The following is a 72,089-nucleotide window of genomic DNA, read 5'->3' on the forward strand; positions in this document are numbered from 1 at the left end:
GCATGAAAAGAGAGGGGGAAGTGTCTGAGAAAAGCCCACTAATTATACTCTTAAATAAGCTAAAAGGGAAGTATGCAATGGCTGCTGAAGGCTTTCATGAAATCCTGTGCCATGAGAAAAATATATATTAATTTTCCTCATTAAAACAAACCAATGTGCAGCTGTAAATTAGTTAAACTCAAAGAGTTTGTGTAAAGTGTTTGTGTTGTGGTCTCTTTTTTTTTGTTCATTGGGCAGTCACCTACCTACTGGTCTCAAGTTAGCCTACTCAAACATACAGTAGATTACATGGAAGGAGTGGTGGGGCCGGGCCAAGCCACAGCAGGTGATGTCATCCATTATGGGAGAAAAGAGTTAGTTGCTTTCATCTCGGTTTGAGTCAAAGCTTTGTTGCTGATTGAGACACCTGTAGGCAATGGTGTTTTTTACATTCACTCACAACCTCATCAATGAAGTCTATTCCCCTCCTAAAAAAATGTTAACTGGTACAACAATTGAATTTGTATGTATTGTTTTGTTTTAATTAAACTTTCTAAATTCTTCAATGCGTAGCCTAGTCTAACACCAAATTCAAACGTTTTACCCAATTAGCACGAATAGTTTAGAATGGTCAGTTGTTCCGATGTGGCCATGAAACTTGGAAGTGAACACAGCTACTGCCACAGTGTGAGTTGATGCAGTAGTACAGTACAATTGTGCTCGGCGTTATCGCGAGACTGGACCATTAACAACCTGCTTGACACAGTACCGAGTGCTGCCTGCCCACTGCCAGGGTCGAACTGTGCTCAATAAACGAAGGGAGACGCCAACATCTGGCAACACATCATGAGAGGACGACGGAACCAGTAGAGGACTATTGTGGCTTGGCATTTCTGTGTAAGTATTGCGTCCGAACGTCGAGAAACACAGGGGCTGAAAGTTGGGATACCTTTGCTACCTCCACGCACTGCAGTTGTCGCGGTCAGCGACAGTTGCCGAGTTCCTTTGCTGTTTAAGGTTTTTACTAAGCTCCGGTTCATGAGTGTGTGCAGCCTACGGCCGCTCTGTTCAGTTCCAGCTCCTGTAGCCTAGTTGTTTTCGATCTGAAGTTAATTGTTTGCGTTTGAGGAAATATATTGGCCTATGAAACAGAGAAGTTTTCAAAAGTGAAAACATCGAAGTGGATTCCTTGTAGGCTAGGTGTTAATATTCGGTGTCTTTTTTTTTGCTTTCCCTTCATCACCACATAATCTTTAAACTAGTTTACGCGAAAGTGTCGACTCGGAGCGTGTTTGTAATGGACAATGTAGTTGGATTCACGTCGCAGGAAAACTAGCTGCTCGATTATTTATAAAGTTTCTTACTGTGTGACAGACGCACAATGGAAAGAGAGACATTACTTCGGTGGAACTCTGAAACAAGTTGTGGCGTCTAGTCTCTAGATTTGAAGTAACATATGGCATAAGGGGGAGCACAGCTGGAGGTAGCGTTTCCACTGCGGTGATGTCAGAGCAGCTGACTCCACAGCTTGCAGTGTAATTAGCAAACAGGGCACCAGTTTACTCACTCGCCTGCCTTCTCCCTAACCTTGCTCGGTGGGCAAGAGAGCTGGAGATTGGATTGGAGAGCCTGCTTCTCTGCTGGGCGTTTATGTGAGCCCTGTCTGTGTGCGTGCGTGCTTGATAAATGAACGGTCTCTTCATGAATGTCCGATAAACACGAAGAGTTGAATAGCGAACGTTTTTTTGTCCGTGTGGTAGCGTGTGTGCGACTGCTTGCACTTGCCTCGTCCTTTATGCAATTCCATGGGAAGCGCAAAAAGTAGCGATCAACTAATCGGACTGTTGCAACACGGAGAGGAAGGTAACTAGCCTACGTTCGGACAGCGACAGTGTATGTTTATTATAAGAGTTGCTACATTCTAACTCCTAATTTAAAAAACATATATCATGTCTGTTAAAGACTTTGAGACTTCTAAGCCATTGTGAAGAAAAATCTTTTCTAATTCACAGAACTGTTCGGATTAGTTTGTATATTATTAGTTTGAATGAAAGAAACCAAGTGTCTTGTACCGATCATATTACATACAATGCATTTAAGCAGAAAGTTTTTGCTTTTTGAAGGCTAACGGTAAAATCTTTAATTTTGTTCTATTCTTTAATTAGGCATTTTGTGTGGCCTTGTAACATCGTCAGCATAGCTCGCTCCCTCCGCTGCACTCTGAATGGCCTCCCAACGTTTATTTAATATCCAGTTTTTCCTGTTTTGTCCGTCAGGTTATGAAGGAAGAATGGAGTTCCCAGACCATAGCCGCCAGTTGCTGCAGTGTCTGAGTCAGCAACGTCACCAAGGTTTCCTCTGTGACTGCACTGTTCTCGTCGGCGAGGCGCGTTTCAAAGCGCACAGAGCCGTGCTGGCCTCGTGCAGCATGTACTTCCACCTCTTCTACAGGGACCAGCTGGACAAAAGGGACGTTGTGCATCTGAACAGTGACATTGTGACGGCCCCGGCTTTCAGCCTGCTCCTTGAATTTATGTATGAGGGGAAGCTTGAGTTCAGCGCCCTGCCAGTGGAGGATGTCCTGGCCGCTGCAAGCTACCTTCACATGTATGACATCGTCAAAGTCTGCAAAGGCAAGCTGAAAGACAAGGATCTGTCTTCGCTGGACGAGCGTCTGGGCGAGGGCATGGGCATAGGCATGGCCGCGCTGGGCTGTCTGGACAGCTCCTCTGATGGAGAGACGCAGCAGCACAGTGGCGGCAGCAGCAGCAAACACAAACAGGCGGGCACACGACGGCGGCCCCAGTCCCAGCAGCCCGCCCCGAGGGCCCCCCCGGCTGACGACTGTGACATGGACAGCAGCGAGGGCCGGCCGGCTGTCACAGATTGTGATAGGTCTGCTGTGGTGGTGGCGGGCAGGCAGAAGGCGAACGGTCACCCCGCCAGGTCCCCGGACCTTGTAGGTGTCAATTATGTGTCAGCCGAGGCCGAGGCCGGCGTCCAAACAGCTGGAAAAACAAAAGCTGATGTCAGTGGTCCGGCGTGCGCGGCCTCCCAGAGGTCCCGGGCGTCGGATGACATGGACTGCGCTCTGGATTTGTCTCTCAAGCCTCTGCCGGCCTGCCGCGACGCCTTCCACCCCTCCCATGTCTCAGGACAGCTGGCCCTCGACAGCCAGCAGCAGGGCTCTGAGCCACTTGTTAAAGACGAACAAGACTTGCTGTCAGAGCAGGGGGACAGTGAGCCGACGAGCCCGGAGGGCCAGCGCTTTGGGAATAGCGCCAGGAGCGCGGCGGTGACAGGGTTCGCTGCCCTCTTCCCGGGCAACAACGGCTCCAACGCCACCCTGCTAGCCCCAGAGGAGGAACTGATGGAGGGGGAGGGGGCAGAGGGGCTGCTGGTGGGGGCTGGAGGAGGGGGAGTGGGGGAGCGGGGCCAGGCGAGAGGCCGAGAGGCAGACAACGAGGGAGGGGGGAGAGGAGTGGGTCTCAGCCTGGTGGTAGGAGGAGGAGGAGGGGGAAGGAGGCTGCTGGGGGACAGCGAGGAGGAGGAAGAGGACGACCTGGCGTCCTCGGACATCTCCACGTCCAGCGGGGTCCTGCTGCCGCCGGGCCAGCAGGTGTGCGTGTGCCCGCTGTGCAGCAAGGTCTTCCCCAGCCCGCACGTGCTCCAGCTGCACCTGAGCTCGCACTTCCGCGAGAAGGACGGCGCTGTGCGCTCCAAGCTCTCGCCCGACGGCTCCGTGCCCACCTGCTCGCTCTGCGGCAAGACCTTCTCGTGCATGTACACGCTCAAGCGGCACGAGCGCACGCACTCCGGCGAGAAGCCCTACACCTGCGGCCAGTGCGGCAAGAGCTTCCAGTACTCGCACAACCTGAGCCGCCACGCCGTGGTGCATACGCGCGAGAAGCCGCACGCCTGCAAGTGGTGCGAGCGGCGCTTCACGCAGTCCGGGGACCTCTACCGACACATCCGCAAGTTTCACTGTGGCCTCGTCAAGACCCTCGCCATCGGCTAGGCACCGAGGAGTCCGAAACAACTCAACACACACACAAAAACACACTCATATATATATATATATATATACACAAACAAAACAAATAGCACTCGTGCCATGACAATATCAACATGACAAATATGTCTTTGTATCCACTCAAGACTACTCTATGCTACTGTACAGGTCTCTTTGAATCTCCTGCTGTTGCTGCACATGAAAACGTAGCCTAATTTGAGAGCACTGAGGGGCATCCTTTTGCATTAATGCTCAGTGAGGCTTTGCTAATTTCTAATGCACATAAGTGTGTTTAATTAGTGGTTGCCCACGGTGTTAATCTCCCTCTCTCTGTCTCCATCTCTCTCTCTCTCTCTTTTCGCCTGGGCATCTGCATGGTTCAAATAATAGACAATGTATGGTAGTCGAGAGATTTGGCCTTGGGCTCAAATATCTATTTGTCACCTCTGTATGCTGAATGAATGGAAATGCTGGAGGGCTGGATGCACTTGTGGTTTCTCCCATGAGAGCTGTGTTTTTTTCCTGAGCTTGAAATGAGAGAAAACAAATGAGTTGTGTGTGTATATATAGAAACACACTCTGTTCAAAGAGCAAATGATACAACCTTTCAGAGCAGCAGAACTTTCAGTGGTCAGCCTGTAGGCTCTCATTCATGACACAAAGCTCACAGTCCAAGCCTAGGATCCCTGCATTATACTTTAGACAGCTTAAAGTCTGAAGTATGACAACTACTGAGTATTTGTTTTGTTTGTTAGAATGTTGGGAGGTGTCATTTTTGACAGACCTTTGTTAGCACATCAGAAAATATTCTGTTATTTATATAATAGTAACTCCGTTTGCAGCAGGACCAGATCTGTTTGTTTTGTACATATCTACTGTAAGAGGCGCCTGCTTTGTTTAAGATGGGAGGGAGTTTATCAGGACTGTCACTTTGCCATGACGGCTCTGTGAAAGATTTGCCTCTTATTTGTGCTGTATTGAAATCGACTGCTGAACATCTGTTGGAGGTGGAAGTGGAAGAGTTTGTTGAGCGATAGGGCTTTTGTCAGAAAAAACATGGCAAGTTTTGCTTTATCGCCTACTGTAAGCGACAGAGAGGAGATGGCAACCATCTCTGGCATGCATCTGGGCTGCATCTGGCCCGGGTCTGCACTGGAGCAACAGTACGGTCTGTACTGTGAATAAGCTGGCTTGGGCGGCGTGCTGCTAAAGGACACGCACATGAGTCAAGTGCTGTAAGACTCTGGGCTTCCCCAGGAAGCACTGCACTGTGCCCTACTGTACCGCAGATGAGCTCATGTCATTGCACGATGTGGTCATTTCAGATGGGTAGACTTTCAGTGGCATCTCGCTTGTCCTGTTGATGTATTGTGGGGTCACCTTACTGGTCTAAGACTTTTTTTCCTTTGTTTTTCTTTCAATCTCTCCCTTTTCTGTCTCTCTCTCTCTCCATCCCTTTTGTGAAGTGGGTGAATGTGAAACAAGATCAGGCAGGATGGTGAAACTGATTTCATCAGTGAATAATTTGATTGACTGGGTCTCTGGTGTTAGAAGTCATAGAAGGTTGTTTGCTTTTCTGTTTTCTTTGGTTCTTACTTGATTCGGACATATACTGTATGCATCAGCATGAAAGCAGGTAGCACTAAAACTCCAACTTCTGTATGATTTAATCTCTCCTGAGAAAACTTGATTAGGATTATTTATTAGTATTTTTTATTTGGTTCAGGGTTTTTATTATCTGTTAAATTCTTGAAGTTTTAGAGAGCTTGTTTCTTTTGCTGGTACTATTTCAGTTGTTAAATGGGGTCACTTCAACCTTGTATCACAGGTGTAGTTACTGTTTGTGTTCATGAAGTGAGGTTTTGTAACTTTTTTGTCCAATGTTAAAAAACAAAACCAGAAGCTATCTTAAATGATTTTTTTTCTCACAAGATACTGAGAAGCACTTGTTTTGAGCATACATACTGTAGTTTTGACACTGATACTATGTAGGCTGCTATTTCTAACTATTTGTATATTTAATGTAAATATGTATTTTATTTATCAAAATAATTTTGTCTTTTGGTGTGTCAGACACAAGCTGAGTTGAGAAAAAAGATGCCTCTCAATAACCTTTTCGCAATCCTTTAAATCAAAGGTGTTTTTGACTCTCAGATTTAGTTTTCTTCCTTGAGAGGTCCTCCCTCTTGTTTATGCCTTGATTTGGTTGATGAGCAGCATTGAGTGGCATACAACTCCTAGAACTACTTATTTTGCCTTGTGTGAAGGATGTGGTGTTTCTTTGGTGCCAACACTCCAATGTTCCACCGAGCACCCACCAACAATTCAAGCTACTGCTCATTCTCCTGTTTATCGCCTGTTCAGATTTCTCCTTGAAGGAATCGTGCGTCTTCCCCACTCCGTCTCTCTACTGAAGGAGAATCAAGTCTCGCGTTGCACTTTTTTTTTGTATTGACCATTATGCTGGTATGTGAGAAATGTACGGAGGGAGAATTTATGCAGGTGCATAGCGTATGTGTGTCAGCACAGAAGGCAATGACTGATGCAGAAGAAAGAGTACTGTATGTTTCTGTTATTTTCCCCTATTCACACAGACAGGACTGCACCCCCACAACCATATGTTTTTTTTTTGTTGTTCTTGATTTTGTTGCACATTTACTTTTATAAAAGCCCCTGTAGAATAGTATTTTTTCCCCCTTTATTTTGTTTGTATACTTAAGGATCAGTTTAAACATTGTGATTTGGCTTTGTTGCAATTCTAAAGTATTTGATGTAGTCTGTATGAAGAGAACAGAGAAAAAGGATACCCTTCAGTCACTGGTTGTCTTGCCATGCATTTCAGTTGTATGTGTTGTTTTTCTGGTCATAACAATCTCATGATATCAAATGAATGTCACATTGTATATTTATCGAAGCTGAACATGGAGGAATGTAGTTTGTCTTGTCTTTTTCATTAACTCAAAATAAGACATCATTTCATACAGCTCTTGTTGAGAGATTGTGACGGTCATCTTCTTGATGTATGCATTTTGCTATTCCGAAGCAGTGTGAATGAGTACACTGTACTGTTTCTGTTTTTGCAAAACTAATGCAATTCTATTTATAATTCTAGAATCATTTGACAGCATCCATGTCTCGTTGACACAAGGTGGACAATATGTTCACCCAACCCTATCGACAGCCCTTCATGGTTGTTAAATGTCACAGACCGCACATATACATACTGTTTTTTTAGCAGTTAATTGACCGAAATGTCCTAATTGATAGATGTCACATCAAATTACTGAGGTAGAAAGTACCTATATTACATATTACAAACCACTCCAGCAAGGCCTATTTGGTCTCTCCTTGTCATTCTCTTTGTGTATGGGTAGGGTTTGAAGAGAAACACCAGCATGGAACAGTCACAAGAGCCAACGTTATGCATTGAGTCCTGTGCTTCTGGAAGTGGTGAATCCTAGATGGAAAAGTTTAGGTTTGGAGGAAAAACCTCCCCCTTTCGACTGCATGGATGTGTAATTCTGAAAATGTATTACGGTCTAGAGTCGAATTCAAATGTTAGTATGCATTAATACTGGAATATTGTCTTTTACAGGTTCAGACTGTGAAATTGTGTATAATCAGAAAAATATTTATTGATTCCTTGTGCAAAATTTTACTGTATCTCACAATTTTGATTTGTAAAATGAAAGATACTACTAAATGCAGAACTTTTTTCATAGACTTTGTAGAAGTGCCATTAGATTTAATATAATTTTTTAATAAGAAAGGTATATTTTATAGGAATCAAAAGCTTCAGTGATAGTGCTTTAGAAACCATAGATGACAATCTCTTTGATTTGACACTTGATAGATTTTGATGATCTGGAATTGTGTGTGCTTTTTTGTTAGCTCTTTTGACGTGTGCCTGTGTGTGTGTGCTGTGAAAATGTGACAATCTCCATTTAGGTCTTTTATTTAGAATGTGCATACATTAAAAGATCATTTTCTGTGACAGTGTGTGTGTGTGTGTTTCATTGAAAATAATTACACCGTGAAAAATAGATAGCTACAAATTAGTCTAATTATATCATATTGTAGATTCTGTGTTTATTTACATACATGTGTTTAAAAATGTTTACTTACAAAATATCTGTGTTATTGGTAGAGAAAACAACACCGTCTGGTGCAGGTGATACATTGGTTTGAAGTCGGGGGAAAATATTATATTTCAATAGAATTTCCAGCAACTGGACTTGGGAAAAATTGAGTTAACATCTAATACCCTGCTCTCAATAGCTGTGTATAGTCAAGAGTGTGTTACCAAGCAGTAATTTGTATTAAGCAGGCAAACAAAGAAAGAAAAACAAAACCGAAAAATGCATGTCTAATTTGGAATCTGAGCCAATTCCGTTGTCATTCTCCAGAGCACGATTCAAATGATTCCCCCCACCCTGAACATCTAAAAGAAATCCAGCTGCTCGCCTGTGCAGTTCCCACCCCCTTCCCCCCACAAAGTTCACACTCACCCACAACAGCAGGGGACAAGGCAGCACCCCGACCCCCACCATCACCAAAAAAATCCCAGCCTCTGCCTCATCCTACGAACTCCATTGTGTTCGGGGTCCGGGGTGTAGTACTTTGGTCGTCCCTATTGTCCGCTTCCCCCAGCCCCAACCCCCTCCAAGCAAACCAACTCTCACTTTTGGGACACAAACAGACAACGTGGAAACACAGGCCCGCCATGCCAGAACCACAGGAATGAAAGAATAGAACATGCACACAAGGTGCTCACATGTTTGAAACAGTTCTACATCAAATGGGTCTGAGATGTAGCTCCTAAACGCTTCATTGCGCTATGACAATCATGAATCATCGGACGATGGAGAGATTATTAATTTGGGTGAATAGAAACAATAAATGGCATATAGTTTGTGCAGTTCTAAGCTATTGTATATATCGTTTGTATAGTTGACACACACACCCATATATATAAGCCTTACAACTTCAATCAGTGTCAAACAGATCATAAACTCTTAAATGTGTATATGGGATTATGACGGTGAGGACACGTTGACAGTGATTGGAGAGGCAATGCTCGAAAGCACTGAGTGAAAGAAGAGTTACGACACTCTGCTGCAATAATATTAGTGGATAAAAAGTCTAACATGTGTATGATGTACACTTAACATATTCACATATTTAATCTCCCTCAGTTTATTTGTAATAACTGAATGGAGACCTTTACAGATGCTTGACTTCCTTCCACTCTTCCAGCTAGCTGTTTGTGTGTGTGTGTGTGTGTGTGTGTGTGAGAGAGAGAGAGAGAAAAAGAGAGAGAGAGGAGGGAGGGAGGAGGGATGGAGGCTGTTTTGTATGGTTTGATATTTGCATGCAGTCCCCAGGTAATAGGAAGACTTTGGAGAAGAAGTGAAGTGGAAAGTTGCATGTCTTCACCTCCCAAGGCCAGCGGTGGGAGCCCTTGACCTCTGCTCACGGCACCCGAGACAGCTGGTGCTCGACCGTGTTCACTTCTTTATTTATTTATTTGCCAACAAAAGACAGGTGGTCACACTTGAAAATGAGAGGTGCTTGTAGCACACACACACACAAACACATAGATACACCGAGAAACACACACACACACACACACACACACACACACACACACACACACACACACACACACACACACACACACACACACACACACACACACACACACACACACACACACACACACACACACACACACACACACACACACACACACACACACACACACACACACACACACACACACACACACACACACACACACACACACACACCAAATCACACATACACACACAAACACAGTAGCATGCATACACATTCTTAAGGATGAAAAAAGAACAAACAGCGATGTTCCAGCCTGGATGTCATCTGAGACATTTTTTTTTTTTTCAAAGAAACAGGACCACTGCCTCAAGGGGACAATGCCATCACACAAAACCAGTTCACAACAGCACTCCTGAACTGCACACACATTTAAATTGGTCCTTTAAAATGATGTTTAACTGCACTGTAATATGTATTATTATATCTAGATGTTCTAGTGAAAAAGAGAAATAATAGTTATAATTAGTTGATAAAACCTAGGGTTCTCTTCTTTTGGATTGCACATCTGGTTTCTCAAGGGGTTAACAAAGGAGATGTTCCAAAAATGTTCACTCCTGGATGCCATCAGACATTTTGGCTTTCAAGGAAACTACTGTCTCAGTGGGATCATGCCACCACACGTTTACACTAGTAAAAAAAAAACAGTTAATCTGTTTGTCTTTTAGATCAATAATTTCTATCACCATGCTTCCATAAAAACAGAAAGAAATAATAATCAGGTTAATACAACCTGGCTCAATATATTTTGGAAACAGCAAGTGGTGGACAACATGTTTAATAGAAGTTCTGAGTGTCCATTCAAATTGATTATGATAATATTCTACTGAGGTTCAACTCGGCAGAATTTAGGAAATCAAATAAAGAACAAGAACCTGCTTCATTGAGCAGGAAATATTGAACTGCAGTCCACAGAACTGTGTGTGTTCTGCTATGTCCCCATCACAGTGTGGAAATGTCATTTTAAATCCACAGATGTTTTCATATGGCATGAAGTAGATGAACAATACAGGAGCAGACACAACTCTATGGCTATCAACAATCATCTGGTAAAAGGCCTGTAAGGAGAAGGGATACAACAGGTGCTTACACACTTTGCACCTGCACTATAATCATCCACCTGCCCAGGATAGACCTTACTGTAGTTTCAACAGTATATACTGACTGGTGTGGTTGGTCTCTCAGCGTTGGGCTGTGGTTGCCTCCTCGAGCGTCCGAGTTGCTGGTGTTGAAGTGTCCTTGGCCCAGTGCACAGCTGTCACTTACTCACCCTAGCTAACTCATATTTATAGCAGCAGCATCACTGAGAAAGGCGCTCTTTCCCTCTCCTATTCAAATACACACACAAGTGCAACCACACACACACACACACAGACACACACAGTCATATACTTACAATCACACATGACACACACACACTTACACCCAAACACACAAAGTAACACACACACACACACACACACACACACACACACACACACACACACACACACACACACACACACACACACACACACACACACACACACACACACACACACACACACACACACACACACACACACACACACACACACACACACACACACACACACACACACACACACACACACACACACACACACACACACACACACACACACACACACACAGTCATATACTTACAATCGCACAGCACACACACATTCAACACACAGTCACACACACACATACATTCAACACACAGACACATACACAGACACACACACACTCTTTCTCCAGGCACAGCTGGTCCTTACAAGAAAGGGAGTGAGACAAAGCCACACGCCTGGTCTTAAGTCCAGCAGAACGGCAGCCAGCAGGCCCACCCCAGAGCAGGCCCTGGCATGTGCCCCCCGGAGGAGGGGGGAGACGGGGAGAGGAGAGATGGAGGAGGACCCCAGCCTGGAAGTCTGAGCATGACCTTTTTCAGTAAATCGCCAGGGCTCGGGGGCTCACGATGAAAAACCACAACAGCTGCATGCATGGTGCCATTTAAAAAAGAATCGCTTCACCACTTCACCATTCAAAAAACATCACTCGAAGATGGACTTGGAGGATGGAGCTCAGCAGACAACTAATCAGACTGTACCATCGAAGATCGCCCAACACTCATACGACTAAACGCCTGTATTATCACCTCAAGCCACACTAGAGAAAGGATTAATCCAAACTACCAATTACATATCTCACACACATGTTTCCTCACAATGAAACAATGAAACTTTAAAGCAGTTTAAGTCTCAGATCAGATGTTGAGAAATGACCCAAGCATAAAGGTATCACACAGGACAAGAGATGCCATTGTGCCTTTGTAGCTCCCCCACCCACCCGCCCGCCGGCCCACCTCGCCCCTCCCTGGCCGAATCCGTGTGTGGGGCCCAACAGGCTGACTCTAACGGAGGACCATTATTTAAGACAGGCTGCCTGGGACATGCGGACGCCTCCTCCCCACCATCGGAACCAGCTGCTTGCGCACTCAGCCAGAAATCAAGCGTCGCCTTGCAGATACCAACCGCGGAGAACTCCCCGCAGACTGGTCACAACTGGCCGAGCAGATCATGAACGGGTGGCCCAACTGTTGTCAAGGGCTGCCACCCTGATACCCAATCATCTTTCTTTTTTTTTTCTCCCCCCATTTCGAACATCTGCAATATGACATTAGGTTTGAAATGAGATTAGAAATGCATTAGATATTAGATTTGTTTGTTTTTTTAAAACGAGAACTGAAGTAGGAAGGCTTTGCTGTGATTTTCCAAGAGACAAAAAGTAAGCAGTATCCAAATCTGAGATCAGTGTGAAGGCTCACACAGACAATACAGCCTTTATTTAATTGACGTATTTCCATGGTGTGCCCAAGTTAATTGATAATTAGTTTGGGTTTGGGCCAGAGCTGCCCTCTGTTGGTGGAAGTTTGGCATGAACAGTGGTACTCTCCCTAGAGCAGACAAGTCTGGGGCCTATCTGCGGCCCCTTCCCCAAAATATGACAGTGTTTTGATTTGGTACATTTCACTATATTTCTGACAGTTCTTAGTAATTATGGTGTTAATGCAGGAGTTAACAATCAGAGGTATATGGGAAAACTACTCGATCATAGCCAATACTGATTAATCATTTTGCAAGCAAATTCACTGGTCTGTTTATCATTTTCTTTAAGATAAAGGTAATTCAAATTTATTTTCAGATTTGTTTAGATAATACATATTTTTGTAAATGATTCTTAGATAATACATAATTCCCACTATGGCTCTTAGTGGGTCAATTGAGGGCATGTAAAACTGAAAACAAAGAGCTGACCCTATAGTGGTATAGTCAGTCAAAAAATGTTTGAACACCCATCCTAGACAGCAAGACAGACACTGCATTGACTAGACCCCCGTACACTGGACCAGAACCTGATACAGGTCTTATCTATTCCAGAATCAGAATCTTTGACAGAATTGAAGAGGCCATGGACTATCAGGACTGAGTCAATTATTTTATGTAGTTTTTTGTAGAGTGGACTTAATCATGTCATGCTTAGTCTCAAATAAGACATCAACATCTCTTGGGTGGCCGCTGGCTGGCACTATACACTGCATGGATTGACACAATACATTGTAGACTGATGGTATTCATTCACCCAGTGCATGTAGAGTAGTCACAAAGAGGAAGTCATGAGGAAAGGTCAGTGCGGTGCTTAAGTGTGTGAACAACAGATAAGGGCATTATAAAGAAAGTGAAACACAGATGTGGTTTACTGTAATATTATCACAGACGTGTTCAGAGTTTTACAGAGGCAGCTTTTGGTAGCATCAGTTGAGCATGTAAATGTCTGCTGGTGTAATGGACTATAAGCTTGTCTCTTTTTTGTTAAGTGAATATTCAAGAATCTCAGCTGTTGGAATGAAACCTGAGAAAATCACATACCCCTCTTACACAGAACAATAGAGACAAAACACACCAACTGATTCTATATACATTATGGTTATGGATAGGTTTTTGTCCAACTTTGTTGTGGCAACTACTATGCTATTGACAAATCTTAAGTAGCTAGTCACACATTCAAATGACCTACAAGTAGATTCCTGGTCACATAGCACACTAAAAGATAATAGTATTTGATTAAATGTCTAAAATCAGATGTGCTACATTTGTGGAAATGAAACCTTTGTGGACATTTCCAGGTAAGAACTGGTATTATTTGTTGTCCATGATAGAAGAGCGCTCATGAAGTTCCACAAAACTATACGTGTACCAGATAAAGAATTTATTGAACAGGATATAAAACTTCAGCGAATACACACTACAAATGTTCAGCAATGTCAAGTCTTGCATCCTACAAATACACATCACTCAAAGGCCACAGGTATTAGGGGAAATGGGATGGAAATAGAAAACATCTTATTCAGATAAGGAACATTTCCGCACTATTTGGAAATAAGAGGTCCAATGTTTTTCACTCCCTCAGTTAAACAAAGATTCAGTACAACTTTCATGATAGACATACATCTTATAAACAAACACAGCCACTCCTTTAAAGACTTTATTACAGGAAACACACAAATGTACACATTTATACAGAAGTATTGCAGTAAAAACGTAAACATGCATATAAAATATAGTCTTAATTGATTTCAATGCATCATTACAGTTTAAAAAGAGTTCAAGCATATTCCAGTCCTTTAGTTGGCTTCATGGTCCTTCAGTCTTCGATTACGATGAGCAGCTACAGCAATAAGCCTTGTCATACCGATCAGTGTAACTGCAGAGATACATGAAGCAATATTTTAGACTACATGGTCTTTAGTGCTACTGATGAACAGAACCGGATCTTCTCATAGAAAGAATAAAGAGAATCACACACTCAAAGTAGCAAAGTTAGTTTGAGTGCAACCTGAATAACAGAACCTAAATGGAGAAATGTTGTAACTGAAGTGCTAATTCTTTCCTGGCCATATATAGCAGTCAGCACCTCATGAATATCTAGTAGTATGTTTGCCCACCCCTTCATTGATCTTAACCCCAGAGGCTAGAGGCAGAGTTACACAAACCAAATTTGAGTTCAACACAAGGTCAGAAAGGCACTTTACTACAGTAACCAACTCTACGATCAACTAAAAAGACAAAACAAACTTCATTTATAGCAATCAAAATCATTTGGCTATTGTAGAGCTCCCTCAAGAGTCACGATATATTTATATTTTACAATGCACTTGTAAATAGCAAACTTCTTGTGACTTGTCCCCCCTGTACACAATGAAAATGCTTTTGTTGTAGAGGTGAAGGATTAACAACAGGCAAAAACCAATCTCCAAAGAGCTATATCCAGAGTTCCAACTCTAAGTGAAAAGTAAAATTCTATGACTTTTCCCTGACAAAACAAAAACTGAATTTCCATGACTTACTATATAATGAAAAGTACAATATACCGACCAATGATTTCAGAGCACCCATGTAGCGTTCAAGAACCTTTAATTTTTTAGAGCGGGAGAAGAATAAATGGGCACAGTTGGCACACTCAAGCAAGCAGTAAAGCTAATAACCAGCTAACAACCATGAAAATATATTCATATTAATGAAATTCCCTGATATTCCAAGATTTTGGCCCAAAAATGATAAAATTTCCTGACTTTCCATGTCTGGAATAGACTTCCTAAAGATCCATGATATTCCAGAAATTCCATGACCCGTGGGAACCCAGTATATCTACTGACAAGGTAATGTTTCACTATTCTCGCGGGATTTGTCGGGCCACCGTTCTTGAAGTTGCATGGCTGGTTTTCTCGGTAGCAACTCGCTATGTCTATACTGTATAGCTATGCTGGGTGAACGATTTGCCCATTACAAGTTCATTTACCATCAAATTAGCTTCGTAAAGGTTATACTAAGGTGAAAATCTTGTATAGTGTACCTTTAAATTGAGGAATAACAATCAATTTGGCTCAGACATCACAACCAATGACAAAATATTAACCCTATATTAACAATGAAGCAATTCTAAACAAACAATGTGTGGTGAAGTGGCCATGTTGCAGGTAAAGCGATCACTAAATCTATCCTACTGAGCCCTAAAGCACAGCTTACAGCTCCCCCTTCTGGACAACAGTTTAAGACCACATTCCTTGTATGAACCCAAGGTGACTAAAATACAACACCCACAATTCTTTCAAAATATATTGCGATCAGGAACCGTTCCATATAGGAACACATGATCTATCCTACACTTTTAAATGTAGACTCGTTTATGGCTACATTTGACCTTGGAAAGGTCTGCGGCGCTCCTTGAGGGCCTTTAAGTTATGAAAACTTTAACCATCAGCGACACATGGAAAATATAATACTTACTGAAATAAGAGTTGAACAATAATAATAACATTACAAGGTAACATCAAACTATTAGGCCTAAGTGAATGCGAGTGAACACTTGGCTCACAGGTACGGGTTGGCAGGTCTGTAAATGTACTGAATGACCATCCCATCAATGAATTTGCAGAAAATACTCTGTGGTGAAGCAAGGAAGGTGTGGGTTGGAACAGAGTATACTATACTTATTCTAACCTAAGTGTGCATGTATGCGCTCCATGGTAATGCAGGCATTAGGAGTAAATGTAGAACAATTGATCCATGCTAATGCAGGCAGACAGTGTGTGCGTGTTTTGTTGTACTCACTCTACAGTGATACAGAAGGTGCAGCAGTGACTGGTGCAGCCGATGCACTGCTGGGTGCAGGAGGTGCAGATTGGACGTTCACACTGAGAGCAGGGCTTTCTGGACGCACTGGCCTTCAGGCACACACTGCAGCCTGTGGGAGCTGCCGCACCATCCATGGATACACAATCTTCCAACACAAACACAAACAGACAAACATTTACTGTTAGCTCCAAAGTAAAACTGTTAGCTTGCTAACTAGCTAAATGTGGAAGCTTTTATAGGCAAACTTTTAGGCCCGTCACTTTAAGCACTAAAGCACTGCTTTGAATGAAACATTTAGCATAAGCCTATGTTTTAAAAAGAATGCCCAGACCAATAATGTTGACAGGAGCATCAATCTACTATTTCTACAGTAAGGAATTTCCATTGCCTACCATAGGAGTTCGTCACATCTGAATTAGCACCCCTTAATGCAAAACAATCCAGAGTTAAGCCCACGAGTTAACACACCTCTTGAAGATAATGCTAGCCGTCAGCCTTGTCTAAGTTAACTTTGCTAACGTTTTGCTGAGCCTACCCTATGACCAACTAACTAAACAACGAATAAATTGACTACATTTGTTGCACACTTGAAACAAAATGTCTTCAAAAGTATGTAGAAGGTGGTTACATTTAGTTCCACTCCACTCAATCACTTCACAAATTAAATTTCCACTTGCAGGCTATGCTGCTTTAATTTCTAATTATTTAGTTTATTTTCTTGAACTGCTATTTCTTATCCTGGACTCCCACCTTGGGCAGCCGTGGCCTACTGGTTAGCGCTTCGAACTTGTAACCGGAGGGTTGCCGGTTCGAACCCTGACCAGTAGGAACGGCTGAAGTGCCCTTGAGCAAGGCACCTAACCCCTCACTGCTCCCCAAGCGCCGCTGTAGTAAGTCAGCTCACTGCGTCGGGATTAGTGTGTGCTTCACCTCACTGTGTGTTCACTGTGTGCTGAGTGTGTCTCACTAATTCACGGATTGGGATAAATGCAGTGACCAAATTTCCCCTCACAGGATCAAAAGAGTATATATACTTATACATACTGGATAGAAAAGGCAACCACCTAGTGAATAAAAATCTACATGTTTGAATGGCCAAAAAAAGGATAAATCATATGGTATTCCACACATGGTGTTAGGGTAGCCTACTCTGCACGTCATTGACAGTGAGCGGTAACTTCAATCATTTGCATTTATCATGCTAAAACTGACACCAGGCATTATATGCTGATGCCTGACCCAAAGGGAAAATTATAATAAAAAAGAGAGACACGTTGAACTTTAAAGTCTATAATGTTGGTTTGGCTGTTCATTGATTTCACTCATCTGCCAAACTTGTTTTTAAGATATGTTCATAGCAAAAATAGATGCATGCGATTCATTTAGATTATTTAATCAGAGTATGTAATTAATTAGATTACATGTTTTAATTGATTGAGCCCTAATATAAATATCTCCCCGCAAACTGCTAGAATAAGGCAAAAAAGGATCAAAATCTGGTTGGTTACTACAGGACTACAGGAAGGGGTGGGAAATGTATCTGGTATAACACAGCCAATTATCTGGCCTTGGTTGTAGAAATATTCTTATTTCAAGTGGTAGAATTAAGTTGTAACTTGTGTAAATGACATTCTGACATGTAAAGTTTGCCAAACATAGCTAAACACTCAGTAAAAGGCAGGTAAACACTGGGCATTGATAACACTTCAACCATGACATTGTTTGTGATACTTAAATTAAATAAAATAAGTAAACTGGAATGAGCATAAAATAGGAACGTAATGCTTGTTTAAATCCCAGGTACATAGAGATAACTGACATCAACCTTGTTCCTTTTATTCATGTTTACTGAAAGATTGCATATTTATCAGCCCTTTACTCTGCCCATCAGTGCAACACCACTGGTTTCTATTCAATCAAAGGGGTTTGTGTTCCCCTAAAAGTGAGCGGAAACGTGTTGCAATTCTAAATTCCCGGACATACCGGTCCAACATATCAGGAATCACAGAGTTAGAAATTGCACGTGTGGCCTAGACCATACAGGAATTACCTGGAGCAGCTGTTGTCTTTTTGAGCTTGCCGTCGAATCCAATCACAGTCTGTCCCTTGAGGAGAGTGTGGGCTCCATTTGCCATAGGAGCCTCTTTGGAGAGATGGCCATTACATGACTTGTCCTCCCCGCTCACTTTCCATAGTCTGTCCATAACGGCTTTGGTCCCATTGAAAAGCAAGTTCTTCGTCTTTTCTAAAGGGCAAATTGGTCAAATATCAGCGGGAAGTCATGCCAACAAATCAGGTCAGCATTCAGAACTGGAGCCACTTCTGAGAAACATAAGTAAAATCTGAAATATGCCCAAATGCATCTTCACCCCATTAACAGTTCAAATTGAAGAGGACAGACATCAGATCCGAGCAATAACATTCAAGCTACATTGCAAAGACGAATTTACTACAATAAATACCATTACCAGAGGATGATCATGCAGACATTTAGGTACTTGCCAAAAAGGGGTCAAAGCAAAGGAGAAAGTGGTAAAAGAAAAAGGAGAGAATGAAATAGAAGCAGTGCTCGAAGTGGGCTGGTACGAAGTAAAAACATGAAAGGTACCTGCACTGTACTCCAAATCAGGTTCTGTGTGTACTCCGGGGTTAATGAATTAAACTACATTACCCAGGAGTGTGGCGCTACGTGACACTCACCTGTTTCCCCAAACTTTAACCTCTACTTGTGCAGCTTTCTATCGTTAAGAGACAGCAAAGAGGCTACAGAATCACCGCACATTGCTAATTAAGCTGCTCTGACAGGAGGTAATCTTTGCGCATCTTAAAATGCCTAATAGAACACTCCAACACCAGCATAAGTAACATGTTTAAATTTAACACGCAATAGTTTTTAATGAGGCAATGTTTACTTCCTGAAGTGAGTTTTAGGAGTGTTAAGTTACCAAACGGAAATAGTTTTTTTGCCCCGACGTCTCAATCACAATGGGTTGAAAAGTCAAGACTCATGGGTTCAACGCTTTAGCTTGTTCTAAAGGATCTTTGTTTAACATACAAAATATTGCATGACAGTATCAAAAGGCTGTCGATTCGCCCTGTACCACCAAATTGGCCAAGATACAATCTAACGTTATGGCATGGCATACGCGTAATCACGATCAAAAAGCCAACATCGATGCTAACGTTAACTCACATTTGTTAAACTCCCACATTGAAACAAGTTGGCCTCTTAGCAGCTGTTATAAGTTACGGTTTGTTCGACGTCTACGGAGTTTCAACTACATAACCATGCCATGATTTAAATGGAAACTCAAACAAAAGTAACGTTAACATGGACGATTTCATTAACAAGTGAAACGTGCTTGATTGCGGAAACACGTTATGTGAGATGAGACAGCAGCACTAGCTATAGTCACTAGCAGTTAAGCTAAGCCGTGTCAACCTAAAATGTCTCTGGTAACTTATTTTGATTTGAGGCTAGGTTAGCATTAACGTTACGTTAGCTTGATAACACATTCGAGACCTGTTCACTTAGCTAACGTTAACACTAACTGTTAACATTGTCGAAAAACTGGCAGCACTTCAAAAATATAACACATAGGCTACAAATGAGTAATTTAAACAATAAAAGCGGTCTCTTTTGAGGTTGTGAAGCAATTGAGCAGTAACTTCAAATGTCTCACCGTATATTTCTTGTCGGTACATGTTCCCAAACACTCCATGACTGCTTAATTCCTTTTGACTAACATGAATTTTATATTGTGAGGAGAATGTCTCCGTAAATGGACAGGATCTCTTAGGCATATCTACAAAGTATGAAATAGTTTCTTTAACGTTATTGCAGGTTTTTGATCCCGCAAACAAAGCTCTTGAACTGCGGGAAACGCTCCTCCGTGTTGAGGTATAAACACGATTTCGCGGGAACTCACGCAGGCCCTCCTTCAAGTTTGGATGTGGGCCAGGCCAGGCGCTCTTTATCACCCTTGGCTTCTTCTGTGTTTTGCAATGACTAAACGACCTCCACCTACTGGTATGGAGTGAAAATTCAGTATCACCTAAAATTGCAAGTTATACAATAACTGTGACACTAACATATATTGGAATTTATTGCAAAGCCAAAATCCCTTATCCAAATTACACCAAATTAATAATAACAACATAATCATCAACAACAAAAATCAACAGAATAAAACATTACTGTTCAACGTAATTCATGCATGTAGAAAGTACACTATCCCGTTTAATTATTATGAGAAAACAAACAAACAAACTTTCCCAACACAAAATACAAAGTAACATGAGGATGCCAGAGATACTTCTTGTTTTGACACTTTAATGTCAAGATAATGCCTCATCAAAAGTGACTGTCCATGAAAAATGGATAACACTTCAATAGAAAGCCCCATGTCACATGAAACTAACTCAGTAGGCTAACTGTCCCACACATATTTATAGTGCAAACAAGCAGTGGGATTAACAAAAAACTGGTTCCACAACAACTATGTTTCTGAGTAAAACACTGCCTTCTGTAAACCTTTAGACAGTTCCTTATCAGAGGACCAGCCATTTCAGTGTTGTTGTGTCCATAACTCTGATTCTGGGATGAGGTCATTAATATGCCATGCCCTCTGAAAACAGTTTAAGCTGAAAGGACAGCCTATGAAGTAAATGTAGGCCTAGGTGTGTGTAATGTTTCATTCCGTCTGGTGTTTAGATGGAGATGGCAGATGGGACTTGAGATGCTTCCAAGATGCGTCAGCTGCCATCTCAGCGACATACTGAAGAACTGGAGAACCTATGGATAATGCTAAGGCATTCCAGAACATCTGGATGATGCAGAGGCATTCTAGAACATCTGTATCATGCACTCTCTGGACGGTCCAACGCCAACCCACTTAACTGTTGGAGAGACGGAAAAAGGACAGATGCATGAACAAGAGGAACAAAAACCACAGAGATTTTTTTTTATATATATAAATATCTTAATTTTTGTCTTTCCTTTAAATTTAAATCTAATCCGCTTTTTATGCAAATAATACTACGGATAACATTGTTAACTTAGTCTAGACAATTCGATAATTGGTAAGCATATAATCTTACATGTGTACTGATGAGACTTTGACCTGTGGTTGGTTTCACTTACTAGGAACACCAATCTGGTTCTCCACAAAGCGGATGTAGTTCTGGGCTTTTGGTGGGAGGTCAGCCCATTTCCTAGTAGATGATGTGTCTGTCTTCCAGCCAGGGAAGGTTTCATACTCCACCTCCACTTTGTTTAAAACATCCATGTTAGCTGAGGAAAGGAGAGAATATGGTGGGAGATTAATTTGGGTGTGGAATGTAGTGGGTCTGGGGGTTGGTATGTGAAAGAGTAGCATAATAGCTTTAGGACATCATAATTACATGGGAAATGGGGGATACGTTTTCCATTGAGTTTATAGGCCACACCAACTTTGATCTCATCCAGAACGTCAAGAATATCCAGTTTAGTTAGTGCAATACTGTAAAAGGAAAAATTACAACTTGCTTTATGTTCTTCTGTTAAGGTTTGTAGAGTTTTGTTTTACCCAGATACATCATTTAGCTTAAGTCATTGCATTCTAACAGTAGAGGGTGATATTTCCCCATTCAACAGGCTAATGAGAGACTCAAACATGTCAAAGACAAGCCATCATATTCCACTCACGCTGTAAAACCATTGATCATGTGGGCATATCTCAGGATGACCAGATCCAGCCAACCACAACGCCTCTTCCTGCCTGTGGTCACGCCCACCTCATGACCCCGTGTCTGCAGCAGCTCTCCTATTTGCTGAGGAGGAAGAATAGGACATTCACACATCCCTTCTCCAATACAATTTCTCCAATACAACCCACCACAACATAGCTTGTAAAAAGAATCAAGGCCCTTCTGATGGGACAGTAAATTGAGTCGATATGCTGTCCAAACACTAAGGGCTTGCCTTATAAATTTCCAGCATATGTCCTGCTAGGGGGCATATTCCAGTAACCCAATCTCTGACCCGGCCGTAAATCTATCTGTGACCCTAGAACTGGCCCTAAATTTATCTATGGCCCATGTGACTGTCCGTGAAGCTATCAGGTTTTTTAACAGTTCCCTCACGCATTCTGACAGCTGGTCCAGTGGGTTAATCCATATGTAAAGGTCACGGCGTATGCCATGCAACAGGAGCCTCTGTGACATACACGTCAAATTGTCCATGACAATTACTATGAATTTGTCATGACATGACGGTCAAGCATGGGGTCATGGTCATACAGTCTTTATAAGGGTAGGTTTGGAATTATAATCATGGTACTTATATAATCATTCCATGACATCGGAGTATGAAACAGGAGGAATATTAGGATCAGAGAATCGGAATAAGAAGCAGAATCAGACCTAGAGATCAGCCTAGAAACACTTACATTGAGTTGCTCTGTGGGAAAGGCCCCAATGCCCACTCTTGTGGTATAAGCCTTAGATACTCCATACACATCTCCAATATTTGCGGGAGGAATGCCAAGTCCAGTGCAAACACCTCCCACAGTACAGTTTGATGAAGTTACAAAAGGATAGGTACCTAAGAAAATAATAGGTACCCTGTTAAAAGTGTAATGGACAACCCCTTTTGTATGACAACCACAACCTTATATTTTTTAGACATTTCAATGCTGTTGCTCTGAAGAAATACAGTCTCTCTCAGGGTTAGGCTACTATTTGCTGCTGAAATAACAACAAATGGTTCAATATTACTATTAAGTCCAGCATTTGATGCTCTTGATTTTGATTGATTGACTCTTGTTATAACTCACACTTATTGAAGAGACATTTTGCAATCAGTAAGCAATCTGTTGTCTGTTTCTTTGTTGTGTTCTGCAGGGAGCAGTTTTAAGGTCTACAATACACATACTACAGTACATTGTAAATGTTCAGTATTACTGTTACTGAGATGATGCACCCTTACATGTTGTAAAAGTGAGTGGTTTGCCTAAACGGCAAACTATTCAGCCATATATTACAGATGTTAATAAAAGGATGTGCAGAAACATTAATCAACATTCTGCCAAAGCGAGTCAAGTGACTCATCTGGCTCAAGTCAGTTAGCTATTTCGATGATTGTTCCTTACCATGTCCTAACTATCCAAAAATGGTCCTATTTCTCGATTTCTCAGTTTCGACCATTTAAGCTCCTCTATGAATATTCACTTGTAAAATGTCATCTCTTGCTAGGATGAGAATCAAAACCCTTTGAGATTTTTGGTGTTTTCATTTGTATAGACCTGGTTTGTACAGCATGTTTTGTTCTCATGTTTGAAGAAGATAATGATGATGATGACAAGAGGGAGGAAGAAGAGGATAATGATAATGATGATTACAGCAGAGGCCTTACCAAAGTCAATGTCAAGGAGAGCGGCATTGGCCCCTTCAGCAAGGATTTTCTTTGGTGGTCCATGCAGAGCCTCGAACATGAAATGAACCCCATCTCTCACCATGGGTCTGAGCTTCTCCGCATACTCCTAAATAACACAAAATAACACAACAAATTGTTTTTAAAAGTAATTCATAAAAACCTTTCCATCACTGCTCATAATATGACCTTCAGCTTTACAAACCTTCAGCTTTTTCAACTGACTGTCGGTATCAACTTTAAGACCAGGATACATGGACTGGTACTGCTGAACCAGATGCTTGAACCTAAGGACGACAATGATGACATTTGGGTTTCTCCTCAGTGCATTTCATCGCTGAACACAACTGTAATCCATTTCTCAAGAATGAAGATGGTACATTTTATTCTAGTTATGACTGTCCTGCTTTTTTTATATGAATGTGAATAAATTAGTCAGACAGTGGGCTAAATGGTCTTACTTGGCCGAAAACTCTTTGAAGTCAGCTAGAAGGTCACACACACGAAGCCCAGTACGAGATGCCTTGCTTGTGTATGTGGGTCCGATGCCTTTCTTTGTTGTACCAATGCTGTTAAAGATAATCAGATTATTACATTTCATTGGCTACACTGCATGAGTGTGTACGTGAGAAAGAATTGTTTGCACTGCATGAGTGGGTATGAGAGTTCATGCGTGTAGTGTACATGTGTGTGTGTGGTTGTAGGCATGTGTGTGTCTGCGTGTCTGTGTACACATGTAAAGACCATAGGGAGGAAACAGTCTGTTCCCCACTCTCACCTCTTCCCCTCCTGAGCTTGTCTCTGGGCCTCCAGCATGCCGTCTACTTCCTGATGGAAGTCAAACACTACAGAAAAGAACAAATTAACAGACAGGCAGAGACAGCATGTTACATTAATCATATGTGGATAATATATCATAGTGTTGTACGACATGACAGTTATTTGAATGTGATCTTCTGTAGTATACCTATGTGAGCGCGATCAGAGATGACCAGTCGCTTCTCCCAGCCTTTGAGACCTTGCAGGAGAAAAAAAACAGCACAATATCTGCCATTAACCCATAAACTTTATGCTTTGAATGTGGGTGTGAATATGCCTGAGTGGGTCAGACATCTTGCTTTACCTTTCTTCTCATTCTTTTCTCCCTCTTCAAACAAACCAGGTAAATGGATGACCACGCCATTACCTAAACACAAACAAAACCTTTAGGGTATAAACTGAACATCACACATGGCAATGGCAGCAAAGGGAATTTGGGCCTAAGTAAGACATGAAATTGCAACAGCAACACTTACCGATGAGGGAAATGCATTTGGGGTTGATGATTCCACTTGGGAGAAGATGGAAGTCGTATGCTTGACCGTCTACTACCACTGTGTGGCCAGCATTGTTACCACCCTGTCAATCAATAAAAGACCAAAGTGAAATAGCTGCGATACTTCTTAGTGACATTCTCAGATGAACCATCTCTTGAACTTTTCCCAAAAGAGCCCACACATTTTAGGCCCGGTCTAGTGTATTCAAAAGTGACCCTGAGTCGAACTCCATGATCTGAAGACTTCAGACCCCATCACTGAGCAAACTTGAGAGGGCTAGGTGCACCTTGCCTCCCACTCTCTCTCTCTCTCCATTTCTACCAAACAGGCTTGCCCTTTCCCCCCATGTGACTGGCATGGGAACACTGTGCTACCCCCTCAAGTGGTCCCAAGCCCCTTCAGCAGGAGAGGGAGCTATTTTAACAGTCTTGGCTTTGGTCTGTTCCATCTTCTGCATTGGGTGGGCCATGGGGGGATCTGGCCTTCTCACATGTCGAGACAGCCTGGGAATGTGACCCTGCCTTGCGAGGTGGGGTTGAAGTTTGAGACTGACATTTACTGAGGACATGGACAGACCCACACAAACAGTGACAGTAAAAGGGATTTCATACTGGAAGAATGCACACATGTATTGTGGTCAAAGTGGTCTTTGTCTCATGCACAAGTGTAAGGATGTGTCAGGTAATCTACAATTTGTCTCATAATAATAATTCTGTTTTATGGGACTGAAGAAAAATGTAATAGCAATCTTATCACCCAGTGGGGAAAGTCTAAATCACATTTCACAGCCTGTGTTTCACAGCTCATCCAAATTTCACATCTATACAAAGGTTCTAGGAACTAGGTGTGTTAGACCTACTGTTTTGTCATTGAATTGAACATTACTGATATTAATTTGCAAGCCCTTCAAAGAATCGGGATGGAAGATAATGTAGGCTTAGGCTATGTTTTCAAATATAGGCTATATGTAGCCTATAACATCACCAACCAAATACATACATCACTTAACTGAACATAGAGGAACAGGCCAACAGTGATGACAATTATGTACAGTAGGCCTACCTGACACCTGCAAACCATGTCGGAGTCCGTCGCCAATAAATCGACAACTTTTCCCTTGCCCTCATCTCCCCATTGTGCACCAAGAACTACCATAACTTTGTTCCCAGTCTCGCTCCGCGGCCGCTTCTGCCCCGCTGCAGGGGGATTTGTGTAATTCTTATGATCATTTACTGACCAGCCCGACATCTTCGTAGACTTAAGACTGCTGAAGTAGCCGTGCGAAATGGATCAGCGGGCGTACAGCCTGTCTTCACAGCAACTGCTAGCAGACGGTTTGAGTCAACCCGGCAGGGGACCTCAAGAATGGGGGCGTGACACGATCAAGACGAGTCACTGGTCAAGACGTTTGCGTAATTATTAGCTGATATAACCCATGAAGTTCGACCTATACCGGTGTTCATATCGACTGATACATTTTTTTTTTTTGGTTGAAACAAAACTGTAACAAGGGTAAAGGGACATAGGCCTAGTCTAACCTGTAGCCTAAACCTATTGCTTGGGGTGGAATACACGACACAAACCTTTAATAGTATAGGCTATAAAATGATGTTCAGTAGTGACAGTTAAAATACCACATTTTGTATTGTATGCTTAAATAGCAACCTCGGATCCATGTTACACAGATGCTTTTTCCATCACAAGACACAATGCAAGAACCATCCCAACACAAACCCATCACAATCATTAACAATGGACTAACATTTTCAAAATACAAATTTGAGGGGCATAGCCTATGTCAATAACTTGGCGTTAGTGTCCCAGAAAATGCACACACATCAGACTCTCAAACTCTAATAATCTTTAATAGTTACACAAAATGAGTTTCAGTAGGTTTAGTCAGTTTAACCAGGATGCCACAATCAGTAAAAATGCATAATTTCAAACATAATGTAATGTTTCATCTTCAAATGCTTTTAAAATAAAACAATAAAAACACCACATGACTCAGTGCCCAGTATCTGCTGATGAGAAATTAGCTGTAGCTTTGATGCAGGTTGTGGGACTGGGCATAAAAAAAGCACCAATCACTATGACAACTGCTTTGATGAAAAAGCTTTGTATTGAAAATGACAGTACATTACTTTTCTTGTTCCTATGGAAGAGCTTGTGTTTTTTAGGCTGGGGGTTTGGGTGCTCGGCAGCAGATGGGCACCGGGTCAAGGGGTGCAGGTGGGGGCACAAGGGGCCCCATTACAGACCCCAAATTTCCTTTGTTATGATTTTTGGTACACCCTACTAGCTGTGAGATGGGTGCAGATAATTTCTCTATTTGTCCCTCCCTTCCTTCCTCCTGTCCTAACCCAACCCCTCCTAATTAATTTTGTGAAGGAAACGAGGAAGGAACGATAGGAGGATGGAGGAATGAGGGAGAGGCAGATATGAGAAATGACGGTGCGTTCATGCGGATGGGAAAAAAATTTTCCCAGTGAAAATGTCATTGTTCAAGTCACTTCATGTGGGAACAAGAGGTGGGAAACTGGGAGAAGATTTTGCTAACCGAGTTGCCCAGTTGGGGCTTGTTGTCACGTTTGTCGTCACGTAGTTCATTTGTAGTCCATGTCAAGTCAAGTCAAGTCAGTTTTATTTGTATAGCGCATTTAACATGCACAGAGTGCAACCCAAAGCGCTCCACATATAAGACATTGTCACTGACACAAAGACAATAGATGCCGGACGGAGCGGCGTAGTCGCCAGTGTACCCGTGACGCCAAGACATACATTTAAGAAATAACAAACACAAAAGATGCCGGACGGAGCGGCGTAGTCGTCAGCGTACCCGTGGCACCAAGACCTACTACAAGACAGACAACAAACAAATTAATAAATAAAAAATTTAAATAAAATAAGTCCAATTTCCAACCGGCTGACGATGTCCAAGGGTAATGATGACTCGCGTGAAACTGCGCACAGCGTCTCCACAACCGATGCAACGCCTCTTCTTTACGTTACAACTGACCAACCCAGTGAACTTACTGGCAGTCTGGAGATAACGTTAACGTTAGGCCTTGTTAGTCTGGAGATCACTGGAAGCATAACAGTCCCAAGTCGTGGGCGATCTTGTAGATCAGCAACTCGGTGGACTTTTAACAGCGACAGTTTGTTGGTCCGTGATGCAGAGTTCTTCAACGTTAACGTTAACGTTAGTCTGCTCAATCCAGACTCCAGGCAGTTGGCATGTGGACTTTCATATCCAACTATTTTAATGTAAACTTGGGAATTAGTCGTTTTTTCTCACTTGAAGCATCTCACACTATATCTTTAAGCAAATACAGGTAATTATTTTAGATTAGTGAGCGTATGCTTTAACCTTTGTTGTGGCATTCATGTTTTTCACACATACCGATGGCAAAGCACATGAACACTCACAGTGGGAAAGACACTGTGTAAACACAGGGGCAGTCCCTAGGTGGCATGAACAGACCATTAAGTCTTTCAGAGACGATTGACAGTTGCAGGAAGTGCATCATAACAAAGGGACACCAGCATAGACATAATATACATATGGTCAAAGTCCTTTTAGGCAAGTCCCTCCACTCGGCGGCCATATGGCAACGCTTTTTGGGCACTCGTCGGGCATCCATTTTGGCAGAAATGCGCATGCGCAAGGCTTCACGACACCAATCTTGCTCCAGCAACACATGATTGGCACAATGTCTTCACAACACACCATATGATTGGCTCAATGTATTCACACCACACCACATGATTGGCTCAATGTATTCACATGTCGACGAGGAAGGGATGTGATATGTGTAGTAACGGCCAGAAAGTCTCTGATATGGTGCATTCAGGGCACTTCGGAATGACAAGGACCGCCCCCATGGCTACTTTGCTTTTCCGACAGCAAGTGTTCATGTCCTTTGCCGTTGGAATATGTGACAAACATGGATGCCACAACAAAGGTTAAAACATACACTCACTAATCCTAAACAAACAACTGTATTTGCTTAAAATATAGTGTAAGACGCTTGTGAAAGAAAGATATGCAGCTTTCAAGTGACAAAACGACAAATTCCCAAGTTCACATTAAAATTGTTGGACATGAAAGGCCACGGACTAGCCTACAAACGAACTACAACGTGACGACAAAAGTGATGACGAGCCCCTAACTGGGCAACTCTGTTAGCAAAATCTAGCCCCAGTTTCCGACCTTTGACTCACACATTACGTGACGTGAATGACGCGGAATGATGATGTTTTCACTCGGAAAAAGGTTTTTCCGAAGCCCATGAACGCTAGGATAGACGCCGCATCGACCACTACTCCCTACTAGCGCTTACGAGACGTGGGGTCGCCATCTTGGATCGGTCATCCACTCCACTCAGTGTAATCTGTTTGGCTGGTGCAATGAGCTGTCAGCGCATTAAATCAATCATACCTCACTGAATAACGAACAGATTTTCACACATTTCTTTTTTGCTGCAAAGGTCATATGTAGCTATGATACAGGCCACATGGTTCGGTATTTTAATATTTTAAACATAATCCATGTTTGACAGCATAGACAAAACTAGTTTGATACAAGTTTAATGAGTTAAATATAGTTCACAGTTGACAGAAAAGTTCCATCAACAGCATTATTAACAGTTCACAGAAAGGTTCCATAAACATTTAAGTGAGATCAGCCATTCAGACATCTGAGGGGTAGTCTATTCCAAGTAGGCCTATGTGGTTTAGTGACAAACTTGGGTAAATTGACTCAGAATAAGTTGTAAACCTCCCAGTAGAAAAGCTGTATGATACAGGAAACATGGTTGTGTGTATTTTATATTCATTTAATATTCATAGTGGGCTTAACAGTAATAGAATATTCTGATATATAATATATTATAAAGTGATGACATCCAATATAAAAACTGGGAACATAACTAATCCACGTTTGACAGCATCAAGCAGCAAAAAGTTTCAAAAACTTTTAATGAGTTAAATTTACAGAAAAAATCCATTAACATTTTCAGTTCAATGCCATCAAAAATAAAGTGATGAACAGACATTGGTGTGGCATAAGTAAAGGAAATGGAGTAACTGGGTTCAATATCAACAGCATTTGTTAGACAAGTTCCATAAATATTGTAAAGTGCAAGTTTGTAGGTTTGTTTCTGATCCTTAAAAAACAGACATTGGTTTGGCATAGTAAGTGTAACAGTTAATCAATTCAAGACAAAAAGGTGACTTGTCACTTGTACAGTGTAAGTGGGTTCATCAACAGCATCTGTTATTTACAGTTCACAGAAAGGTTCCAGCCCCAATGAAGAGATTAAATTAAAAGGAATTAAGAAACATTTTAGAAACTGCTAAGATCAGCCCTGTTCATTGCAATCAGTAAAGAATCAGGGAATGTCTTCACAGGCTCAGTGAGACAGAGGTTACCGTCATGCAGTTGGTTCTATGATTTCGACAACTGGTGCATGTAATTTTGTATGTTCTGTTGCGTTTTGTGTCCACTCTGGTGTCTACGGGGCTCCCGTAACACAGTAGAGATCGCTACTCCTGTAGGTGTGGGTGCGCTCGTCTTCGGACTGTGAGGATTTCACAGGGTAAAAGAGGAGGTGTGCGTTTTGTGACTACTCTGGTGTCCAAAGGGGCTCCCTTTGACACGGTTGAGATCGCTATTCCTGTTGGTGTCCGTCTTCGGACTGTGATAATATCACAGGGTAAAAGAGGAAGTATCTTTCAGTGTGTGTGTCTGGTGCGGGGGCCCCTTTTCGACGGGTTTAGGCTGTACAAGAGGATTGACTTGATGGAGAGGCTCTCCCTATCTGAATCAAAATCCCTAATTTGGGGTTTAGGGGCTAAGGAAAATAGACCACTTCAGAGTCTCTCTCTATCTCTTAGTCGCTATTCCTGTTCGCTTCGACTTGTACTTCAAAATGTGGTTAACCTCACTAAAAGAGGAAGAAATTCAGAGCTGTATTTGCCATTGTTATTTGTCATCAAAATCTGAGAGAGGGTAAAAACTCACTACAGACATTCGTCTGTCTGTCTAGATCGGAGGGAAGATCAACTACCCTATTCTTTTGAGAGCTTTGTCAAATTGAAATTAAGACTCTTTTAAATGACAGTTCTTGTAATATATAAGAACTTCAATTGACCACAACGGATCTATAACAATTTAGATTCTATCTATAAATACACTTGCATTTATCCGACAGATTTCTGTATCCTCGCTTGGGTGTGTGATGTGCATTTAGACCACAACGGGTCCTAGACTTTAGCTTCACAAACAATTTGACGCGCCAAATAAATTTGCTAACAAAGCCTTTTTGGTTTTTTGTCTGCCCTGGAGCATAGGACTTTCCTTCCCAAATGCCTGGCTGAGTTCGCTACTCCTGTGTATGTCAGTGCAGTATGTTTTTTGCCCATATACAGTGTCTTAGAAAGTAGCCCTCAAACGGACGCCTTCCCGGAGCGATGTCAAATCTTTGGAGCAGGAGGCCCTATTGCAAGGCATCCGGGGTTCTCAGCAACACAGGAGAGGCAGAAAAATACGAAAAAAACACTAGACGGTCTTTTTACAAACTCCTAATCAAAGGTTAGGATTTTGACTTTTATTAAATACAAACAAAAAAATACAAGGAATAAAAACTTGTCTAAGTCTAAAGGCTAAATGCTCGGTCCAAAGAAAATGAAAAGGAAAAAGAAGAGCAAAGAACAAGGGGCCGTTCTCTTTTTATACCCCTCTCGGTCCTAGTTTGGTATTATATCTCATCATGAAATATTGGTTCTGCTTTTTTGTTTTGCTTAGTTGCCAGTCAGCTTTTTGTTTAGCTGACAAACAGTTTCTTATAGCTGGTACATTATGTTCTTACAATTCTGCCTTTACACTTTGTTCAAAGCACATCTCATTTAGCATAACACACTTTAATTCTAACACAAACGTTTTATCTCTTAGCAAACACATTTTATGTAAATATTAGCAAAACACTTTAAGTTTTATAAGCAAACTTTCTTATATGTTCAAAAAACACCCTCTAAACTTAAGCAAAATCATAACAGGTTATTCTAGCAAAAACAATTTATGCTTTTTATTAAGAAAACACACTTCAATTCTAAGCTTCTAAATTTTTAAACATTATAAGTTTAACTTGTTTCACACTGGTTGTCTATCATTATCTTGCCGCATTTGCACATTTTTATTTGTTTTAGAGCAAGCTGGATTTAAGCAGTAATATGACTAAAAATATTTTAATAGCAAATTATGATTCTCATTGTTAATTATTATCACATCTTCACATTTGTATAGTCACGCTACAGTTCCCACCTTGCTAAAATTGCTTGTATACTTTGGCTGAGAACAAAAGTGCTTCAGACAGCAGGTGGGCAAATAAGATGGCAGAACATAGTGAAACTGGGTAAACTCCATAAAAGAGGACTGAGTCAACCAGACAATGGGGAAATGGGACACAAGAGTGGCGAATGCAGGTGATGAAGGTGGAGCTCATAAATCAAATATTCAGTCACAGTGTAGCAAATGCCCTGCAGTACTGCAATGAAGAGCTGCACCTTCCTCAGTTCCAGTCTCACTGAACAAGGCAGTTGTTCTGGGGAGATACAAAATAATAAATAAATGAATGAAAAGGAATTTGAGAGGCATCTTATTCTTGTTAGGGTAAATTACATGTGAACTAGATGTACCGCAGAGCGGTACAAAATATGACCACCGCCCAGTCCAGCACATTTTTTCCACAAAAATAAATCACGCTGAAAGGCATATATGATTCTAACTGTCTCACTAAATTGCATTATGCACACTCAGTTCTCACTGGTATCTGCTAGAAAAGTACCAAAACATGATTAGTTCATAGATTTCACATGTAAAATTCATTTTATACAACCCCACCCCCATCTTGCCTGTTCATAATTCTGAGAAATTCTTGAATTGTGTGCATGTGTGCGTGCATGTTTATGTGTGTGGGTGTGTGTGCGTGCTTGTGTGTGTGCCTGCGTATGTGCCTGTGTGTGTGCATGTGCATGCATGCGTACATATGTCTACTGTGTGAGTATGTGTCATACGTATGATTACTGTGAATGTATGTGTGTGTGCATGTGTATCTGTTTATGCACATGTGTGCATATGAAATGGGTTAACATGACCCCTGGAGGCAAACATACGCAAAAAATTGGTCATCCTAGGCCAGGCCCTACGGTTCTCAAGGTATTCACAGAAAACTCTGTTGGTATACGGACTAAATGTACACATAAATTATTTTATTGTAAGGCCCCCCATGAACAAAAGTTCACGGAACTTGGCATGCTTTCGGAGGGTGTCATAATAATCCGTGCAGTTTCGTGCAGTTTTGACCATGTCAGCCAGAGATATTGTGATGAATCTTTTGAAAATGTTTTGCTTTTTAATTTTTAACTAGGTGGCGCTATACATGAAATAAGTGGTAATGGGATGGGTTGACATGTCCCCTTAAGACCAACATACAAAAAAGGTGATCCTCCTAGGCCCTACAGTTCTCGAGATATTCACAGAAAACTGTCTCCGGCCACCTACAGGCCAGTTGGTGTATAGTAATATAAATTAATTTATTGTGTGGCCCCCCATGAACGGAATTCCACGAAACTTGGCGTGCATTCAGAGGGTGTCATAATGATCCTACACGTCCAATTTCGTGCAGTTTTGACTATGTTAGGTCACAGATACCTACGATTACAACACCTCATTTTTACTTTTTTGTGTTTAACTAGGTGGCGCTATACATGAAATTAGTGGTTATGGAATGGGTTGACATGGCCACTTGAGATCAACATCCAAAAAAAAGGTGGTCCTCCTAAACCCTACGGTTCTCGAGATATTCACAGAAAACTGTGTCTGCCCTACCCTCCTTTCGGGGGTCCAGTCCAGCGGGGGATACATATCAAAACGAAAAATGATGGGGGGGGGGGGGGGGCGCTAGTGAGCACCGAATGGAATAAACGTGTTTCTCAGGAGCTCCTCTCCAATATCTGAAATAATTCGGTCTTTACGTTAAAAATTGTCAGTTTTCTCGATCATTTGTGACTGTTGCCACTTATTGAAGGATTGAGGATGGGGAAAACACAGAAACCCAATGCTACAGCAAAGCCAGATCGTGGGGGACAGCCAGAAAAAGGTCCTGAAGCCGCAGTAGCTAACTCGGAGCTAGCTGCGCACGAGGCATCACTGGATACGGCTGATCCTTCAGACCCAGCAAAAATCCTTGTGGCCATTCAAAATATGAGCAAGACAATGACAGATCGCTTTGACGTGTTGGAGGCAACTTTAATGTCTACCCAGGCGTCCCTGCAAAGTCTCGGGAATCGTGTGACAGAAGTGGAAGATGCTACCTCTAACTTGGACGCCCGCCTCTCTCGTCTTGAGCAGATAGGCACTGAACTGAAAGCAGAGAATGAAAAACTCCGCATTAAAGTGGTAGATCTGGAAGCACGCTCAAGGCGCCAGAACATTAAAATCGTTGGTCTGCCCGAGAGAATTGAGAACGGACGTCCGTGTGAATTTTTGACAGAGTTTTTGCCTAACCTGCTAGGGGCTAGCAATTTCCCTAAGCCAATCGTAGTGGACCGAGCTCACCGTCTTGGGAGCCTGCCCACTGATGAGAGCGAGAGGGCTGCGCTGCCCTACAAAGCCAAAAGGCAGTAACTGCATTTTTGGTCGAAAATAAGTTAATGTCATTTTTGGGATATTAAAGACTTCCTTTATCTTGTGGATAAATATCTATACTCAATTTGACTGTTTTTTAAAAAAAATAGAGGGTTGTGTTCACCGTAACTCCCAAAACCATACAAGCAACCATGGCAGAGAGCCACAACTGCAGTTACTGTTCTTTGGCTTTGTTCTTCGACGTACAAGTACAGTTACCATACTCTGCCTTTGGTAGCAAATATTGATTACATGTCAGTTACTGCCTTTTACCTTTGCACGACTCCTTATTTTTAGTACATAATACAAAGGCAAAGTACAGTATCTGACAAATAAGGGTCAAAGGTCAACTTTGAGCACAATTTTTTTTATATACACAAATTTCTTCATTAGGGCAACAATTCACCAGATTTTCATTGCTCTACCTATAATACATTTGTGTAGACAAAACAAAAAACTTTAAAGTCATTTTTCTCAGTTTGACACTCTGGTCAGTTACTGCCTTTTGCCTTTGTAGGGCAGTGCAGCTCGATCCCGTGTGATGATTGCCCGGATTCACCACTATCAAACAAAAGAAAAGATTTTGCAGCTTGCACGTCAACAGTTTCCACTGAGCTACAAGGACAACGCGATTCACATCTTCCCCGACTTGCCAGTGGAGGTAATGAAGAAAAGGCAAGCATTCGACGATATCCGAGAGAAGCTCAGGATGCTGGTGCGAGGGTTGGTTTTCTCTAGATCTACCCAGCTCGGCTGCGGGTGACGGTGAATGGAAAGGAGACGATATGCGCGACTCCTCAAGAAGCAAGGGCGCTTGCAGGGACTATATCTTCCAATTAACTTCCACTGGGGATAATCAATGCTTGGTATGTGATCTTAACCGTTTGTTTGGGTTTGGACATTTTCATGACCGAAATGTTTGATTTTGAACTGTTGGAGAGGGACTTAGCGTAGCCTAGTTACCTTAGGTTTAGAACTTTCTTTGGTCCGGCTCCCTCTTTATGCTTGTAGGGATGAGACTCTCACTTTGTTTGGGAACGTGGGACGGGGGGTGGAGGGTTTTCTTAATGTTCCATCTTAAATGTTTTGTGTATTGTTTTCTTTTAGTTTTGCAGGGTGAGTCCTGTGCACAATTTATTATTCCGATTAGTGATGCATCCTAATACTTCTCCACGAGGTGGCGGCATAACATTTGTCAGCTGGAATGTCCGTGGATTGGGTCATGTTCTTAAACGTGCCAAAGTTTTTTCACATTTAAAATCTTTAGCTGCAGATATCTTATTCTTACAGGAAACGCACATTAGGCCCTCTGGAGCAAAATTGCTGAGGTGCAGTTGGGTTAACCAGATATTTCAGTCAACTTTTTCTAGTAACGCCAGGGGAGTGGCAATTTTGATCCGTAAAACAATACCATTCAGACATATTTCCACTTTATGTGACCCAAATGGCAGATATATACTGGTAACCGGCAATATATACTCATTTCATGTTACACTTTTGAATATATATGGTCCACATTTTGATGACCCTGATTTTTTTTCTAAATTATTTAATTTGATCCCCAGTGTTTCTGATACACATCTAATTATAGGCGGTGATTTCAACTGTGTGCTTGATTATTTTTTGGATAGGTCGGCCCGGACAATTCAGCCTTCTTCAGCTGCATCTAAGGTCTTGCAGAGTCTAGCAACCTCCACAAACTTAGTAGATATATGGAGGATGCAACACCCCACAGACAGGGACTATTTATGTTTTTCTCAGAGACATGCATCTTTCTCAAGAATTGATTATTTCTTATTAGATTCCAACCTAATAGCGAACGTGCTCCTCCAAATATCATAATATTCTCATTTCTGACCACGCTCCTGTTTCACTGGTTCTTAATCTCAATCATAAACAACAACACTGCAGATGGCGCTTTCACCCCTCACTGCTCTCTGATCCTTCATTTGAGGTGTTCATTCTTTCTAAAATTTCTGAATTCATGGACACCAATGATAATGCAGAAGTAACAGACTCTACTTTATGGGAGACGTTTAAGGTCGTACTCAGGGGACATAATATCATTTCTTTTGAATCCGCAACGAGAAGAGAAAAGCAAAAACGGCTTAAGGACATTGAAAGGGACGTAACACAACTGGAAGCCATCTATAAATCTGCCACTACTGACTCTTCCATTCTGCAAAAGATTCTTAAGCTTAAGTATGAATATAATAACATTTTATCTGATCAAGTTAAGGGCCAGTTGCTGAAACTGAAACAAAGATATTTTGAATTAGGAGATAAACCCCAAAGGCTTCTCGCCAGACAACTGAGGAGTTTACAGGCTGATAGGGCCATATATCAAATCAGATCAAAAACTGGGGAGACAATAACCGACCCTAAGAGCATAAATGAGTCCTTTATGGAATATTACAGAGAACTTTATGAATCAAAAGCCAAGGGGAACATCGCTGACTGGATGGCACGTTTAGACATTCCTAAATTGAACGATAAAGCAAGGTTGGCGATAGATGCGGACATTACCATTCAGGAGATTTTAGATGCTATAAAGTCATTCCCCAATGGTAAAAGTGCAGGCCCAGACGGGTATGGCATCGAATTGTATAAGAAATATCCAGGACAGTTTGCCCCCCTCTTGCTAAGAATGTTTAATCATTCATTTGAAGCTCAGAAATTCCCAAATTCTCTATATGAGGCCAATATCTCATTGTTATTAAGGGAGGGATGAGATGGATCTCACATCCTTTCGTCCCATCGCATTATTAAACACAGATGTGAAGATTTTTACTAAAATCTTAGCAAGTAGGTTAAATAACTACATTACCACTATCATTCATGCGGATCAGACTGGATTTATCCCAGGTAGATTTTCCTTTTTTAATGTAAGAAGGCTAATTAACATACTGTATCATAAATATGAGAAGGGCCAGGAAGTAGCTGTACTCTGTTTGGACGCACAACGTGCGTTTGACCAGGTGGAATATAAATATATGTGGAAAGTGCTGGAGCATTTTGGATTTGGTGACAAGTTTATCTCATGGATTGAAATACTGTACGCCCACCCTTCTTCATGTATCCTAACTAATCAAGATAAGTCACTCCTTTCTTACTACATAGAGCAGGGGTGGGCAACTAATTTCCCCAAGGGGCCACATGACAAACTGGGACTGTTGAAGAGGGCCGGACCCAAAATACCGAACTCAAGTCTGAACTCAATTCTGTTCAATTCTATTCTGTTCTTGTATAACATTAAGTAAATCATATGGTTTTGTTTACTAGTCGTAAGAACAGATGAAAATGCGAGGGAGACAAAGGAAAAACAGCAATATTTAGTCTATGTCCAGTATTTAATCCTCATTCTCGAAAATGATTTTTTGACATTGACATTTTTTTCAGTTTTCAAAGACTGATATAAAAAAGTACTACAATATCTATATAATTAGGCTAGGTCATGAAAATGTGAAGGAGTCAGTACAACCGATAGGCCTGTGCCACCATTTCATCAACACTCAGCAATATTTCATCATTAAATGTGGAGCAGACAATAGTAGGCTGTCATTAGTTAATCAACATGCACAAAGAAAACTATTTTAAAAATGTAGGCTATGTTTTTGCTTTAACTTTATGCACATAACTGTGATTGGTCAACTCGCTCTGTGTGTTGAGCCGGCTGCTTCAAGCAACCTGTGGGTAGTAGCATCATACTAGTTCGCTAACATAAGCTTTGCAAATAAACTCAGACATATTTTGGTTACAATTACGGGGTTATCTGATTGTAAACTGTCTATCTGCCAGTAACGTTTTGAAATGAACACTTCGTATCGCCAACGAGCAGCAGTAGGAGTTCATTCTAGCAACCTTTGCGGTGGTGAGCGACGCAGACATAAGAGACACAAAACTTTGAAAGGTTTACGCCGACGTAAAGGCAACTGCATTGTGTCGACGCAGAAGCATAAATTCTATTCACCAGCACATTAGTGAGGGTGTTTACGTCGTATGCATCCACGCACAAATGTATGGGCATACAAATAGCAGTCGCTTTCAAAATAAAAACAACGATATTGATTTGCATGCATTATCTCTATGCTAGGCTCTTGACTATTGTTCTTTCAGACCTTACGCGGGCCGGTCAGGGAAAGCCAACGGGCCGGATGTGGCCCGCGGGCCGTATGTTGCCCATGTATGACATAGAGGGACACGACAGGGCTGTCCTCTGAGTCCCTTACTCTTTGCAATTGCAATTGAACCACTTGCTATTAGTATCAGGCAACACCCAGCTCTCAAACCAATACGCCTTGGGAATGTGGATCATCATCTTTCACTGTATGCAGATGATGTGGCCATTTTTATGTCCCAGCCTGTGCAGACCGTCCCTATTCTGTTGGATCTTATTAAGTCCTTTGGTGAGGTTTCTGGCTATACAATTAATTGGCAGAAAAGTGAATTCATGCCATTGAATGAGGACCTGGATAGTAACTTTCTGCACAATTTACCATTTAAAATCACAGATAAATGTAAGTATCTTGGGGCTGTTTTACCAAAAGACCCTAAGTTAATCTTTAAATTAAATTTTCTTGTCAAGTTAGAAAAGATGAAGGAAGACATAGGTAGGTGGCGCAATCTCCACATCTCCATGATGGGTCGTGTAAATGCAATTAAAATGGTCTCCCTGCCGCGATTCTTATATCTTTTTCAATGTCTTCCTGTTTTTCTTTTTTTAAAACCATAGATTATATAATCATTCCTTTTATTTGGAATTTCAAATCCCACAGAATATCAAAAACTCATTTACATAAATCTAGAGAGAAGGGTGGGCTAGGTCTACCATGTTTTCTGCACTACTATTGGGCAGCTAATCTAAGAGCCTTGGTCTATTGGCAGTTTGATTATTCAGTGGAGGTCTCAGAGGATACTCCTGCTTGGGTTGCAATTGAAAAAAGTAGTGTTACAAATAGCTCTCTTCCAGCACTCCTCTTTTCTGCTCCCGGTCTCCCTAAAAGCACAAAGCTACACAACAGAATGGTGCTTAACAGTGTGAAAATTTGGCAGCAAATCAGGAAGAACTGTAAACTGCCCAATACCATCATATACACTCCAGTTCATCGTAATCATGCCTTCCTTCCATCTCTCTTTGACAGGGTCTTTAATGACTGGAAGAAAAAAGGCATTGTTACTTTAAAATAACTATATATTAATAAGCAGTTTGCTAGTTTCTCTCAATTACAAGAAAAGTTTTCTATTCCATCAACACATTTCTTTAGGTATTTACAAATCAGGAACTATATCCGTCAGAATATATCTAACTATGAGCAGCTTCCTGAAGAACAAAGGTGCTACACACTCTTGCTGGGCCGTCCTGACTCCAAACACTTGATTTCTGATTTTGTCAAAATATTTTTGGAACAGTTTAATGTTGACACACAATTTATTAAGACATCTTGGGAGGCGGAGCTGGGTCTACAAATCGATGATATTACTTGGGATGAGGCCCTCAACAGGATCCAGGCATGTTCTGTTAATGCAAGACATCAGTTAATTTAATTTAAGGTAATACATAGGCTTCATTACTCAAAAACCAAGTTGCATAGAATTTATCCCACTATCTCTCCCTTATGTGATCGATGTAAGTCTGCTGAGGGCTCTCTTGCCCATCTGTTTTGGTCATGCCCTAGACTTGCACTTTTTGGTTACTCTCTCTTACTACTGGACCAAAGCCTCTCTGTTCAAAACACTCTCATGTATGGTATGGTCATTGCTAAAAGATTAATATTAAGACTGTGGAAGTCAGAATCTGTTCCAACATTTAAGGATTGGCTGTCAGAACTGACAGGTGTATTACATCTGGAGAGACTCAGATATGACTTGTCAAACAGACTGAAAACATTCCATAGGATCTGGCAGCCCATCCTAGACCACCCTTACCGAGGATGATAGTGACTGCAGTCAAGAATGAATGTACCGTTTACCTCTTTTTTTTTTGTGTGTGAATACCGATACCTTTGATGCACAACTGTACTGTTATTTTTCATACTCACCCAGCACGGTTTTGTTTTGTTATGTTTTGTTTTGTTCTGTGTATGTGTATTGCTTTTTTTTCTCTCTCTCTTTTTCTTTTGTATTGCTTTATCTTTTGCAAAAAATCTGAATAAATATATAATTGAAAAAAAAAAAAAAAAAAGAAAAATGATGGTTCCATGCTATCCATGTGCGGTTACATGCCCACCAAGTTTCGTGTACCCCGGTTTTTCAGTGTCCCGGGAGTCCTTGACGGAAATTTGGCCATGCGAAAAAGAAAAAAGGAAATATGGCGGTCATAATAATACAGTGTTGGGCAAGCTACTTCGAAATTGTAGTGAGCTAAACTATCAGTTAGGCTACTCTGCCATGAATAAAACACTACACAAAACTACCACCCAGTCAAATGTATTTGTATCACAAACACAGCAGTAGGCTAGTTCACTACATAGGAAGCTACTTTAAATTGTGCTAATTTCACATGACAAGAAAAGTGTAGCTTGTGTGGCTAAGCTACTTGATAAAAAAAGTTGAGCTATTGAAAAGTTACTTTATTCAGGAAATAGTGAAGCTAGCTACCACCAACACGCTTAGGCTACAAGTAGCAGCTAGCGATTGCCAGGGATGTCAAAGTCAAATACATTAGAGGGCCAAAAAAACAAATTTGCTACAAGCCGAGGGCCGGACTGGTTCAATGTTTATTAAAACATATTAAAATGACTGCACGTAATCTATTGAACCAAGACGTGTACTGTATTTTATTTAATGATTAAATGAATAATCCGTCTCTGTCACTAATTTCAAGTGAAAACATTTTTCAACAGGCAAACAGACAAAAACAAACTTCCTTCAAAGAAAAATCACATGTCCTGTGCAATTAATGAATAAAGCAATATTTTCTTATGGCTCTGTCAGTTATTTGAAGGGAAAACATTTTCAACAGGCAAACAGCAAACAAGTAAATGTCCTTGAAAAATAAAATATGTTCCTTAATATTAAGATGAATGCATAAATGAAATTGCATGCATTATAAACTGAAAATGCTATATTGTGCTGCTCTATGATCCTACCAATTACTGCTTTCTAATAGTAAAATGAGAAAAAAAAAAAATCAGTTGTATTCTTTCTCATGGCTCTTATCTGCAATTTCCTCTAAGTCCACTTAGTCAACTGAAAAATAAATATAAATAAATAAAATACAAAAATCTATGTCAGAGACAAAACAATACTTCCTTCAAATAAAAATCACGTCTTGTAGAAACTGTAAAAATTTAACTGAATTAAAAACTAAAAATACGTTAATGCTCTGTGATTCTCACTTGTCTGAGACTGACTGAGCCTGATACTTGGTGGTGTCTCATCTTTTGTACAAGATCATCGATGTTCGGGGTCAGGCTCTGAGCTGAGGAAATCCTCAGGATTGAGCCAAGGTGCTTATCAGTAAGACGGTTCCTGACTGCTGTTTTGTTTAGCTTAATCAAACAGAACATTTGTTCACACAGGTATGTGCTGCCAAACATAGAGAGCGTCTGAGCAGCTTGGGTGCGCAGCTGAGGGAGTGCCAGGACTTTTACGGGCTTTTCCCAAATCACGGAAGTAACGCTGACGCAGCGGTATAGTAGCAGATAGTAGCATCCATCAGGCAAGTATTATTTAAATAAACTCCTGGTGTATTTACAAACTTTTTAATGCCTCGTTTTATGAGTAAAGAACATAGTTGTACTACTGTAGAAGTTTCGTACCATTCAGGGCATTATTAGGGGGGTAATTTACGAGATAAAAGTTGGTACCATTACGACTGTAGAAACTCATTCGTTTCTGATAGCGCTACTCGACCAGGGTTCGACCAAGGGAAAACAGGTTCTGGGAGGGTGTTTGGCTCGGGGTCATGGTGCAAGGGACCCTAGGGTGAAATTACTCCAAACCATCGCTTTAATCAACTCCATTCGGAGGTTTGGTGGTGCGCTTTCCACGTCAACTCCAAAAGGATTGGCGAGCAGTTCAAACTTGCTTTTTTAAGCTTCAAAGTCAGCAAATCGGCGTCGGAAGTCGGCGGCAAGTACGTTCAGTTTATCAGCAAAATGTGCACTCGGGAACACAGTGGTAGAGAGCTTCTCTTTCATGGTCTGGCAGCTGGAAAAGTGGCTCAAGTTTTCTTTCTGCATCTGCGTCTCCCACAGACTCAGCTTGGTTTTAAACGTCTTCACTGTACTGTACATATCAGAGATGACACGCCCCCGTCCCTGCAGCTGCAGGTTCAACACATTCAGATGGCTTGTTATGTCGCACCGAAAAGCCATTTCACACACAAAGGTTTCATCTTGTAGCTCTGTTGTGTCTTTCCCTTTGCTTTCCATGAACAGACAGATCTCCTCATGCAGCTCGAAACATCTTTGCAACACCTTTCCCTGGCTTAGCAATCGCACATTTGTGTGATAGGGCAAGTCACCATGCTCTGTATCTAACTCGTCCAGAAGTGCCTTGAACTGGTGGTGATTTAAACCTTTAGCTCTAAGTTAACTGCACGCGTTAGGATTCTCATATGTTCCATTTTCAAGGCTTTGCCACATAACGACTCCTGGTGTATTATGCAGTGATAAGCTGTCAGCTCACCTATGACGTTTTCATCCCGCACCCTCTCACATATTCTTGCCACCAATCCACTCCTGTGTCCACACATCGCGGGTGCTCCGTCTGTTGTCAATCCCACGAGTTTTCCCCAAGGCAGCCCCATCTCATTTACACACCTGGATACCTCTTCATACAGATCTTGTCCTGTAGTTGTGTCATGCATAGGACGTAATTCCAACAACTCTTCTGTTATGCTCAGGCTGGAGTCCACTCCACGAATGAAAATTGACAGCTGAGCAATGTTAGTTATGTCGGTGCTCTCATCTACAGCAAGGGAATATGCAATGAAATATTTTCCCTTTTCCACAAGCTGTTCTTTTAGATTGGTGGAAAGCTGGTCTACACGTTCGGCAACGGTGTTCCTGCTCAGGCTCACGTTTGCAAATAGCTGCCTTTTGTCTGGGCACAAAGTGTCACTAACTTTAAGCATACAGTTTTTGATAAACTCTCCCTCTGTAAATGGCCGGTCTGATTTTGCAACTTTGTGTGCCACAATAAAACTAGCCTTGACAGCCTGCCGGGACTTAAGACCTCATTTTAATTCTTCCACCTTCTGTAGCCTTTGTTCCGTGTCCATATTCTTGTCTTTATCTTTACGTTTCGTTTAATAGTGCCTTCTTAGATTATATTCTTTCATTACAGACACACTTTCTCCACACAGAAGACACACAGGTTTGCCTTTTATCTCTGTGAACATGTACTCTGCCTCCCACCTGGCTTGAAACCCCCTGTTCTCACCGTCCACCTTCCATTTAGCCATTATTGGGGAGGGGGGTAGCTGAAAGTTGACATCTGCCCTGACTGAATACTGATGAATAATGAAGCCGAGGCCAACTTGCGGCGCCGCAGTGAGTTTGCGGGCTACCATTGCATTATGGGGAATGGAGTATTGGTGCGTGCAAAACAGCAGCAGGCGGCTGTGGCCTGCGGGCCGGTTCTAATACTAATCAAATATCATCCCGGGGCCGTAGATAATTCATTCCAGCTCGCGGGCCTTGACTTTGACATGTCTGGGCTACAGTCTGTGCCACTTGTGTAAAATTCGCCGGCCAAATCTAGTATGATTTATTTCTACAATAGCCTTCTTGTGTCAGTTGTAATCTAAGTCAGTGTTATGGAATATGACTTATCAAGTCTCAGTTCATAGCCGGGTGAACACCGAGTAAACATAGCCTAGCTAGATGGCTACGATTTTCATACAGTAATATCAAAGATCCTTGCTCCTTCTCAGCTCTCTGGTAATATTCTATTCACAAAATACAACCAATAGTAGGGTAATAAAGTAAATCCCCCGAGTATGGTCCGCCGATTTGAGCAGGAACATGCTGCACAGTGCTGTCATCTTGTGTCTTCTGCTGCAACGCAACGAGGAGTATGACCGGACCAAGATGGCGGCCGCATTTCTTGTTTCCAGCAGCCAATGCGGCGTCTATGTACCGTAAAACTTCAAATAATCGCCGAGTCCCTAAGAGACGCCTGTCTCTTTTAAACGCCTGGCGTGGCTACAGGTTTGGGTTAAAGGCCGGTCTCCAGTAGAGGCCTGGTCTGTTTTTTAGTTTCGGGTTGTATTTATTTAATCTTCTAAAACCCGTCAGATCGTCTGTTTAAAGATTCGCAATGACACGAAACCGTTATAGAAAGGAGGTTACAGCAGTGTGAATTAGATGTTGCACGTCTTTACAAGCCGTCGCAAAGCATCCACATGTCTGGTCACAGTTGCAAGGTTTTAGAATGTTGCATCAAGTTGCTGCTCATCTCGTTGCGAATCTTGGGTGTGATTTGGGCTTAAGTATGGCGCAGACTGCGCACGTTATGATTAGATGGCATTAAAAGACTGCGGTGGGGAAAAGCTAGAGTTCCAAATTGTATAACTTTTTTTCCAATATGAACTATGCCTATATGTCCCACTTCGTCATCGTTCAATTCATCCCTTGTGTTTAAAATTTGCGGATAGGCCGATGGTAAGCTTGTTTTTATGCTGGCAACAAAACCAGAACGGTTCGCGAACGTTATTCTTTATTCTAAATGCCATGGCGATAAAGAGAAAGAAGTCAGAAAAGGAATTTACCTTAGACTAGGCTATATGTCTCCGGACATTCTCTGGCTATATAACCTACTGAAATTGGTTAATGATGTAAAGTCAAGTGCGCTTCTATGGGACTGGTGTGTGCGCGCAGACTTTTTATTGATGAGTCGGAGTGGCTGCGCATAGTTGCAGTGGAAACTTCTCACTCTTAGACCTACTCATACACGGCGGTGAAATGGCGTATTTAGCTGTCTAAATTCGAATCATATGCTGGGGGAGAAATCGTCGGACATGCATGATTATTTTGTTATTCAGCACCCCTGGTCAAAAATATGTTCCCGCTAGCCTGGAAGTAGGCTATGATTTGAATGTAGACTGTTGTCAAATTTGGCAAATACAAAACGGGAGAAACAATATGGTTCATGCTCTCTCATGCTGTTTCATTCGTGCCGAAAAGGAGGGAGAATGAAACATTAAGCACGTTCCACTTTTGCATAAATAATTCCTGAACGGTTTTGGTCAGGGCTGATAATGCAACTGTATTTGACAAAGGCCCGATATAGGCTATTTGCTAGTGACAAAATATGAGCTTTCAGTGTGATGCGATCTCTTTGTAGATTACGTTTAATTAAATCGTGTTTCATCTGTTCGGGCTTTCCCCGCTATCTGGATCTCACTCAATCGTTAGCAAAATCTTCCCCCAGTTGCCCACCTCTTATTCCCTCATGAAGTGATGTGAATGATGATGTTTTCACAAGGAAAAAGGTTTTTCCCGTGTCCATGAACGCACCGTTAGGATTCTCTGGTTGTTGCGTTGTGTTTTAGTTCTAATGGTTGTATTGAAGATGGTCAATAAAGCTTGACGGCGGAATCAGGATCGGCGATTAGATGATGATTTATTGTAGATGGTACAATAATGAATAACAGAACACAGGCTCGAACCGTAAAACTGTGCAGAGTCTAACAGTTGTGGTTGTTATTAGAAGCGGCGGCTGAGCCTTCCGACAGAAGATGCTCCTTGGTCGCTTCCTCGATCCGTCTCCCCCTCTTGATCAATTAAAAAAACATAGATTTTTTATAGATCAAACAATCGTAAAGTCCCTCCACTCGGTGGCCATATTGTAACGCTTTTTGGGCACTTATCTGGCATCTATCTCGGCAGAAATGCGTTTGCGCAAGGCTTTTACGACACCAACCTTGCTCCAGCGGCACATGATAATGAACACATGTTTGTCACAATGTATTCACAACACACCACATGTTTGTCACAATGTATTTACATATCAACTTTTTTGCCGTGGAAAGGGCGGAATATGTGTAGACAGCTGCCATATTGGCGTTACAAACTAACCCCATGCATTTCTAGGATTTTTTGAGTGCTGTGTCTCCTCATTAGAAAGTCTCTGCCATTAACTCCATAGATATTAGAAAGCTAGATACCGCATTGGGCTCCAATCAGACAAGTGTCTCTGATTGCCGGCAAGAGTTGCCCATAAACAGTAAGGCGTTTGCCTCCAGCAGTATGGTGGCCGATTTCACGTATATGCCACCTAACTCGATGGACAATGCAGTACCTAGCTTTCTAACTTTATGGTTAACTCCCTCTCTGAGACAACACTTTTAAGAGACGTCAATTACTGATGATGTACTTGTCGGGCCATTGTCATTGGGAACGGGGTAGTTTATTGAAAGGGGGGCTGGGAGTGACATAAGGGGTGCTTAAGGTGTGTTTCACGATTCCTGTGTTGACAATATTGTGTGCTTGATAGGACACCAGTAGTCTGTATTTGCTTGTGGGAGTGGATTTTGTGCTTGATGCCATTCACTTGTGTGATTACTATGTGCACTTAGTGACCTGACGCCCACTACAATGATCTAGCTTATCCTATGTGAGAAAATCCCTTCATTCTCAGCTGAACTGCATTGCCTGTCTCAGACCCTGCCGTGGAAGCATCGTTTGTATAATACCTGTATGTGTGTGTATACGTTAGGGTGCATCAAAAAACACAATTCTTGAATTTTTATATGGCCGGGTGCTAAAAGTGTTCCAATATATGTAGAAACAACACATGCAAAATATTTTTCCAGTACATTATGATTTAGGGGTGCCACCGCACATCTGTTTTTGTTGGATAAAGTGGTTAACAGTGCTCAATGGTCGCCATGGAGATCTGAGGTAAACAATACTACAGCTCAAGAAAACTGAGGTGATCTTTCTGTTTGAGGTGATCTTGATCTGTGTTGGATGTGTTATTACATATTACTATCATATCTGTAGTTGTTTCCCCGCCCCCTCTGCAAAGCTAATTGCCCACAGCTGAACCACGAGCCCAGTTGAATAGTTAACCAATTGCGACATTAAAAAGAAACAAACTTTAGCGATCATACATGATAATAAGATGTCAACGAGCAGCGACATACAGAGTAGGCCTAGTAGTTCTACTAATCTACTTAAAAATACTTGAACTATTTATTGCACAATGAAGAAAACTGATCCTCTGAATACTTATTCAGCTGTCTCTAAAAGTTTCTCTAATTGACGCATTCAACCGCGATTTTCATTACACCTGCTTTTAACAGGCGCAAGTTTTTCACCGCAAAACAGACATGCGCTGTTTTCATACATATGGCGGAATACCTAATCAATGCTATTAGCACTTGTCGTCTCCTGTGTTTGCGCGATACTCCCACTTTCCCCTGACCCTCCTATGAATGCATATGCATGACACGGAAAAGCGCAAATAGCCATTTGTAGCTCCCACGACAGGCAGTATACGCTTTTTCCTCAGTGCGGCCTGTTTGTACATACCTCGCCATGCTTTTACGTGCACTTTGCGAATGAAATATGCCTGATGTGGGCACAAAAACATACATCTGGCCCTGTCTCTCCTTTTTTCATCCACTTTCTCTGGGTGTGTCTTACTTCTCTCCTTTGTATCCCTTATTCTCTCTCTCTCTATTTATCTCTTTGGCTGTGGAGAACATGTGTGTGTGTGTGTGTGTGTGTATGTCTGTGTGTGTGTGTGTTTGTGTGTGTGTCTTTGTGTGTGTGTGTGTCTGTGTGTGTGTTTGTTTCTGTGTGTGTGTGTGTGTGTGTGTGTGTGTGTATGTCTGTGTGTGTGTGTGTTTGTGTGTGTGTCTTTGTGTGTGTGTGTGTCTGTGTGTGTGTTTGTTTCTGTGTGTGTGTGTGTTTGTGTGTGTGTGTGTGTGTGTGTGTTTGTGTGTCTGTGTGTGCGTGTGTGTGTGTGTGTCTTTGTGTGTATGTCTCGCTCTGTGTGTGTGTCTGTGTGTGTGTGTGTGTGTGTCTGTGTGTGTGTGTGTGTCTGTGTCTTTGTGTGTATGTCTCTCTCTCTGTGTGTGTCTGTCTGTACTCTCTCTCTCTGTGTGTCTTTGTGTGTATGTCTCTCTGTGTGTGTGTGTCTGTCTGTGTGTGTGTGTGTGTTTGTGTGTGTGTCTGTGTGTGTGTCTTTGTGTGTATGTCTCTCTCTCTCTGTGTGTCTGTCTGTATGTGTGTGTGTCTGTCTGTACTCTCTCTCTGTGTGTGTCTTTGTGTGTATGTCTCTGTGTGTCTGTGTGTGTGTTATGTAGTGTGTCTGTCTGTGTCTGTATGTGTGTGTGTGTGTGTGTGTGTATGTGTGTTTGTGTGTGTGTGAGTTGAACATGACCGCAACCAACAGCCAAACCTTTGCCGCTGCAAACCCAAGCTAATCCCTGAATAGGACGGTTACTCTTGGGTGGCGGGTGGGGGAGACATATCTGGGGGGAGACACACTGTCTAGGTTCAGAGTTCAGGTTCCATTCCCTCTCTCTTTCTCCCTGGTGATGTTGCTCAGTGGAGCAGAGACTCTGGCACAGACTGAGCAGTTAAGTTCGGAGTTTAGTTAGTGTCAGCTCTTACCATTAGGCCCTGTTAGTCAGTGAGTTAGCCACTAGAGAGGGTTTGTTCTTTTAAGTTTGTCAGTATCGCCCTTTGTGTTTAACAATAAAGTCAATAAAATGTTATATGTGTGTCCAACATCCATCACTGCTGCACAGAATTCAGGGTAAGGCCATGTAAACATGTCCCATTGACCTCCATTCATTTTGTCTATAGGACAGTAAATGGAGAATCTTAAAAGTTGAATTATGAGAAATGCCCAAGTTGCCCAAAGGGCAAACAAACAACTTTTACTTTGATAACCCTATAGAACTTGTTAATGTATAAAAGTTCACTGTACTCAACATTTCCAGGTCAACTTTTGGCAATTAGACTAAAAATTGGAAATTTTGCGAAATTTCGCCAAAGTTCATGTGTTAGGTGGCACCCCTAAATCTCAATGGAATTACTCAAAACTGTGCAAAAGTAATTTTTATGTTAATTGGAACAAAATGCAATGCCAGCCAAACTGATATTTTGAAATTAAAATTTCCCATTCAAATTTGACCTGTATGTGTGTGTATATGTGTGTGCTTATCCCGAGCTGATGTCCTTCTGATTGTCTCGTTGCCTGCTTCTCTACCCTATATAGAGGTTGCTAGGTTACGGGGACGCTGGCGAGACACGCCGCTCCGTCTGGCATCGTGTTATGTAATGTTCGTAATTTTATGTAATGTTCTGTTAATTTTTTGTATTTATTTTTCTAGTTAAATGTAATCACTCTTTATTCATATTATTTTCGATCGTTTTTGTGTTATTCTTAGTCCTTTTTTCTGTTTAACAAACTCGGCTGACACCATCAACGTCAAGTTAACGTTAACCACCTTCCATTGGGCTGATGAGCGCCTTGGCTAGCCTGCCTTATGTCTCTGAAGTCCCTCATCCATCTGTGACGATGCACATCCAATGTCTGGACGGAGGGATTGCTCAGCAAGGGTGCCTAACGTCAATCTGCAAGAGATCTGCAGCTGCCACGACCACCGAGCTGCGGCTGACTTGCGAGCTGCCATGCTAGCATCTACCGGTGCCTGGAGTCTGGATTGAGTGCTAAGAAACTCTGATGACAGCGTCAACCATGAAACAACAAACGGTCACTGTCTAGGACCACCGAGCTGATAATCAGCAGGGTCGCCCATCACAAACTCCGTCCGGCATCTTTTGTGTTTGTTATTTCTTAAATGTATGTCTTGGTGTCACGGGTACGCTGGCGACTACGCCGCTCCGTCCGGCATCTATTGTCTTTGTTAGTCTGTGTCAATGACAATGTCTTAGCCTATATGTGGAGCGCTTTGGGTTGCACTCTGTATATGTTAAATGCGCTATACAAATAAATCTGTCTTGACTTGACTTGACTATATCTGCAGCTGGATTCTCCCTTCTGCTTCGGGGCCGATCGCGAGTGAGCCAAGGTCTGGATGGAATGGTTGAATACAGTTCAATGCTAGTATTCAAAGTATAAACCTAAGGAACGTGAGCATTTGGGCCACATCCGTGTAAGCGTGTGGGAAGCATATTCTGGCATTTTATGTGTGCTGATCACTGATTGTCTGCCTCTCTATTCCTCAGCCATCTCGCCCACTCGACGGCTTACTTCCGGTTTATTTGGGAAAGCGACAACAAAGGTGCGTTCGGGTGCCTCTGGAGCTGCGTCTTTGGCCACGTTCCCTATCATCCGGACTGTTGCACTACTGCATCTACGAACTATACAACGTGGTCTGATTGGACTTTTAATGGACTGTTCAAATGTGATGTTTTATTGTATTTTTAAACTTAATCTGTGCAAATTTTGATAAAAGTAAAAGGTAATTTATTAAAATTAGTGACTGGTTGGTCTGTGTCCCTGGCATCCGAACCAAGGGGAAAATAGGTGTGCAAGGGTGGGGGCTCATTGCACTGGTTGTGCTACACAAATTTTTGCCGTAGTCGGCAGGATGCCAAGTGACACAGAACACAGTCCAACGAGAGGAAGGACAGACAGTCAGATAAATAGAACCATGCAATCAGTTCCACTCCTACAGGATGACGGAGATGCAGGCAGTCAACCATCGGGTTGGGGGGTCCGACCAGCTCTTTCACCAGGGTTTAACCCACCATCCCCACTGGTGATGCCCTGGTTCTTCAGTGCACCATGGGTCCCCAAGTTTGGTGGAGAGCAACGCCGGTTTGGAGAATGGCGCCACCAAGTTGAGGCCATGCTACAAGCCCAGCCATTGTCTGATGCCCAACAGGCCGACTTCGTCTTCAGTGCTCAGGAGGGAGAAGCACAACGAGAAATTGCATTGCTCGACCAAACCCAAAGAAACAGTGGCGACAAAATTCTACGAGCTTTAGAACTAGAACGGGATGAATGTCATTACAGAGTGTTGGCAGGAACTCATGAGTGGAATGCATCCAGGAGAAGCGGTGTTTCGGGTTCAGATGTCCCCCATGGCAGGTAGAGAATGGGAAAAGGCATTCGCAGTGTGCAGAAGAGTAGCCCAAGAAGTCCCAGCAGTGCCCCTGCATGGCACTGTGAAGCTACCAAAGAGGGGCCCCCAGGTCATTCCTGCAGAAGCAGAGATGCTGGTTTGGGGGCAAGTCGGTGGAGGACCCATCACCACTGACTGCCAGCTGTTGGTCGAACCCCTTCCAGACCACAAAGAAGAGTGGCAAGTGGGCCGGGCACTGGTTTCCAGCAGAGGTGGTCAAGTTCCAGTGTGGCTCTGTAACCCAAATCCGTACCCCATTGAAATACCCCCTCGCACCTCTATTGCTGAGTTCTCCGAGGTGTCAACAGCAGAAGTCCAAGGCCAACGGGAGCTGTTGACCGGAACCGGAAGACCCGGAGACCATCGAAGTAGTGGTCGGCAGCGTGACCACAAACCCAGAAGGTCAGCACCCCTCTCTGTCGATCCAAGGTGAAGGACTGACAGATACCCAGCAACAACAGCTAGCATCTATGCTGGATTGATGGCAGCCTGTGTTCGCTGCCCATGAGGAGGACTTTGGCTGAACTAGAGTGGTCCAACATCGGATCCCTACCGGCAACGCACCTCCAAGCAGAGAAAGATACCGACCAGTACCACCTAGCCTATATCCTGAGCTCCGAAGTCTCCTTAAGGGTATGTTGGAGAAAGGGGTGATCGGGAAAGCTCAAGTCCCTGGGCAGCACCCATCGTTCTAGTTAGGAAAAAAAATGGTGGACTGTGTGTGGACTACCGCAAACTGAACGCCATGACCCATCGAGACGCCTACCCTCTCCCCCGAATCGAGGAGTGCCTCACTGGATTACAAAAGGCCTGCTGGTTTTCCACCTTAGACCTGGCCAGTGGGTACTGGCAGGTTGAGATTGACCCATCTGACCGCGAGAAGACTGCCTTCACCACACCCATGGGACTGTATTAGTTTGATCGCATGCCATTTGGCGTGTGTAATGCACCAGCCACCTTCCAGCGTCTGATGCTAGCTTGGGGGGACTGGGGGCTGTGCTGTCACAGTTGCAGGGAGGACAGGAGAGGGTGCTTGCCTATGCCAGTCGCAGCCATCAGCCTGCAGAGAGAAATGACCAAAACTACAGTTTGTTTAAACTGGAGCTCCTGGCCTTGAAGTGGGCCATTACAGAGAAATTTAAGGACTACCTCTGGGGCATGGAGATAGAGGTTTATACCGATAATAAGCCTTTAGTGCACTTAGAGACAGCCCGCTTGGGTGCAGTCAAGCAACGTTGGGTGGCCCAGCTGGCGAATTACAGCTATAACATCAGATATCGGCCAGGACAAACTAATATTAATGCAGACATTCTCTCCAGATTGCCAGGGGAACGACCAGCAGCGACCATGGCGCAAGCAGTGACTGTGGAGCCCACAGAGCCTGAGGAGATGGAGGCCAGTGGTTGGCAAGCACGGCAACACACAGACCCCGACCTACGGAGATTGATAATGTGGCTGGAGCAAGATAGGCGACCATCTTCTCCAGACCTGCAAGGAGCAAGCCGGCAACTCCAGAGGTTGGTGCGTGAGTGAGAAGCGGAATCCTGGGGTGACGCCACCTAGAGCAAGGAACGGGGGTGTCCTATTTCCAAACAGTGGTGCCCCAGGGGAGACGCGAGGTCTATGGGAGGAGTTCCACCAGCAGGCTGGCCACCTCAACCCAGACAAGGTAGCGACCATCATGAGGAAGCGGTTCTTCTGGCCTGGTATGGCTAGTGATGGGGTGACCTGGGGTGCAGAATGTGGGCAATGCATCCTCAATAAGGCGGGACCAGAGGTAAGAGCACCCCTGGTATCTATTAAGACCAGCTATCCCTTCCAAATTGTTGGCATTGATTGTCTGTCATTGAACCGGCCCGGTGATGTCTACCCATACATTTTGGTTACGACTGATCTTTTTTCAAAGTATGCTATCGCAGTTCCCATCAAAGATCAGTCGGCCGCTACCACCGCCAGAGCTGTGTGGACCCACCTTTTCCAGGTGTTCGGATGTCCAGAGAGGATCCATTCCGACAGAGGGGCTACGTTCGAGTCAGCGTTAGTTCAACAGTTGTGCCAATTGTATGGGGGACAGCACAGCCGCACGACACCCTAACACCCACAGGGCAATGGTGTCTGTGAACGTTACAACCAGACCTTGTTAAGTATGCTGGGAACCTTGACTGAGGAGAAAACTCATTGGCCCACCAAGCTACCTGCCCTTCTCCAACTTTACAACAATATGGTTCACAGTACAACAGGACTGGCGCCACACTTTGTGGTGTTTGGTCGCCATGCCCGACTCCCAATCGATTGGGTGCAGGATTTACCCACCAACACGGAGTCCCATACACTCAACGGATGGGTCAGGCACCATCATGCCACACTGAACCGAGTTTGGGCCCTTGCCCAGCAGCAGGAACCAACAAAGATGAGACCAAAAACGCTATGACCGACGGACGAAGGCCTCTGACCTCCTTCCTGGTGAGAGAGTACTCTTGAGGCACTTCCGGCGCCGAGGTCAAGGGAAGTCCCATACCGTTCGTGACTGACCATCGGGTGAGGGCAGATGGACCAGTGTACGTCCTCCGACCTGAAGGTAAGGATGGGCCTACACGCACTGCACACCGTAACAACCTCCGCACTTGTCCTGTCTCCTTCCCCTCAAGGCAGATGGGCCGATCCGAATCCATCCCTGGTGAGGATCCCACCTTAGGACAAGGTCTAGACCGCATCTAATGGCCCCTCACCTTCTATGCTCGGCAGAACCAAGGGGGTGCACCACTAACATTGCCGCATCGGAGAACCCCAGCGCCATCAAGGCAAGAAGGACCAACACACCCTGTTGCTGCACCAGCAAGGACAATTGAGTCCACTGACATTGACACACTGGAGCTGGAGGTCTCTTCGGACCCGGTGGAGCTGCCTGTACCCCATAGATCTGAACACAGCACGAGAGGTGCTAGACCCAGCAGGTATAGCCCAGGGTAGTCGGGACGACTATAGGTAAAGCTGGGGGGTAAATGTTGGGCCATTGTCATTGGGAACGGGGTAGTTTATTGAAAGGGGGGCTGGGAGTGACATAAGGGGTGCTTAAGGTGTGTTTCACGATTGCTGTGTTGACAATTATATTGTGTGCTTGATAGGACAAGTCTGAGTCAAGGACTCCCACAAGTCTGTATTTGCTTGTGGGAGTGGATTTTGTGCTTGATGCCATTCACTTGTGATTACTATGTGCACTTGAAGTAATTGATTGCCCTATTGTCCTGACGCCCACTACAATGATCTAGCCTATCCTATGCGAGAAAATCCCTTCATTCTCAGCTGAACTGCATTACCTGTCTCAGACCCTGCCTCCCTGGACTAATTGAATAGACTATTTAAGACTGATGATATGAGGGTAAGGCAGTTCGGCGTGGAAGCATCGTTTGCAGGTTCGGCGTGGAAGCATCGTTTGCAGCCCCGGGTCCCACGTCTGCAGAACGGAGGAGGAATTGACGCTGGCTGGCCGATCCAGAGACGAACGAGCCGCCGGGGGTACAGCCTGACTGAATCGGATACGACGCTCGCTATCCTCCTTCTAAAGGAACGTGAGAATACCTGTATGTGTGTGTATATGTGTGTGCTTATCCCGAGCTGATGTGGTGCTTCTGATCGTCTCGTTGCCTGCTTCTCTACCCTTCAGCTGCAGCTGGATTCTCCCTTCCGATTCGGGGCCGATCGCGAGTGAGCCAAGGTCTGGATGGAATGGTTGAATATAAGTATAAACCTAAGGAACGTGAGCATTTGGGCCACATCCGTGTAAGCGTGTGGGAAGCATATTCTGGTATTTTGTGTGCTCTGATCGCTGATTGTCTGCCTCTCTATTCCTCAGCCATCTCGCCCACTCGACGCGGCTTACTTCCGGTTTATTTGGGAAAGCGACAACAAAAGCGCGTGTAGGAACTTAAAATTGTCTAGGGATTGTTTCAGAAATGAAGTCTCAGTCAGCCAGGAGTCAAGTCAGAAATCTCAGAGAGCTTTATTCACGAATCCGGAGACCTACGTCGTGTTGCTAACAGACGCAGTCTGATGTTACAAACAGGGAAACACTTTTTATACTTCACTGACAGTTCAGACAAGACATGACATCTCCATTAATGGTACGCAAACTTGTTTACGACATAGTTACCCAAAGAGTCAACCATATCTATAAGGCTGTATCCCATAACGACCAAGGGCCATGGAATTCAGTCAAGATTGACCCCAAGACAGTAAATAAGGTCTTAGGGCGCCAGCCGTCGAGAAGAGGCCTACCCAGCCTCCTTCGAGGACACACACACACCTAAGCCATGGTACACACATACACAGCATTGACACACGCACATACATCCAGACATCATGGCATACGCACACACTTTCAGCAAGGCTGCAACCATGCGCTCACCATGAAGACACATACACACACAGCAGGACTGCACACCCACACACCCAGCATGGCTGCGCAAACACCTTGAACATGGAATTCCACAGTTGTTAACACATAAATCTCTCCTTCACTTTCTGCTTACAGCAGCGTCTCTTTCTTCAGCTTTGCACAGACCATACCAAAAGAGTAAATGGTTGAATATAGCCTGCACTTAAATGGAAACACCTTTAAGGCCAAAATTTCTCACTACACGCGTTCGGGGGCCTCTGGAGCTGCATCTTTGCGCCTTTGGACGCGTTCCCTATCATCCGGACTGTTGCACTACTGCATCTACGAACTATACAACGTGGTCTGATTGGACTTTTAATGGACTGTTCAAATGTGATGATGTATTGTATTTTTAAACTTAATCTGTGAAAATTTTGATGAAAGTAAAAGATAATTTATTAAAATTAGTGACTGGTTGTTCTGTGTCCCTGGCATCCGAACCAAGGGGAAAATAGGTGTGCAAGGGTGGGGGCTCATTGCACTGGTTGTGCTACCCTTGACATAATGATTACTGTTGATGTACTAACCATTTCCATAATGGCTCTTGTGCCCTCTTCTAAACACTTCTTGACCGTAGTGCTGCTTTTGACACCATTGACCATAGCATCCTTTTAAAACGTCTGGAGGTTGAAGTTGGCTTGCAAGGGGTTGTATTGAAATGGTTCACATCATATCTGAATGATAGAACATTCTCTGTAAGATTAGGCAATTGCTCTTCATCCATTACTCCTATTAAATGTGGTGTCCCTCAGGGGTCGATTTTAGGCCCTCTGCTATTCTACCTGCATATGCTCCCTCTTGGCTCCATCTTTAACAAACACACCATTCAATATCACTGCTATGCAGATGATTCTTAATTTTATTTAATTTAATTACAATGTTTTCTGAATTTCAATAAGCAAGTCATTAGTGTGGTTAAGGGTTTAAGGTCTCATCTCATCGTTTTTTCATTAATTTTGCCATGGTCTCTAGATGTACCGCATAGCGGTACAAAATATGACCGCCGCTCAGTCCTGTACATCCGTTCCGCAAAAATAAATTACACTTCAATTTGTCTCCATATTTTACTCCATCCCCCACTCTTGAAACTTTTGTGTATGCTTGTTTGGCATTCCTGAGTGTGTGTGTGTGCGGCTGCACAGAAAGTAGCCTACTGGTGCTGAAAAGGTGAATAGATTGTAGAATAGCCAAAGAAGATGTAGCATTGTTATAAAACCTTTAAAATCTCTAAACAATCACAAGTAGGGCAGTTCATCACAGTTCATCCATTGCAACTGGATTGATGAAAGGTCTCTTACACCTGTAGGCTACATTATATTTGGGAAAAGCTTTCACCAGACCAAGCTCAATCTTTTAAGAAATCAAAAAATAAATAGCGGGCAGATCAGGCTGGGTTCACCCAGCCTAGTCCATAGGCACCCGATATTGTTTAATTTTCCGATTGAGATATCCACAAATGGTGTAAAACAGTGATTTATTTGCATGGCTAGCCCGATGCCGAAGCACCACCATTGAACAAGCTGTTGGTAGCATCGGCTAACTAGCACCAGATTTTGGAGTGCAGGGGACAAGCCGAGATGGGCTATGAGACAGACATTCACACTCGGTATCATGTTTCAACACACTTTAGGTCAATATCACACCGGAATTCTCCTTTAAGGTGTGTTGCTAAAGCAGCCATAATGAAATGAAGGTGTCATTGTTTGGATACTTCACACACACGTGCTTTTTAATTTCACAGACTACAACTACCAAGCTGGAATCAAAGCACATCGATTCCCCTCTCACACCCTGCACGCACTTAAAACAAAAAAAACAGGCGTCTCAGTCTCACGCATGTATAGGCAAAACTGTATCAGACCGGTGTAACGTTGGTAAATCTTCCATTGCACAGAATTCTTTTTGTAGCAAGTGCAACAAATGACAGTCGAAAGATACAATTACAGTGCTGCTATCAAGTTGCTTGGTATAACCGCATTTATAGTTTTCTACAAATGCAATCAATCAAATTGGCCTCCATCACTCAACCAACGCTAACGGTAACATTACCTAGGTCCTTATTGATATTATAAGATTAACGTACCTGCAGTAAAAACCAAGCATGTCCGATAAACATCCTCAGATTTATTTCGGCTTCAAGAAGAAATGGGAATTACATTTCATGTGAACATCATCCTATCCTTATTAGAGGTTCTCTGCGGTAAACTACATTCCTGTAGGAAGCGTCCATTGTTTTTCCAACCCACTTTTAACTTCCAACAAAATTACATCTCACTGCAACGATGCGCCATCTAGTGGACAAACGACTACTTATCGCCAATACTGGAAATGCAGCCATGATGATGATGAATATTTATTTTGGCTTTCTTTTAATGCCTAATACTACTACTAAAACAGTCCATTTTCTCTTCCACAAAACCCAACATAGGCTAATCAAGGATATATGAAGAGTTCAGATGCAAAACCCTCTAAATCCGTCTGACCACTTTTCTTTTAAATGAGCATTTAAATTCAGGCTCCTATAGGTTTTTGCCTATAAATCGATATTTCAGACCAGGAAGAGAGTGGTATTTAGTGGGTTTAGAAGTTAAATTATTTGATAAGCGTATACTATGTGTGGAGAGCATCCCCTCACCATCTTTATCTCATTTTTGACATAGGTGGCATTTAGAGGCTTTTGCATCTGAACCCTTCATATGTTTTATACTTTTAGTTTTTATTTGAAATATCTGCATTGATAGGGGCAGTAGGCAATCGTTAGGCCTACTTTCGTTTTGCACTTCAGCTTGTATTCCGTGTAAACAAACAAGCATGCGTGGAAGCCTGGATTTGTCAGTAGCGTTTTACCTGAATAAAATGGGAGTATTACAGGTAGGGATCGACCGATATGGTTTTTTCAGGGCCGATACCGATATCAATTATTACCAAAACAGGAGGCCGATAACCGATATGTAAAACCGATATGTTAGTTGTCAAAAAGGGGGGTAGGTAGTAAAGGCGATATGCTGCAAAAAATTAATTCAAAAGCATTTAATTATGCAAACTTTTCTTTCTTCTTTTGATACACAATTGTCTATCAACTTGCATCACTTGCAAGTGTAAATCCTGTGTATCATGTTAATCCAAGAGCTAAGTGATAGCAATTATTTTCATAGACTAGGCCTACACAATGGGCTATGTGCTTGTTAAGGGACCTGTCACAAAGAGGATGCTTTGCCATCGTGTGTGTGAGTGCACGAGAGAGGGAGAGGAAGAGGTGCATGCGTGATGGCAAGTGTTACAGTTGAATAGTTTAACAAAACCGTTTTAAAATAGTTCTTAGGCTATTTAAGTATGCAATTTGTGTCCATGTGTAGGCTACAAGCTACACTTTTGAGAGCCTAAAGCTCAGGACGCGATTTAGTTCAGGTCGGATTAAATTACGGCTGGCCCTGGGTGCATGTTGTCTTTTCTGACAGTCCGTTTCAAAAAGGAGCAATTAGACTTTTTGACATTCTCTATCGCTATCGTGTGTTGCAAGACTTCTCCAGTAATGAGTATAAACTATGGCTTTGATAGCCTACATTGGCAGAGATAGCCTACTCACGTATGACTTCTGTCACGTATGACCCTTAGGAAAAAGTACTATAGGAATCTTATAGTATAAGACTACTAGTGCTATAGTGGTGGGCAGCCGTGGCCCACTGGTTAGCACTCTGGACTTGTAACCCTTGAGCAAGGCACCTAACCCCTCACTGCTCCCCGAGCGCCGCCGTTGAAGCAGGCAGCTCACTGCACCGGGATTAGTGTGTGCTTCACTTCACGGTGTGCTGTTTGTGTTTCACTAATTCACTGATTGGGTTAAATGCAGAGACCAAATTTCCCTCACAAAAAAGTATATATACTTATACTACTTATAGAAAAACTATAGCAGTTATAGGATATTATAGAGTTATTAGTAGTACTTCTACAGTATGTCCCAAAATACGTATTCCTATAAGATTACTATAATATTTTGTCCCAAAATACTATAAGATTCCTATGCTATGCCATGTGGTTAGAAAAATCGGCAACACCAGCACCCCTGTTGTCTGTATGACCCTGTACCCAGGATTAGAACCAGTCTGCCTTAACATAATGTACTCCCTTCAAAATGCACTAAACATTCGACTATGACGACTATGGCCCCCTGTGAGACAGAAGATATGAAAGGTAGGATAAACCTTTAGCCTAAAAGGGACAAAAACTGATGCAACTTCTAAAACTAATATACAAAACAGGTCAATTTTCAATAAATAGCTTTATTATATATACATACAGCAGTGGTACTCAAAGTGTGGTCCGCAAGCTCTCTCAAGTGTTCCACAAGTAGATGTGGTAAAATATAATAGATGAGTTGTTTGCAATATTGAGCCAACTTGTATGTAAATCCAAACAGTTCTGCAACACTGATGTAACCTACAGTATGCCAGTTTAAATCATATGAATCCTCTGACAGCATAAGCAAGGTGCAAAGACAATAAGCAAGGTGGTTTAGTGAGAAGGCCTATTGTGTAATATACTGTTGAAGTAGGTCTACTGGTTTTTTCTTTTGCTAGGTGGTCAGAGATCTTTTTTGTTTTGTTTAAATTATTATTGTTTAAGTGGTCCTTGGTCTGAAAAAGTTTGAGAAACACTGACAAATAATAATATTGCAGTCTATTAAAATAATGCAAACACAAAACAAGAACATCCAAACTATGCACAGAATTAACAATGTCCTCTTTTTGCCAGACGATGCAGACATCTGGCCTACAGATCCTTTGTAAGATGGTGCTGGGATTATTTAGGGAAAAAGGTCTGAGTTGTTGTTTCGGCTTGTGTTGTCCTGGGTATCCGAAGGGACAACACACAAAACACATTCGTTGGCTGTGATGATTCTATTACATTGCTCATTGATTGCGCTGGGCCATAGGTGGAGCCACCCACTCAACCGCTACTTCTCATCCCTACCCTCTGGCAGGAGGTTTAGAAGCATAAGGTGCAGTAAAGCCCACTTCAGCAGAAGCGTAATCCCCTTAGGAATCCAAACACTCAACAACACAAAGCCCCACAGATAAATATATGCAGTGCAATAATGTATGTTTTTCCCATGAAACCCCCAATAATTTATGTAAAAGTCTGTGTCAAATGCCTATGATGTATGTAAGGTGTCATTCCTATGTCTGTGAACATGTATGTGCCATTCCGTGCTTGTGACCATGCAGGATGAAAAGCGGTATCGAAAATGTGAAAAAGAATTTCCCTAAGGGGACAACTAATAAACTAACTAACTAACTATTTAGGTCTGAACCAATCTACCCTTGCTAGACTTCAATTAGTCCAAAATGCAGCAGCTCAGGGCCGTAGTCACCATAGACATTGAATATCCCCCCCAATATTCAAATATGACCAAAATGCCCCCCCCCCCAATATTTAGAAAAATAAATAAATACATAGAAAAATAAATAAAGAAAAAAAACTCTACAGGAAACCAACCACCACCATCTGAAATGTAATCAAACATAAATAACGCACAAATTAGTGACCTAGTGATGGTTCCAGAGTAGCCTACACCCCTGAGTGGTTTGACCTGGTGCTTTAACCCTCTCTGACCCTACTGCGGTGAGGTAGGGCTGGCAACAATATCGCAAAAGCTCACAATTCTCACAAAACTTGTTGGAAAGGTGTAGCACAGGCTAAGGAAATCCCATACATTGTTGGAGCCGATCAGACTCAAAGGGAACTTTGAAACATTTTCCATATTGTAACCTATTCTCGCAATGATAGCGAAAGTGAAAAGTTTTATTTTAAATGATGAATTTGTGCAAGCCTGTGTCATTAATTTCTTTCACATGTCTTACAACATAAATAATGCATTCATATGCTAGTACTAATGCCAGGAATTACCCTGTTTATAGGCCTCTTAGAAATGGTTGTTGCATCTTGCATATTATTTAGATGCGCAATCGATCGCGCATCCAGGCTGGCAAAACGTAGGAATCAAATGTGGTGACGGCACACAAGTTGGAAAAAACGTCGTAACAACTTGTTTTTTTTTATTTTTAATATTTTTTGCATGGCCCTCAGACCCCACCACAGATTTGGTCCCCCCCAATGTTGACATCATAACTACGGCCTTGCAGCAGCTAGGCTCCTTACTGGAACTAAGAAACATATGCACATAAGTCCTGTGCTGGCCCAACTCCACTGGTTACCTGTCTTTCAGTCCCCAAAGCAATCCTAAAAAGGAAAAGTTAATAGGGCTCGACTCTGGAATAATCTCCATATAGAAATTCCTGTCCCACTAAAGACCCATCTATTTTCTTTGGCCTTTAATGTCAATTAATTCCCCCCTTGTTTGTTTATTTATCATATTTCTATTTCTTTTCAGCATTATATTAACTGCCATCTTTAACTTTACTGTACATTTTGCTCTAGGCCTATAGTAGTTTTAGTAACCATATCTTCTTTATCTACAATCATATTCAGTTTTATCTTTACTATTATTTTTATAAAATTTTTTGTCATTTATATTTTATTTTATAACTGTTTTTATTTTAATTCTGTGAGCACCTTGGGTCAATTGCATTGCCTAATAAGTGATAAGTGTGCTATAAATAAATATGACTTGACTTGACTTGTTACAAAATTGTTTAAGAAATTTATTCTAATCCCGGTTGGCCAACCAAACCAGGACTCAATTTATACCCCGCCTACCAAGTACTGGTCCTTTTACCAGTAGAGACACAAACCAGGTCAGAGATTAAGGGCCGTTCACACCAAGAACGAGAACTATACACGGGTTTCCCGTTTACCAACAAAACTAGATGCGTGCACAGCCGTGGGGCAGAAGACGCTTGGTGGCCGTCCACAACGTTATAAACTTAACATAAATAGTCGGCTGCTTTAAGCTACAATCGGATTTTATTGTATACCCCTGTTGTCTCAATGATAATAACATCTCATTTCAGACTATATTTCAAACTTTTCATTTGCATTATTAATATAACATCGTATTTTGTCATTTTTGGCGAAGACATGCATTCCGTTAGGGATATTGAACATATTTAACATTCTCTAACCATCGTGATTTCGAATTGGTGCAGTTTTCAGCACAAAAACTCATTTTATTATTTTACTCTTTTGCATTGCTCTATGCTGTTCTATGGTGCTTTCTACCTCTTGGTTGCGCACGCATGTTTTCGTGACGTTGCATAGAAATCCAATAACGATAAAAAATATTGTTGTTGGGGATCATTTTCAGAGCGATTTTGAGAATGATAAAAAGCTAACAGCCAATCAGAACCCATCACATTTTAGCCAATCGTTTAGCCACACTTTGCTTATCGTTGGTCAGTGTGGACGCTTTTATCTTTATGGTTAGTTATAGCTCCTGGTGTGAACAGTCCTTTAATGTGCCAAACCCCTCTGAACTGAGCTGAGCCAGTAGATGGCAACAAGTCATCCGATAAAATAGGCTCTGTGCACTAGCGTAGTAAAGAACTTCCATTTTTCCATTTCCGTTCAATTGAGAATGAGGAGATATGGTAGCTTGCTGTCACTTGACAATATGGGAGGTTTCAGAGTTTGTCCACCATGTTGTCATCCCACGCTATCGGTTGCCATGGGCGACAGCGACACAATGACAGTGACTCAAAGCATCAGCAGCATAGCATAGCATCACAGCATTTAATAGGGCTGTAACGATACAAACCGAATCGTGAGGTTGGTGTATCACGATTTTTGACCCACGGTTCGATATGAATCTCGATTTTTCTTTCTTTTTTTTCTTTTTTTTTTTTTTGGGGGGGGGGGGGTAGACATTAAATAACATTTTAATAGCCTCCCTTAGAACACCAGAGGATTACAATATAATATATCTATTATTTTATATCCTGATATAAAAATATTTTTCTGAATGACTGATATTTATGACAGCACACTTTATGCAGATTAGCCTATAGCCTAGGCCTACTATTTTTTATTACAACTCTACCTCTTTAATTCAGCTGTCTGGTTGAAGCCTGGAAATATTGTAAACAAAGTAGCATATAGCTTAGCCTATCATAGTTTACTGATTGGACTGTTCAGTTTCCCAAGGTAATAGGCTACTTGTTCTCCTTGGGACAGGCCCTTTTGGGAAACGTTGGTATTGATCAGTCAACTTCAATGCAAGAGTTTTAAACAAATATGTGCAGCATGCTAATGATGCTAAGCGGATTTAATAGTAATTTAGCTAGTCGTCTATGGGTCCTTGCTTTCACGATTGTGAATGTTTTATTTAAGTCGTGCGTGTTCATTGAGCAGGAGAGGGAGGGAGATTGAGAGGGAGGGAGCGCGAGAGAGAGCAGGGCAAGGAGAGGGGGTTTACTTCTACACTGTTTGGTAAAGTTGCACACATAGTCTACAATGAAAGCAAGGAGAGGTATGAAATTATTAATTATTTATTTATTTGTTTTTGGACAACGTAGGCTACCGATAAGTAAAGCGGGAGTTGTGGGTTGCTTTTGCGGCTGCATAAGCTGCAAAGCACTGCGTGAAACACTAGAAAGAGTGTGTCGCGATTCTGCCTTTTCACACCGCGACACAGTATCGTGGATATGAATGTCGCGATTTCGGTTTCGAATCGTAAATCGTTACAGCCCTAGCATTTAAACTGAGAAATTAAGAGGAAATTAAGAAGTAGATATTGAGGAGTTAACTTTATGATTAAAAAAAAATCTGCTTAGGTGATTGGTTGCTGTTGTAAAGATCAGGCTAGTAGTGATGTGCCCAATGAAGCGAGGCTTCGGAGCTTGTGTCGAGCAGAAAGGGGCGTGCCAGATGAAGCCCCGGTTCGAGGCTTGTGTCGTTTCCATAAAAATCACGTGACTGATGACAAACGAGGCCTCGGTTTGTGAGTGTGACGTCTGAAGCTTCGTTTGGGACACACACCCACGTGACTGCTTCGGAATCTGATTCAAAGGCTTTGAATTGCGCAAACCAGGGCACCCGCTCTAGTGTCGGAATTAGGCCTGTTAAACTCGATTCCTTTTAAGGATCCGGGTTATTCTGAGTCACTCACTAAACTGATCCGGGTTGAACGAGTCACTTGAGTCACTTGAGTCAGTATTGCTAAATCGCAAAGAAATTCAGTCCTACCTTCAAGCAGTGCAGTGGGGTGCTTCATTTCGTTAAGTGCCTTCTCATGTTGGATGTGGATCCTCCATGATTTGAAACCAGGTTTTTGCAGTACTTGCATTTAGCCTAAGAGTTTTGGTCTCCTGGTCAAAGTGCATCCACACATTGTTCATCTTTTTGGTGCTCATGTTCAGAAACTTTGATCTTATTGACAGGGAGGGTAGCCTATATTATAATAATTAATTATTTGTTGTTGTTTTGTTAACAATAGAAAATTTGCCTAGGTCTAATGCTACTCTGCTACAATGTTTATTACCACTACTATATACTAATAGTAGGCTACTAGGAATCTATTCTGATAGGTATTATAGGCAGCTAATACTAGGCAACTAATATTATTAGCCTATTAATCATAGCTATATATATATATATATATATATATATATAATATATATATATATATATATATATATCATGTTAGGTAGACTAATATAATATCATATATAATATAATATAATAAAACATAATATAATATAATATAAAATAGCCTAATATAATAGCATCAAAACCTCCACCCACTCACGGGAAAGAAAGCAGTTTGAGCCAGACTGTTTATTTATTGTCTTAGCCTAAGCAATTGACTTTCAATGTAGACATAGAAACAGGAACATAGAAATGCCCTGCAGTGACTAAATTATTATTATTATTATTATTATTATTATTACTACTACTACTACTACTATTCTCATTAGGCCTATTATTATTATCACCTTGACACGAGTAGAAACTAGGCTACTTGCTCGTCTACAGATCCACTCATGACAACTAGCCGGCTGATTCGGCTGACTCGCACTCATAACAACAACGTAACCGGCCCGCTTGGCTGATCCGACTGGCTAGCCTACTCTCCATACAGAGCTTGCAATGTTTCAGACTGTCTTCGCGACCTAATTGCATTTTAAAGTAGGCTATGCGTGCAGAATATATGTTATTTCAGAAGTGAACGCATGGCTTTTGTTGTGGATTTTCTTTTAACCTTGACGAGGAGTTACTCGCTCCTCTAAAGATCCACTCATGACAACGTAGCCGGCTGATTCGGCTGACTCGCACTCATAACAATGTAACCGGCCCGCCCTGCAGATCCAACTGACCCGGCTAGCCTGAGCAGCTCCATACAGAGCTTGCAATGTTTCGTACTGTCTTCGCGACCTAATTGCATTTAAAAGTAGGCTATGCCTACGTGTAGAACATTGTATGTTATTTCAGAAGTGAAAGAATGGCTTTTGTTGTGGATTTGCTTTTCACCTTGACGAGGAGTTACTCGCTCGTCTACTGATCGATCCACTCATGACAACGTAGCCGGCTGATTCGGCTGACTCGCACTCATAACGTAACCGCCCGGCCCAGCGATCCGACTAACCCGGGTATACAAAGCAGCTCCATTAAGAGCGTGCAATGTTTCGGACTGTCTGCGCGACCTAATTGCATTTTAATATGCTACACATCTATACACCAAATCTGCCTAGGCTACATGCAGAACATTGAATGTTATTTTAGAGGTGAAGAATGGCTTTTGTTGTGGAATTGCTTTTCACTTTGAGGAGGAGCTACTCGCTCGTCTACAGCCACTCATGACAACGTAGCCGTAGCCGACTCGTACTCATGTAGCCTAACCGGCTGGCTGATCCGACTAACCCGGCTCCGCGGGAAGTTAACCAGTTATCTCAGACTGCCTGCTCACTCAGTCGCTTGAGTTGATTTGTGGAGTTGTGGTTATCCTACTTACGAAATGGTTACATTTTTGGCAGATATGATGGCTAGTAGGCTAGCTAATGTTGCAAGAGGTTTGTGTGTGGCGCTGTTTATCGTTTTAGATTGAATTGTAGTAGGACTCAACTGATCCGAGTTAATGATACTAGAGACTCGCGACTCGTGGGTTAATTTAAAGATACGGGTGAAAGATCCGAGTGAATGACGACTCAAACAGGCGTAGTCGGAATGAGTTGTGTTGTATTGCAAGAGCCAGGCGAAATTTGTGGGTAGCCCTGATTTATATAGGATGCTTGCTCTGTTTGTGAATTTACGTTCTTTTCTTTCCGGAAAATGTCCATAATCCATAATATCATGCACATATAGAAATAAAGAAGAAATAGCCTAGGCCTAGCCTAAAGCTTTGCCATTTAGAACAATGACATTAAAACGTGTCTGCGTTGCAGTCTCAACTTCAATCATGTCATTTAAAAGCAATACAGGCTAATATTTTCTATGTAGGCCTAACAATAATGGCTGACATAATATTTTCCTTTTATTGAAAGTTTGATTCATGAAACGTCAAACTATGTCAGGCCATGTAGGGTTTGGTTTAATTAGGCGCCTGGTCGTTTCCTTTTCACTCTCGTCCATAGCGTGTTGAGGTTGATAATACTTCGTCCTGGTTCAGAAGCTAAGTAGTGTCTACTGCGGTCGTTAAGTGGATGGGAGACCGATTGGATCGATCATTGACTGGGATAACATGATTTCACGCCTCCACGGAAACACCAATCTTCACGTGATAACGAGTGACGGGATTATGTTGCCTAATCGTATTTTATTGTATTGAATTGAGACAAACAGAAATGCACATTTCTTGCAACACTTTTAATGTAATGAATGAGAACATTTCGAAGCTTTGGCATTGTGTTGAACGTGTAGGCATTCTTTTCACTAGTCCGTGACTGCGGGGCTTTATGCAAACCACCAGATGTCGCTGTGTTTTCCTTATCTTCCATGTTTCGAAGCTTCGACACATTACTCGGCACATTAGGGAAATGTGCCGAGTAGCGCTCGAGGCTTCATTTACCCATCACTAGCGGTGGCATTACGTGACTACATACGTTAAGTTGCATTAGAGAGTCTTGTTAAAGAAGAAGTTCGGTGTGATATTGACCTAAAGTGTGTTGAAACATGATGCCGTGTGTGAACTTTTGTCTCATAGCTCATCTCGGCTTGTCCTCTGCACTTTGAAATCTGGCGCTAGTTAGCCGATGCTACCAACAGGTTTTCAATGGGGGTGCCTCGGGGATCGGTCTAGCCAAATCACTGTTTTACACCATTTATGAGGCTCAAAGTAGCTCCACACTTCATTGGTAGATTTCCGAGGGCCCTGACATTTAAAACGAGACATTGAGAACTTTGAAAAAGCACTGGTAGTTTATTTACAAGACGAAATACAGACAGTACCTTCAGGAAGTTTACCGTTCGCCGCCATCTTGAATTTAATCACGAGTCATTTAGTCGAGCGACGAGTACGAATGAACAGGTATGATAAGAGATCAGATTCCAAAAATAGTTCTGTGGAAATGCATGGATTCCAGTTGCTTCCAGTAGCAGCAACTGGAATCCATGCATTTCCATGGAATTATTTTCAAAACAACTTTTCCTGCTAACAACACAAACAATGAACGAGTTCTAGTGGGTATCCTGTATCCTGTAAACATGGCGGATGCCATAATATCGGGGGCAGGGCGCTGTGTCGTGACGACGACATCTCCTCATTCTCAATACACGAATCCGGCGAGCGTTCTGTGGAGGCTGCCATCTTGTGGCGACGCCATTACTGGTATTTAAACGAACCTCCGTGATGGTGATAACGCACCCTCAATGACAGCTACGGCCAGGCAGTATGGCTTGTTGGATTGATGATGTTAGTGGCCTCCGGTCACAGATGAAGGTACAAGCGATCTTACAGATTATTTATGAAAATAGCTTAGAGTAGAGAATGAGGAAATAAAGACATAATTGGGACTAGGTTGATAACATATCTACTTAACTACTGTAGCTAGCTAACGTTAGCAATAACTATGCTAGCTAGGCTAGCTAACGAGGAAACTATACAAATATCTGTCCATTTGGCATGTTTTCCCACTCGACATTATAAAAGAAGTAGTGAGACAGTCGTAAATCGCGGGCTGTTATCCCAGTGGACACAACCAATCCAATATGATATGTAAACAAACCTCTGTGATAACCCACCCTCAATGACAGCTACAGCCAGGCAGTATGGCTTTTTTGGGTTGATGATGTTAGACAGTGGCCTCCGGTCACAGATGAAGGTACAAGCAATCTTACAGATTATTTATGAAAATAGCTTAGAGTAGAGAATGAGGAAATAAAGACATAATTGGGACTAGGTTGATAATATATCTACTTAACTACTGTAGCTCTAACGTCAGCAATAACTATGCTAGCTAGGCTAGCTAACGAGGAAACTATAAAAATATCTGTCCATTTGGCAACAATAAATAAATGAATGGATATTAAATAAACGAATTCATGTTATTCATTTGTGACCATTGTTTATCTAATTTTCACATTTCAAAAGGAAAGGGTAAGGTACAGCTAACTGCTATCTGTGCAAACCGTATGGTAACGTTAGGCTACCAGACAGGGGCAGTCGTATTTTGTGTATCTCACATTTTTCTTTTGTTCCAACTGGTAATTTGATTGCTGCTATTGGAACAATTGAAAACAGAACATGTTTTCCCATTCGACATTATAAAAGAAGTAGTGAGACAGTCGTAAATCGCGGGCTGTTATCCCAGTGGACGCAACGAATCCAATAGGAGGCACTGGCGCAATGCTACCCAGCAACAGCTCAGTAATGGCGCCCGCTTACTTCCGGTAGTTTCGCCGGATTCGTGTATAGGAAACCTGTCGCTTGCCACTGGAGGCTTACTAAAGAGCAATTAATTGAATTGACTGTTAAATAATATATTGAGTTCTCGTCAGCAGAAGCGAAAAAAGCACACAATACTGTCTCGACTGACGTCTGGTTTAGTGGAGAAGGGAATTATTTCCTAACCAGTGAGTCTGAGAACCCCCAGAGCAGCCCACCACTATGCCTAAAACAAATGCAGCTGCTTGTTCGTCGAGGGGAATTGCGTTGGCTTCTCAGATTGAAATCGCTAGGTTGCAATTGACCTGTCGCTAAGCCCCGCCCCCATTGTTACCGTGTGAAAACTCGGACAAACAAACCAGACTTGATTAGAAATACATTGTGGAAAATGGCAGCTGATAGTATATGAAAGCAGGCTTTGAGGACGTTTTGATCGATAAGAGGATTTACTTTCCTCTAAAAGCTATCAAAAGGGACTTAATTATGCTATGGAGGGGTGTATTTAAAACTTTAGAATACATACAAGGTGACAAGCAGTTGTGGCAAGTAGCCGTGCAAATCACCGTGCAAAAACCACTGACGTTAATGCTAGCTAGCTAGCTAGTGGAAGATACTAAGATATGTTAGGTTACGTTAATATTTGATGTAGTAAGAATATAGTAGTTGGTTAATGAGCATTTATCTTGGGATTTAACACGTAGACATACAGTCTATGATTTAACAGGGAACCTGTGCCCACGTTGTTGGCTTAGTAGCCTACATTACGTCGAGCTGTTGCAAACGCGAGTGACGTCCTGTAGGCTACTGCTGTTGAAAATATACCCCGTTTTCTAGCCTCTCGGGGTACCAGCTATCAGAATTACACGTCCCCCATGCAAAACGTTTGACCATGGTTATCCGTCGGGGTTTTTTGAGTTAATAAATTCCATAAATAACCATTAATTTGTCATTTTATGCCTGCTCCCTGTTGTTTCCTATGGAGTTGTCCGAGCTGATGTCCGAGTCCCATTGAGGCTGGACTGTCATTGGCTCATCAGCGTTCTAAGGGTGGCGCTTAGCGACAGGTCAATTGGCTGTGAAACAGAAGGGTTTTGAAAATCCAATCTCTATGCAACCACCATTTGATGTTGCAGGTGATATTAGACTTGTCCCTCCGTTTCAAGAACGAGATGTTGATTGTTACTTTGTATATTTTGAACGTGTTGTGATGTCTCTGAATTGGCCTAGGTCTATTTGGACCCTTCTCCATTGCGTGTTGGTTGAGAAGGCCCAACAAGTATATTTGTCCTTATCTCTTGTAGACAGTGATGTAGTTAAAAGTGCTATTTTGCAAGCATATGAACTTATGCCTGAAGCTTACAGATTTCGCTTCCATCACTTTCGTAAGAATGAGTGACACACCTTTGTTGAATTCGCTCACAAGAAAGGTGCATTTTACTCAGTGGTGCGCTGTGCAGAATTTAAAGAACTTTGAACAACTTACTCCCGTTGTTCTCCAATTTATGGGACGGTTTTCCTTTGAAACAGAAGGAAATGGGCAACTTCTTGGCCAGCAACCAGCCCAAGAACCAAAGCCCCTTTCCCCCTTACTCTCAGCAATGCCACCTCCATTCACTATTCCTTGGCCGTTGCTCGGATGTGCCTTTTCTTCATGGCAAGGAAGGCCCTTGATGGGCATGTCCAGTCTGTCCTCGGGGTCTCTCTCTACATTTGTACCCAGAGGGCAGTTTGTGTTCGGTTCAGTGGCTGAGCAAGCAGTTCCATATCCATCATGGCTCTTCGGTGGAGCAGTGATGCCTGTTTGGCTGTTCCTCCTCGGTCACCTGGCTACTGATGCTGGGTCCTTCTGGGTTGTCGTGATCCTTTTCTTCCTCTGTAGCCTGACTGCTTTTCCCCTCCTGCGAGTGTCCTGCTTAGCTGGACAGGAGAGAACAATGGGTCAATGGCTCCTGTCTAACAAGACAGGGGTGATCTTTCTCCTCACCTGGGCTCTGTTTGCAGGGTTTGTCATCTTGCTCATGAATAACTTGGCTATTGTTACCGTTCTGATTGTGTTCAGCTCCGCCATCACCTCCATTTACAT

At 42.4% G+C, this 72,089-nt stretch overlaps 3 protein-coding genes across 4 annotated transcripts; 1 reads left to right on the forward strand and 2 right to left on the reverse strand.

Moving 5' to 3' along the window:
• The first annotated feature begins 746 nt into the window (after positions 1-746).
• On the forward strand, positions 747-7,985 carry zbtb42 (zinc finger and BTB domain containing 42). Of its 2 annotated transcripts, none has more exons than XM_076299730.1 (2): positions 747-876; positions 2,256-7,985. In XM_076299730.1, the coding sequence occupies exon 2, from the start codon at positions 2,270-2,272 to the stop codon at positions 3,995-3,997; it is 1,728 nt and encodes a 575-aa protein (XP_076155845.1). In that variant the 5' UTR covers positions 747-876; positions 2,256-2,269; the 3' UTR covers positions 3,998-7,985. The 2 variants fall into 2 exon arrangements, with proteins under 2 accessions (XP_076155845.1, XP_076155844.1); XM_076299729.1 differs by lacking the exon at positions 747-876 and adding an exon at positions 1,122-1,842.
• A 5,897-nt stretch (positions 7,986-13,882) lies between these two features.
• siva1 (SIVA1, apoptosis-inducing factor) lies at positions 13,883-20,279 on the reverse strand. Its single transcript, XM_076299732.1, has 4 exons — positions 20,007-20,279; positions 18,374-18,568; positions 16,300-16,468; positions 13,883-14,392 (listed from the first exon to the last, which is right to left on the reverse strand). Exons 1-4 carry the CDS (start codon positions 20,125-20,127, stop codon positions 14,344-14,346), a joined length of 534 nt encoding a protein of 177 aa, XP_076155847.1. The 5' UTR covers positions 20,128-20,279; the 3' UTR covers positions 13,883-14,343.
• A 126-nt stretch (positions 20,280-20,405) lies between these two features.
• On the reverse strand, positions 20,406-26,360 carry adss1 (adenylosuccinate synthase 1). Its single transcript, XM_076299731.1, has 13 exons — positions 26,113-26,360; positions 25,030-25,132; positions 24,858-24,920; positions 24,702-24,752; positions 24,513-24,579; positions 24,196-24,303; positions 23,940-24,021; positions 23,717-23,843; positions 22,752-22,906; positions 22,010-22,134; positions 21,727-21,824; positions 21,467-21,616; positions 20,406-21,222 (listed from the first exon to the last, which is right to left on the reverse strand). The coding sequence occupies exons 1-13, from the start codon at positions 26,296-26,298 to the stop codon at positions 21,170-21,172; spliced, it is 1,368 nt and encodes a 455-aa protein (XP_076155846.1). The 5' UTR covers positions 26,299-26,360; the 3' UTR covers positions 20,406-21,169.
• Between the last annotated feature and the right edge of the window lie 45,729 nt (positions 26,361-72,089).

The sequence above is a fragment of the Alosa pseudoharengus genome, unplaced genomic scaffold (genome assembly GCF_046254945.1).
Source record: "Alosa pseudoharengus isolate Yale_2024_CS ecotype anadromous, Long Island Sound unplaced genomic scaffold, YU_APseudo_1.1 YU_APseudo_1.1_scf_22, whole genome shotgun sequence".
Classification (NCBI taxonomy): Eukaryota; Metazoa; Chordata; class Actinopteri; order Clupeiformes; family Clupeidae; genus Alosa; species Alosa pseudoharengus.

Coding starts and splice junctions, on each gene's coding strand:
- adss1 (XM_076299731.1), bottom strand. CDS start 26,298: ATGTCGGGCTGGTCAGTAAATGATCATAAGAATTACACAAATCCCCCT. Junction 21,825..22,009: donor ATGATCAATGGTTTTACAGC/GTGAGTGGAATA, acceptor TTCCTTTTACAG/TATTGCACTAACTAAACTGG. Junction 21,223..21,466: donor GAACCAGATTGGTGTTCCTA/GTAAGTGAAACC, acceptor TCTCTCCAACAG/TTAAGTGGGTTGGCGTTGGA.
- siva1 (XM_076299732.1), bottom strand. CDS start 20,127: ATGCCTAAGAGATCCTGTCCATTTACGGAGACATTCTCCTCACAATAT. Junction 18,569..20,006: donor GTACCGACAAGAAATATACG/GTGAGACATTTG, acceptor TTTGCCCTTTAG/AAAAGACGAAGAACTTGCTT. Junction 14,393..16,299: donor ACCTTCTGTATCACTGTAGA/GTGAGTACAACA, acceptor GTATCTCTGCAG/TTACACTGATCGGTATGACA.
- zbtb42 (XM_076299729.1), top strand. CDS start 1,785: ATGGGAAGCGCAAAAAGTAGCGATCAACTAATCGGACTGTTGCAACAC. Junction 1,843..2,255: donor GTTGCAACACGGAGAGGAAG/GTAACTAGCCTA, acceptor TTTGTCCGTCAG/GTTATGAAGGAAGAATGGAG.